The sequence below is a fragment of the Parus major genome, chromosome 2, assembly GCF_001522545.3.
Source record: "Parus major isolate Abel chromosome 2, Parus_major1.1, whole genome shotgun sequence".
Classification (NCBI taxonomy): domain Eukaryota; kingdom Metazoa; phylum Chordata; class Aves; order Passeriformes; family Paridae; genus Parus; species Parus major.
This window is the reverse complement of record NC_031769.1, coordinates 42,109,114-42,180,380: the sequence shown is the minus strand read 5'-3', so window position 1 is coordinate 42,180,380 and position 71,267 is coordinate 42,109,114. Positions and strand designations below refer to the sequence as shown.

At 41.9% G+C, this 71,267-nt stretch overlaps 3 protein-coding genes across 11 annotated transcripts in view; 2 read left to right on the top strand and 1 right to left on the bottom strand.

The window, feature by feature from the left end:
* Positions 1-12,317: 12,317 nt before the first annotated feature.
* Positions 12,318-24,662, bottom strand: METTL6 (methyltransferase like 6). Of its 4 annotated transcripts, XR_001519629.1 has the most exons (7): positions 24,574-24,662; positions 22,548-22,931; positions 21,721-21,855; positions 20,349-20,519; positions 18,510-18,651; positions 15,419-15,828; positions 12,318-12,586 (listed from the first exon to the last, which is right to left on the bottom strand). XR_001519629.1 is itself a non-coding variant. In XM_015619027.2 (6 exons), the coding sequence occupies exons 2-6, from the start codon at positions 22,827-22,829 to the stop codon at positions 15,671-15,673; spliced, it is 888 nt and encodes a 295-aa protein (XP_015474513.1). In that variant the 5' UTR covers positions 22,830-22,931; positions 24,574-24,662; the 3' UTR covers positions 15,368-15,670. The 4 variants fall into 4 exon arrangements, 3 of the variants coding, with proteins under 3 accessions (XP_015474513.1, XP_015474516.1, XP_033367819.1); XM_015619027.2 differs by lacking the exon at positions 12,318-12,586 and having other exon boundaries at positions 15,368-15,828; XM_015619030.2 differs by lacking the exons at positions 12,318-12,586; positions 21,721-21,855 and having other exon boundaries at positions 15,368-15,828.
* Positions 24,631-45,429, top strand: EAF1 (ELL associated factor 1). The gene is made up of 6 exons (XM_015619031.3): positions 24,631-24,791; positions 27,864-27,958; positions 31,314-31,450; positions 33,998-34,164; positions 40,609-40,839; positions 42,763-45,429. The coding sequence occupies exons 1-6, from the start codon at positions 24,689-24,691 to the stop codon at positions 42,807-42,809; spliced, it is 780 nt and encodes a 259-aa protein (XP_015474517.1). The 5' UTR covers positions 24,631-24,688; the 3' UTR covers positions 42,810-45,429.
* An 11,081-nt stretch (positions 45,430-56,510) lies between these two features.
* MTURN (maturin, neural progenitor differentiation regulator homolog) overlaps positions 56,511-71,267 on the top strand; it is a 52,050-nt gene continuing 37,293 nt past the window's right edge. For 3 of the 6 annotated variants that reach the window (XM_015618974.3, XM_015618973.3, XM_015618969.2), the window contains exons 1-2: positions 56,520-56,709; positions 62,474-62,596. In XM_015618974.3, the coding sequence (XP_015474460.1) occupies positions 56,548-56,709; positions 62,474-62,596 (285 nt within the window). In that variant the 5' untranslated portion in view covers positions 56,520-56,547. Of the gene's footprint in view, positions 56,710-62,473; positions 62,597-69,055 lie in introns of all 6 variants that reach the window. The other 3 variants (XM_015618972.2, XM_015618971.2, XM_015618970.2) reach the window with 2 other exon arrangements.

Below are 71,267 nucleotides of genomic sequence, written 5' to 3'. Positions count from 1 at the left end.
AAGCAAGACAATGAGGGCTAAAGCCAAGTCATGCCAAGTAAGCAATCCTTATTATTTATACTGATTAGGAGTTTGAGCCTCACACTACTGTACGGTATGTTATAACAAGAGCCTTGAGTCAGACAGAGATGCTTGGGAAAAACAAGAAGAAGGAAGTCACCTCTGACTGCCTGAGCCTCTCAGCTGAGTCTCACACGCAGGCCATGCTCTGCCTGAGAGCACAGAGAACAGAGCTAAAAGCAAGCAAACAGCTGAAACTCAAGCCTCAAGGAAAACTAGAGCCTACCTCCCTCTGGTGCTCTGTTCATATCCTAAGCAGGCTGCAAGAGTAGCCAAATTACATCCAGAGCAGCTTAACTCAGCATTTTCATCTTTGTTATGCAGCCATTTAGCCTTAGCCTCAGTATCTAAGCTCAGTGGTACAAACCCACGAGTGAGCCTGTCCATCACTCTCTACTGCTTAATCCTCCTCTGCCTCAAGAAACTGAGGATGTGACCTGCAGTTTAAGTTTCTCCAGATTTTTGGTGTGTAAGACACTACTGTGCATTTCCTAGCCAGGTTTATGAAAATCCTGTACTGTCCAGGTCACTCAAAGGAACAAAGCAAACTGGAGAACAGAGAGCAGGAGCACTTGTGTTGTCTTGCACCATTGTTGACCTTTGTGCTCATGTCATAGTAAGGATCCTCAACCAAATCAACTCTCTAGGCAATGATTTACCCTATCTGTGCTTCTCTTTCTGTTTAAAATTCCACAGTTTTTGTTTTTTTGGAACCAAAGCAGGAGCAAAACAGCCTCTGTGTTCTTTCTCATACATGTCACAGATTAATTCAAACATAATTCTCCTGTCCTCAAAATCTCTCACTTCTCTTCAGCTGGGCTGCTCTTCCTCTCACACCTACTTTTTGAAGGGAACATGACCCAAAATTAGGAAATAAGCCCTGGGACTGGATCTACAGAGCACAGGTGCTTTCTTCACACAAATATCTGTAAGCACCACTTGGCTAAAAGAAATTAGAACATTAGTTTGCAGTGAATGAGGTTTCCCTTCTTTCTGTGCAGCCTCACAAACCAGGCTGCATTATATGTCAGCTCACAGACCAATTAATGCAATTTAGGATCTTTCTTAGACTAAGAACTTGCTGAGATGGCAGCAAATGGCTGAAGGGAAGAGGCTGGATGACATACTCTGCTGAGCTGTATGTGAAGAGTGATGTGAAACTGTTTGAACTCACTAGTCAGCAGAACAAGATGACAGAGAAGGCTCTTACTGCTCATATAAGAAAAATAATGTGAATTGTCAACATTTTTGTGAAGGCTTAACAGAAAAAGGAGAAATTAAAAGAAAAAAATAAAAGAGAGATGTTGAATAAGGGTATAATAAAGTGCAATTAACTCCATATTGCGTGTAGAGCAATTTCCTCCAACACATCCTCAACACAAATGAGGCACAGCAGGAACCAAGGCCAGTGGAGAAAGCAGTGCTTTTTACAGAGCATTTACCAGTAGAACTTATATTTTATAAATTATAAATATGAATAAGGATGACTAAATCCTGATAGTTTCAGCCCAAATTTGGATTCTGCTGTTCTAAGTACCATGTAAACATTCAGGAAATCAAACCTTAAATATTTGCAGTCTAAAGACAATAAGCTAGAGAAAGAAGGAAATGTTTATCACATACACATAACAAGTGTTAGCTACATGGTAGCTTGCATCACGGAAGGGAGAAAGCCAGGCAAGTCAATTTACTTAAGGGTAGGAGGATAATAAAGAAGGACATTGTGGAAAATGGGGAAAAGGGCTGGATAGGAGATGACTTGTTGATGGGCCTGATTTCCCGGTTCAGAAATCACCCTGAGCCAAGCAGGCACAGAGGTCTGCCTCGTGCAGTCTGCTGGCTGCAACCATGTACCCCTGTGCAATGTGGGACTCTGCAGAGGAACCTCCCAAAAAGTGCAGCACTGCTCCCTTCCCAACCATGCACAGCCAGTGCTCCTCAGCATCCACTGTGTGTGACACTGCACAGGCCTGATCACCCAGAGCTTGCATCACTTAGCAGAATACCCACCTCACCCCTGCCTCTGACAGAAGGAGACCCAGGCAGTGATCCAGGCTGCCAAAGCACTGCTCTGTAGAAACATTTGCTTCCCTTATCATTCACTGTTCTTTTCAATTTCTGGTGAAATTTCTCAGTAGCCAAAAAATCCCAAGAGGGATCTGAAGGCTATGAGGATGAGTATACTCCATACTACAAGGAAGTACCCATGGAGACCCTTTTGGCTTTCTCCCTGCCTGCACAGCTATTCTCTTTTTTAATGAAAACAAGGACTTTGAGAGAGAAGGGGAAATGGTGACAAAAAAGCCTATCCCAACATTCAGTCATTTGGGGGCCATGCTGCAGGTCCAGTACAGTTTATCTGAGAAAGCAGTGTACCACCAAGGCACAAGGTTTAAATGCATGTATGCACTCTTTTTAGGCTTTCAGAACTTTGCTGGTGCACCAAGCTTAAAAAAAAAAAAGTTTTAATTCGTCAAGCATTTTTCTTCCAGGTCATGAAAAAATGCTCCCTTTCTAAATGCTTATTAAATTTCTTTGAGTTCATATATGAAGTGGATAATTCTGGATTTCTGCCTTCTCTCAGAACAATGAGCAAATGGGTATCTATGCTGTTAACTTCCCTATTGATTTTGTGATTCACAGTGTAATCAATTTCCCTGTCTCTCCCCAGACTTCTGCCCCAGGGCAAGGAGAGCTGTACTAATGGTATGGGACAGTGGGGCTGTCTCTGCTTGGTTCTGTTACAAATACTGCTGATCTGTGAACACACACTCTCAATTTTTATTTAATTTTTTTTTGCCTCCTTCCTCTCTAATGGCACATTCACCTGAGGAGATCAGCAAGTAGCTAAGTCCCAGATTCCCATAATTAGTATTCTCCCCATGTCTAACCAGCAAACTAATAGAGCCCACTCACAATTTATCAAGATTGTCAATTTGCATCCCTTACTACCATCACTTAGGCTTTATCTGTTTCTATTCAGTCATATCAGCACTGTGTCTGTGTTGATATTCCTGTATTTGTGGTTCTTATCAGCTTGTGACTCAGTGGCTAACTCTTTGATAATGGAGCTATGTGGTTTAGGAGGGATTTGCCTCAGCTAAAGCAGTATCCACTTTTCCTTTCTTCCTGAAGGCTCACTAGCTTCCAGTCCAACCCATACTCTTTGCATTCCACTAGCAAATAATACAACCCATGGGTGGTTTTGCATCCTTCTTTCAAATGCTGCATTGTCTTGCCTAGCAATGTTTGCTGAAGTCTCTACATCAGCACATTTTGAGTTCTGGCATGCCTTTCTGCATTTCTTGTAGTTTTTAGATTCCATTTTCTAGTACCTCCACAGTACTGGACAGTTGTTCAACCTTCTTAAATTTCCTAAACCAGCCTGGGGGATTCCCCCTGCCTTGTAAACTATAACTGATCAATATAACTGGTCAGTTTTGTGTTGTCTAGTAATAATGTTCTCTGATGGCCATGTCTCAGACCTCACTCAGTGTATGGCAATGCATCAGGGACCCTGTGAATGGTCCACCTCCCTTGATGGAAAAAGCTGGTGACTCAGTTTGAATTTTCAATTTGTACTCACCTATTAAAAACAGAACAAGAAAATGCACTCTCCACCTCTTATCCTTACTTGGTCACAACTCAAAAGTCTGAGACATATCAACTGATTCAGAATGGGAGGAAAGAAAAAGTCTTATGACCGTCTTCATCTTTTGCTGGTACTCACTGTCTGCATAAAAGGCTTTTTCAGTTGGCCTCTGCTTTTCCAGAGCAACGTCAGCTGTGGTGCCATTTTTAGCTGTGACATTTTCCCCACTCAGAATATTTTCTTAGTCCATTATACCCCGTGTACCATCTGCCGTACAATAGTCACACCGTGCCAAGAAGCCTGGTCACAGTCTGCTTTATTCAGTGGACGAGCCCTAATTGCTTAGGCTGGCACAATATGAGCCTCCACATAGCACAGCATCCCATTCCAACTGCTTGTGCCACGGTTTCTCCAGGGTACAACAATCCAGCACAGCCTCGGAGACAGCTGTGACCACCGATTAGTTCCGACACGGAACAGTCGCGCTCCCATTCACCTGCTGTGAAGACAGGAGGGAGCAGCCACGCTGCAGGCCTCCAGATGCCCTTTGTTCTCAGTTTCACGCTAAGAACGTGGCAGAAAGGAAGAGGCTGGGAGACTAGGAGCTGAGGAAAGCACTGCACATCCTGGATGGAAATTGTCCCGCTGATTCTACTGCCCTGCCTGGTGCTAAAGTGTGCTGGAGGGGTGGGGAATAGGAAGGCTGGGGTTATAGTGTTGTCTCTAGTGTTGTATTGGATGCAGCCTCAGTAATATGAGCCAAGATCATCTAACCTGTTGAACAAAGGGCAGATGCCAGTTTTAGTATCTCTCCTGCAGGCTGTACAGTTGTTGGCTCTGAACACCTTGATGCCAGCACTGTAGAATGCAAACATCCAGTCTCACCCTTCTCACCTCTGAGCTGGCCACAGCTCCTTGAATCCACAGGCAGTGACACAGACCAACCTACCGTGAGAAACACCACAGGGTAACACCCAACACCCCTGCTCCTCCTCTGTTTCAGTGTCTAGTGTAAAAAGATGCCAAGGCTGAGCACAGTCCTGACATAACTAGGGGAACCTCACAGCCCCAAAGCTGTGACACCCCATCAGCCTCTGTTAACCAAGGCTTAACCTCTTGCCCTGCCCAAATACACCAGCACACTGAGCTGCTGCTCTCTCAGCCTGCAAAGACAAAATAAAGTTTGATATGATAAGGACACATTTTCTTTTTGATCACTGAGTATTTATAGAGGAAGTGGTAGGCCAGATGCTACTTCTTCATGGTGGAAGTCAGGACAAGTTTGGTGGAAAGGTAAGGAAGAATAACATGATGTACCAGGAATCCAGTATCACAGTATTAATACTCACTTGTTAACCCCTACTGTAGTTCCCAACCAAAGTAACCTTTCCTTGAAATGTGCTAAGGCCCAAATCTCTGGCCTCCATGAGAGTCAGTACAAACTGATGGCACAACTCAGCATTTTGTAAGATCAGGCCCTTGATAACAAGTAAGATGATTCTGAGCAAGAAAGCCCACCAGATACATTAGTAGATAGGCACAGTGCTTGGAGAGGGGCCAGGAAAGAACTGTGCCAGAAGAAGCAGCCTGTGGGAAGCAGGTCCTTTGTGACACTTCTGGGCTGAACATACCTGCTAGTGCCACTCACCACTGTCTTGGGAAGTAGGAAAAAGCAGTCTGCTCTGTTTCTGCCTATCATCCAGTTGCTGGGAAGGAGCCATTTGGATACAGGCTCTGCACTTAGCTTGGTGTAAGTTTCATTCATAGAAGCCTTTCCATGAAGTCACTTATTTTGGGGTTGGCAGATCCCACTCACTTGTGCAAAAGGCAAGGAGAAGCCAGCTCCAAATAAAGAGAAGGGAATGTGTAAGAAAGGCAAGGAGAGATGTTCTTACAAATCAGTTTCTGCACTGGCAGCTAATTAGCATTTACACTTATTCAAACATTTAATATCCAAAAGAATTACTGTTGCATAAAATGCAGTTGAGGCAATTTTACATGTAGCTTATTAGCAGTAATGGATTATACTGAACACACCATGCTTAAAGTGAGACATAAAGCCAGCAATATGTAAATGTAATTTTATTCTATTCTTCCTCTTTCCCTTGAAATGAGAAGGGCTTGCCAGAGACAAAATGGGGACTACTAAAGTAGGAGAAACTGTAAAATGGCAAACTAAACTGCAGCTGACTTTACACAGTAATTAATGAGGGAGATACTGCCTCTCTGGTCATGTGCATCCTGTGCATCTCTGCTTGAATGGCTGCTCAACTGGAGAGCAGCTCGTCTACAAAACAAAAGAAGTGGGAAAAAATGAAAGAAGCTAATATAAACAGAGATATGTCTAATATTTTTGTGGAATTAAAGAAATATTGTATTAAGGCAGTGTGTTTTGAAATTTGTATGAAGCACTGCAGTTTCTAAGGTATGAATAGAGTGGGACACAAATGAAACAGAAAGAAACAGCAAGTTGTCAATGCAACAAATTATTGGCTCATAGGAAGAGACAATTAGAATCCCAGCTGCCATTAAGAGTTATAATATTTCACCTTACTCTCCCTCACATTGTGCTTAGAACATTCCCTCTAAATAACAAGTATCTCTGACATGCAACTGTATTTTCTTAAAAAAAAAAAAAAAAAAGTTTTTTCTTTCTTTGATATCCAAGTGCTATTTAAGTAGACAAAAAGATGACTGTATGTAAGAAAATACTCTTAGTTGTCTGGTCTATAGTTAATTATTACCAGCTCTTATTATCTCCTCGTGAACGATTTAGACAATTCAGTTCTGGGACTAAAAGGAAGGTAGCACTGGTTAGTGGCTAGTGCCACCTTGTGAACAAAATCCCAAACACCCCTTCCTTCACCCTTTTAACCAAACCACTCATGCGGCAAAGTAGAGTAAAAAAATAAAATCCAACTTTTGCATGAGTAAGTAACTTTATAGTAAGATATCTATATTTAGGGATAAAACATGAGACTAAGCCTTCAACCAGGCCAGACAAGAGCTTGACAAAATAGAGACAGTCTAGAAAGAGCATAAATATTTTACAGTACAGCTGATGGTAAAATAAGCTACTCCTTTTTCACTGCATTTCAAACACAAGCACAGGGATAGCCAACCCTCCAACTTCCCTATGGACTCCACAAGAGCGGGATTTGCAGTGATCTGATGAGGAACAGATAGGAAAGACAGGAGAGATCAAGCGAAGAGCAGCACTGACACTTTACATAACATACTAACAAATTTTATTACAAGGTCTGCAAATGGCACCATGCAATTGTAACTGAAACTGTGCCACTAAAACTAAAATTATTTCATATTACTTAAGGCACTTCAATACACTTTTCTCCTCCTTGCCCACCTCTCCTACACCCCCAGTCCATCCCATGGATATTGAGTACCTACTTCATCATTTTTTTTTATCAGGTTTGTCTGTATCAGTGGTTCCTCTTTTCCCAAAATCAAGGGTCAGCAAGGAGGGGGATGCATTAGATCTGCCATCCTAAAGTGCAAGCCCCTTTGCCATCCTAGAGGTGCAAGCAGTTCTCAAGGAAGTCAGATTAATTTTCCCCTCAACTCTGACAGAAGGAGCCTTTTACCATGGCCATTTCTAATTTGGGAAAGTACTTCCAGTTTTGTCCTTTTACCCAATCCTTTCTTTTTCAAGGTTACATTGTGTTTAACTCTTCATCTCCTACACTTTAAAGACTTCATGTTTATAGCAGTAGGAAAATAAGAATTAGAACTCACACCAAATGTAGCTCCTGGTTTCTTATGAACTGTTTCTTCTGGGGGACTTCAACTTACCAGGTGTCTGCTGGAAAGACAACACAGCAGACAGGAAGCAGTGCAGGAGGTTGATGGAATGTGTGGAAGGTAACCCTAACACAGCTGGTGAGAGAGCCAACTAAGGAAGGCACTGGACCCGTTGTTTGTGCACAGAGAAGGAGGGATGGGCAATATGATGGTTGGAGTCCATCTTAGGTACAGTGAACACAAAAAAATGATAGAGTTTTCTATTCTCAGAGAGGGATGGAGATCAGCAGAATGACTAACTTGGATTTCCAGAGGGCAGACTTTGGCCTCTTTAGGAGACTGTTGATAAAGACCCTTGAGAAGCAGTCCTGAAAGGCAAATGAGCCCAGGAAAGTTGAAATGCTTCAAGAAGGAAATAGTAAAGTTAAGGTGCAGACTGTCCCCACATGCCTAAAGAAAAGCTGGAGTGGAAGAAGAGAAGCCTGGCTTTGAAGAGAGCTTTGACTGGATCTCAAGGGAGAAAAAAAAGAGTGTTTATGAGCTTTGGAAGAAGGGGCAAGCCTCTTGCTTTCAATCATCAGAAAGAAATATCAGTCTCTGTGTCTTACCACAAGGGGGATGTCCTTTCTTCCTCTTCTTATCCATCTTGCAGAAATGAATAGTTACAATTTTTAGGACAGGGATTGTCTCTTACTCTCTGAGTCCACAGCACCTAGAAAAATGCTGTCCCATTCAAGGGCTCCCAGACATCACCACAACAAGTATGTAGTGAATATTTTTAAAGGGGTTTGATCAATAGAATCCTTGTTTGAAGATGACATATTAAACTTGGCATTTGGGCTCCATTCACCCTGGCTTCTTAGACTCTCCTGTTGTACAGTACAATCTACAATTCCAGTAATTTATTTTTCTTTCCACATCCTGTAATATTTAAGACACACACCATAAAAATCAATAGCAATATAAAATTAGCTGAAGAAAGGCTATATGATATAAAAGGCTCCAGGAATTGTCAAATCAAGCCACAAAAGAACATTTCTCATACTTTGCTTATATTTATGCCTCATATTTTACTCATATTTTTGAATGTAATGAGCAGTAACATATTCACAACTCTCTACAAGGCTACATGAAACAAAAACTGTATCATCACAGTAACAGAGTTAGACTACTGCTACCTTTGCTGCAAAAGCATTTGAGTGTCACTGGAGCAAAGTCTGACATTGTACATCTTCAGCTTTGTTTGGTATTTAAATATGAATAATACCACTGTTGCAGCTACAGTTTTAGTTGCATGCTGTTTGAACATGCCAGGCACATTCAAGCTCCTTTCTTAAAATTTTTTAAGGATGATTATATTTTATTTTATTTTATTACAAGGATATTAATTTTTTGATATTTTTTTTTTTTTACAGTACTACAAAATGCTGCCTGACACTGAATTTCTTGCCAAACAATAGGCTGGCCTGGCAAATGAACAAATTATGTTGCTGCTAGCATTAACAAAACAGTCTTGCTCCTTGATCAGTCATTCACAGGTAATCTTTTTTTTACAGAGGTACTAATATATCTTAAGATGTGTTCTAACTGCAATCATTTTATCTCACTGATCTATTATTGGTGGTTGAACAGGCAAAGATCTCCCATGCAGAAGTCTGTGAAAATGAAGTACAAACTGCATTACAGAATTGAGGTTAAAGCTCTCAGTTGCTAAGCTTACCCCCTCTTCAGTGGGCTTTTGAGAACACCACTGCCCTATTTTAGGAGATGCATGTGGTTAATGCTGTAGGCTCTGCTTGTGGTATTTTCTTTTCCTTTAAGGTTTATGGGTTTTGGAACTTGGAAAGTAGCTTGGAAAGAAACCCTCTAAGCCTAAGGGCAGATTAGTATTTTGTATAGAGGAAAATCTGTAAGAAGAAGACTTTTCACTATTTCTAAAATACATTCTGGCTCTGTATTAGCTTGATTGTTTCAGTTTACTTTGTAATGGATTCTTGTCTCTCCTGAGTTTTATTTCTAACAGGCTTTTTCTTGGCCATTGTTTCCCAGCCAAGTACAGGTCAAGAATACACAGGTAATTGCTGATCCCAAATTTATTAGCTGCTTTCAAAAACAAAACTAAAACCTGAAACTGTTACTGGAAGCTGATCCAAAGCCAGCAAAAGTCTTTAGTGGCATACACTGTATGGAGCAAACAGGGCATGCTACTCTATCAGGTGGCAAGTCCAAACGCCTGCATTTTCAGCTTTCCCTAAGTGACCAGATTCATCTGGTCAAGAGGTCACAAATGTGATGTTCCCTGAGGCCAGATCCTAAAGGACACAACCAAGCACCCTCAAATTCTGAATGTGAGATCTGTGATTAGAGACTTCACCCAGATGGTCACAGCCAAGTTTATGAAGTTGTACAAGATTTCAGAACTAACTTTCTGAAGGTAGTTCTGAAAAAATGGTGGCAATGGTTTTGAGGCTTCTTCAAACTATTTTCATGTTCCTATGAATTTTGGTTTGCAAATAAAACAAATAGAACAGAACATTTCTTGGTTTTGTAAGGAAAACAAGGCTCCTTTCCCCCCTAGTCATCTTCTTCCATCCTGCTTTTGAACACTTTGGTTTTAGCAAAATAGCAACAGGTCTGTTACATTTTAATGAAAGGGGTTTTTATTAAATGATAAGAATTCCAATTAAGTGTCCTATTTCACAGAAAAGTTTGAAACCAAAGTTGGGGGGGAAAAAAACCAAAAAAACCACATGAATATCCTTAAATTTCAGATGCACAACAATCCCATATGTATGAAGATATCATTATCCCATTGAACAGCAGCTTCTCTACTCTACCAAGTTTACCACAGCAATCCAAGGGTCCAGAGAAATGGGCTGTGGAAAAATACAGAGTGGAGCCTAGACAGTTGTTAGGCTTGTCTACTTGTAGCTTGGCTGCTTTCTGACTTTCCTCTGTAACTACCCTCATTTATTTCCATTCTAAGTTCTCTGGATGCTACAGGCATCAGAAACCAGAGATGCAGGTGATTGGTGCCATCTAACTTAAGACAGTAGAGCACCTCAGAGTGGGAACTGTGAAATGGCACTAAGTGACAGTGAAGTATAAAGCTTCTTACAAGTCAAAGGAGGAAAACAGAGCTGGATTTGTATTTTCAGTCACACATCTGCCTTTCTAAATGTTTCACATCATATATTTTTCAAGCATGTAAGTTAAGCCTATGTCTTTGGGAAAGACCTTCAAAAGCAATCAAATTTTCCAAAGATGAGACCTAAAATTTGCTGGGAAAGAGGGTAAATAGTCACAAACAGAATCATGTAAGTAGAAATACACAAAATCACTATTCATTTGGAAGAATCATGTAGTCTTTTTCTTGTGCCCTTGTCTTCCTGATTTCATGGCACCCTGCTGCAAACACAGTGAATGGTTCACATGAGCCTAGGAAGTGGGAATGAAAAAGATTCTCTAATGGAACATCTTACCTGGCTAATAGCTTCTATCTTTGCAAGCAATGCCTCTGTGTGCCTCCCACAGTGCAGGCACACCATCTGCCTTTGCTCTAATAAATGAACTTACATTACAAACACAGAGCACAAACATACTCATATCCTGAGCCTACTGCACCCAAGGGTCAGATGTTTTTGCAGCATGTATAACTAGCAAATGTTTGCTCCCAAATGTTTGAAATGGCTCACAGTCTTTCCTAATAGCAATCATAACCAGTGAAAAATTCATCACAGCTACATTATGGTAAGGTAAAACTCCTTAAAAAATACTTACCTATTTTCACTAATTGTATCTCAGCAATATCTTTCCAATATAAAATTCTGCTTCCCACGGAGTCTTGCATGTATTACTAATACCACAAACTATCAGATGCCACCTTTCTGCCTCCCTGGAACATCAGTCTAGTTTTGGAACCTGCAGGCTTCTATTCCTAAAATTTCACTTTTCAAATGAACAGCTTATTTAATTATGTCATCCCTGGTCTATGAAACTCAGGTATTTGTTTTTCCCCAGAAACTTAAACATAATCTCACCATTTTTCCTTCACACACTAATTCTCAACACTGATATCCTCTCCAAATATGTGTGTGTATATATATATATATATATATATATTTATCTTTCAACTAACTCTTTCATAAAGCACTTCCTAATTTGTAATTTGTATCTCTCAGTATATTCCGATGTATGACCTGTTCAACAGATCAAGCAAAAAATATTATAACAGGTGAGCATATAAATGACCTTTTTTGATTTTATATACCAGTTTTCTCCTAGGAGACCAAGGCTGTGTGTTTTACAGTTGACTGCTGATGCTTACAGCTGCTGGAGTTTCAGGTCCCACTTTTATAGCAGTTGGTTTCATAGAAGTGATGCACAATCAACCATGGCTGTAGTATTGTATTAATTACTCAAATATTCTGCCTTTGGAACCCAAGGAGATTTCAGGTACCTGAAAGATACGCCTGAAGTAGCTTTTTAGCTACCAAATGAACCACATAAAACCTGCTGTGATACTATCACCTTAAAGTTCAAGTGCTTTTTTCTCAGTAGTGCATATTTCTAAGGAAAGAAAGCTCACCCATCCATATAGTATAGAAACAATACCTGTGTGGATTTCTGTCCAGTCATAGCTTGTTGTCAGACATCAGACAACATCAACCAAATTTGACAGAAGCTGTCATTTGACAGAAAGGACACACAATGTCAGATAATTTAAAGACTTCATACTTCTGTAAATGTGATTAAAATATTTGACAGTCAGACCTTACCCATGTCCTCACCGAAGCACTGCTCATTAACATCATTCTTTAATACATGCTGTCCAACTCCAGGAGGAGACATCAGAAAATCCCCCACTGAAAAGTGGCATTTAGGATTCCCAGACTTCAGGAAAAGCCTTAATCCAAGTTCATACTTTATTAAACATCAGAAAATGTAAACATAGGGCACCAAAACATTAAAAAAAAAATTGTTGTTTTTTCAGTCCCCTTACTTCAACAATTATTTTCTTCTATCCTAAATATTGCTCAGAACAGGGTGTTGAGATAAAGAAACTTACTATTTATGCTTGCCAGATACAGCAGCTAGTTCATCTTAAGGGGAACAAAAAGCAGGTCTTCTACAGACAATCCAGTCAGCTCAGCAGCCTTCATTGATTGCAGACAGCTTAAATCAAAGAACAATGAGGACATTTATTTCAATCACAGCATAGTAGCTTGCTCGTGCAAGGTGAGCATGATTCAGCACATATATGCTTTTTTCAAGTAATTTTAAGACCATTATCCCTGATGACTACATCTCCCTAAGGACAGTTCTACACAGAATAGTTTGGGTTGTAAAGGACCTTAAAGATCATCTAATTCAAATCCCCCTGCCATGGTTGTTCAGAGTCTCTCTATCCAGCCTGGCCTTGAACACTGCCAGGGATGAGACATCCCAAACTCCTCTGGGCAACCTGTTCCAGTGCCTCACTACCCTCACAGTAAAGAATTTTTTCCTAATATCTCTTATATCCACTTACCTAACCTAAGCTGCCCCTCTTTCAGTCTGAACCAGTAACTCCTTATCCTATCACTGCAGTTCCTTCAGGTGAGGATACAAGGCACAGGTATTGTTGGCCTGTGCTGCTGATGAGCTTACTTGAGCTTGGGCAGGCTGAAGAGTTGGGGGGGAGTAGATCCACTTTACTCAGCACTACAACAACCACATGCAACCCATCAGTTACTGTGTCTCACATGATGAGGCAAGGATTTCTTAAAGCTGACTCAACTTCCTCAAACTCTACCACAGTTACAAAAAAATTGCCATGATTTAAAGTCCGCAGAAGCAGAGTCATAGAAACCAAATTAACCTTTCTGACCATTCTTCTCCAAATAACATCTGCTTTATGAGAACTATAGCAGAAGATCTTTCTGGCAGTGGCATTAATGCATGCTACTTTATTTTGAAGGTATTTTGAAGGTAATGAGACTGAATAAGATATAATAAAAAAGTCAGAAATAGTGCTCTCCGTTTAACATGCTGCTACACAATAAAGTGTACACAGAAATAATGAAGCTGTAGACACACACAAAAACATGTATTATTGTTCTGGCAATAGTTAGTTCAGTGTAAAAAGGAACTCACTGGCAGTCTGCAGCTAAGTCTATTGGGCTGACTTCTGATTAGTATTTTTGATTCTTGCCTACATCTCATTTCTTTTTGGGGATGAATAGTTCATTCCACTTGCTTTTGCATATGATGACAAACACAAAGCACTATGATAAGGCAAGGCATTCCTTCAGTCTCATTTATATGCTGTATACTCAAAAAGGACCAAGCCTCCAGTCCTGAAAGGCACTTGGATTTAGAGGCTGCAAACACCACTAAATATCAACAGACCTCTGACTACATGTAGTCATTGGAAAACTGCTGTGCTAAAGATGAACATGTGCTGATGAAAGCCAGCAAATAATGATAGCTCAGATTAGAATAGTGCTGTCATTGTTATATCCATTTTCAGCACAGCTTTTCATTTACTATAAATGTTACTAGATATTTATTACTAGCATGGCAGAAAGAGCTAATGGGTTGCACAGCAGGGGCCAGCAATGCATAAATCTCTGGGATAATACTCTCCATAAAAAAAGGAGATGACATGTAATAACCCTCCTCAAAAAGTCATTAGGAGAATTGTGAGTGATTTAGGCATTTTTCCTCTGAGGTCAAAGACTTGTGTTCTGTTGCAAATTTATTTCTAACCATATCAACTGAATAAGACCTTTGGCAGTTCCAATTTTTTTTTAAAAAAATTGACTGGTTAATTTTGTAACATTAGGCTTCAGGCTGGAAAATTATTATTTCTTTTGTTTCATGCACATACACTCAGTGTTAAGAGCCTGGAAAAAAAAATATTACTGTATCTTATGTCATAAACAGAGGAAAAAAGTCACCTCTGGTCAACATCAGATGTGTATGACTGGGTCATCTAACAGCACACAAGTCCAGTGGAATGACAGCTTGAGTCAAGCAATCACATTCTCATATATACAGCCAGAGATGGAATCCCTACTCAGAACAGGGCCCCCCTCAAAGCCACAGGATGCTCAAGGCCTTGGCCAGTCTTATTCCAAGTATTCTCAAGAATGCAAGCTCCACAACTTCTCTGGGCCCTGGCCCAGTATTTGATCACTCCTTAGTATTTCACTGGAATTTCCCCTGTTGCAAATTGTGTACATTATACAGGATCAACACAGGCCATTGCACAAGTCACCAGACACTTCTGGGCTTCCTCTGCTGCAATGCAGCTGTTCAAAATGCAGGTTAAAGACCCCAGGCATGATTTTGAAACTACATCATACAAAAACACAGAAAAGGTCCTGCATTGCAAAGTGCCACAGTGCAAAGAGCTGTAAGGAAAAGATGAAGTTCCTTCAAGCAATTATGTCAGCAGCAGCAACAGTACAATGGCTTTTAGTGGCAGCAAGGACAAAGACCAACACAACTTTCCTGAGAGTGACAGAAAAGAATTAAGTCCTCTGCCCAGGAAAGAAGCAGGTGACTACACTTCATATCAAAGAAAATATTCCTGACTTGCTGATTTCAGTTTCAAAAAGGAAACTGGCTTGCAAAACTTCAAATATTTCTGCACATTAAATTAAGAACATCTTAAATTAATTAGGGATAAATACAACCTGATCCACAAACATGCTTTTTCAAGCATGAAATCAGATAAATTAGGATCTTACTTAGAATATAAACATTTGTTTACACATCTAAATGCTGAGCATATTAAAAAGATACCATTATTAAAATATTAAGGCAGCTTACACTACACTGCTCACTGAGTCTGTTTCATTTCTGTATCTGAGGAAGTACACTCAGAAGTCCTAAAAGTACTGCAAGTAAATTAAATATTGTAAATTTAACAAGCCTCAAAAATCACAAGTGACAGGAAATACAGGAGACTTATTTTAAAATAGTTTTTAATAAAAATGGAAGTTTACTTTTATGCTTTACCTCATCCTCCAACAATGTTGCACAGGTTTTATTTTAGAAGCAGGAATACAGATGCTCAACAGGCTGCCTGCATCACTAAACTGTCTTAAAATGGAATTAAATATTAAATTGAATTAAAATGGCATTCATATTTTGTATCCTAAGATGGAAACCAACAGGAGATACTGGGTGCTGTCATTTTTGGTTCACCAGAAAGATGAGTACACAGCTGATGTGCTAGCTTCCATTTCAAACAAGCAATGCTGTTGCTAATCAGCAAGAACTTGTCTCACTGAAAGGCTTTTGAAATTTGCTTTGAAGAAAAACTCTTGGAACATGCAAGTCTTCTTTCCTATTCACAGTTTCTCGCTGCACATATTCATTGACCACTTGCTCATATCCCTCAGCCTTGAAAAGCTGAAATAAGAACTCTGGAAGAGAATGGAAAAAAAAAATTAAATATTATGTTTAAGCTATTTTTAAAACACCAGACAGCATTTATATAAGCATATGTTCTTATGTGTTACAGCATGAAAATCACACAGGCCTTCAGATTTCAAGCTGTTCTATGTGGGCAGACTGCTGAATAAAAATCAATAAAGATCTCCTTTAGAAACATCAACCTAAGCAAAACAGCTTGTAAAACTGGGGCTTAAACTAGTTACTCAGTTGAATTTCCAAAAATTGCTACATCTTTTATTTTTATTAAGCCTTGTCATTCTCATTGTGACTGATACCAGTGCATTTTCCCTTTGTGCAGCTGACCTTCACTAGCTGAAGACATCACTTACCATAAATATTTCAAAGGTAATCCAGCTGTGCAGATGCACCTCTGCTCAGGGGAGAATAACACCCTATGGTACATGCAATTGCTCAACAGAAAAACTGACAAAATGGCAAAGAGGATATGGGGGTACCAAGACTCCAGTAAGCTGAACTGAAAGTATTCTCCATAAACAAAAAAATTTTACTCAAAGCATTTCTCCCTTAAGGAAGGCAGAAGCACTTCACTAACAGAGTGACCTGTGCAGCAGAAAAGTCTGCTCATGCTACTGACTAGTCATATTAATTAAAAATCATCATTTTTCCTTTCCTGCACCTCAATTCACTTACTCAGGCAGCAATTTCACAGTAAATTTAAGCTGTTCTAAACTTGTGTTACTTAATAGAAAACAAAGACACTCCATATTTCACTGCCCAGGGGGATTAGCTTGATCAAACAGTGATCATGTGGGTTCAGGAAGCACCACTAGAGATGGTATGTTGAGGAAAATGAGACCACCCACTTCTGTGGCACTGCAGGATTGTATCAACCAAAGCCCACCATGGCTGTCAACACTGTGTGTTCATGTAAAATGGGGGACCCACACCAATGAAATATAAACAAACAGCACTCAATTGTGGACCTTATCTTATTGTAAGGAAGTTGCACATATTTCATAAAACAAAACTACAACCATTCATTCCTCCACAGATTTAGCAGTAGAAGTATTATTACTACTACTACTACTAAGTACTACTAAGTAGAATTAGAAGCAGTAGAAGAATGGATTTTCTTCCCTATGAGAGAAATTCTGTGTTGTTATCCGAGGCCAGACATATTATAAATAAGTATAATTCAAATCACCCCATGTAGCAATTACTTGGTGTACCAATGTAGTGCAAAAGAAATGAAAAATAGCAAGGGTTGCAACCTCTGTGGAAATGATGGGAGTCATGTCTCCAGTAACAAAAGAATTCTCAAGCATTAAGCAATGTTTATATGAAAACCAGCGAAATGAACGAGATCATAATGATTAAAAATGGGAGTAGAGGTGATCTGTGAGACAGTCACAGACCAGCCCATGGAAAAACAATTGCTCACATGAGCAATATAAAAAAAAATTCTCTCTTTTCTCCTTCCTTCCTCTTCCTGGTCCCTATCTCAATTCTTCTCCCAAAGGAAACATGCATAGTAGCAATGAACTTCTTATTAAGAAACTATTCTAAAACACAATAAAAATGAGATTTAAAATTCCACTGCTAGGTCAGTCCCTTATTTGTTCCCTTTAGCTTCCATTCTCTTTGTAACAGCTAATTGTTTAAACAGAACTAAACATCACTCAATAAATAACAGCTCTAGAAATGCTTCAATGAAGCTGTAGCACAGCCTGCATTATCTTAGATTTCATCACTGTCCTATGAAGAATAGGGGGAGCTCAGGCAAGATTAATGTTTTTTATAAATCAGAAGCAATTAGGTAATATGTTATGGCATAAAATATGAATAACATTTACTTGGCTCCAAATCGATCTCTTCAGTGGCTGTATTTTGCTTTAGACTAAGAACAAAGAGCCCCACAGAAATAAATTCACAGCTCTTATTACATAATGCTCCACAAGTGATAGGGGGGAGTAATGAGTTTAGCACGAGGAACTGGGAGTTAGAAGCTATAGCTGAGCTATAATCCCAACTCATTGTGAGAGTCTAAGCAAATTCCTTTGTATCTCTGTGCTTCAATTCTCCACCAGTAAACTGCAGTAACCACCCTTCCTCCTGAACCATTATGAGCACTGAACAAAAACTAAATACTGTATCACATGGAAATGTGTTTTTTTGCATTGTCTTCACTAAAAAACAAGCCCTAGAAGACAGACTGAGCACAGCTAGTCAGTGCTATCCCAGCAGGATTTGTACACAAGCTTCTCAGTGCTGCAGTTGCGGTTCTGCTTTTAGAAGTCAATAGACCTCATCCTGCTCACCAGAAATAGCCCTGCACAAAGAATGATGCCAAAAGAACTGCTTACTTGCTTCATGAAGATGATCAATTCTCTTACTGAACATAGGTCTTTTCCCCTTAGGTAACAAATCTGAATGAAATGCAGCAAATTCAGAAACTGCTGCTCTTGAAGAATTACAGCACATACAACAAGCTTGTAAACAAGAAAGTGCTCCACAAAGTTCTGCCAGTCTAAATAACTGCTTCTTCCCAAAAAGGATGGTAAATTAAATAAACCACAATTTAACGGTTCATCCACACAAAATAAAATTTCCATGGGCATGTTGGCAGTTCCCTGGAGAAAGTTGGAGCAGAAGATTCACAGAAATGAAAGCACTCTACAGTGTATCTTACCTTCAGTAAAAAAATACGACCTTGTCCCATCTTGTCTGACATAGAAGTTTTCCCCAAGTTTGCTGCCAGATTTAAACCTGAGCATTGCATGATCATACAGGCCATAGTCTCGGAACAGGACACACTTGCCTGGTTTTAACACCTGCCACATAATACACACATGCTTTAATAAGCTAAACAGATTTAGTCATATATAGGTATATGTATTTGTGTACACATACGGACACAGGTAACTAAGACAAGGTAGACTAACACAGTCAATACAACAGTGAGATAAATATCTATATCTACATCTATATATAGACATAGATATTGATAGATAAAGATATAATTCATTCTCTGTGCAACAAAAAAGTTGTGTAAAAACTGCACTGACTCTTAAAAATGTTTCCCCATGAACAAAAGAGTACAACTAATTTTAGAATACCTGTTCGGGTGCTGATCAATTAAATTAGAAACACTCTTCAAACACAAAGAAAAGAAGAAAACATACAGTTTAACAAAAATTCCCAACTTTTTCTGTTAACTATTATCCTGTTTAGCATCTGATTTTGTTTAATGATAAACAATAAAATTTAGAATATCGTGACACTTCTTTTTTCATGGAGAAAGAAGAATGTTGCAATATGTTGAGAAATAAATAAGAAACAATTATAGGAAAATGCATCATGGATTTTTTTTAAATTGCTTTTTGTAAAGAAAACAAGCTATAAAGAGTTTAAAATTTATATATACATGGTCATTGCTCATGCTGATTTTAGTTGTCTAAATATTTATATGAGCTAAGAACCAATCCTGATTTTGGAAAACAGGTGGAGATATGCAAAAAACCCCTAATACTACTTTTTTAAACTACTGATAATAAGCCAAATAATATCAGAAAATACAAGACCCTTAATAAACACATATGCAAAAATAAAAAAATACGTTGGCTCTGCAGTCAATACATGACATCTCAGGGAAATTCAGAACAATCACAATTCAGGTAGTTTAAACCACTCTTTAGATGGGCCTATCCTAGTCTATTAACTGACAAAGACATTTTGGGGGGCTGTCTCTCTAGATTAATGTTGACTTCTGAGCCTCTACTTCTAAATCACCACAGGTCAAATACATTTAATAATACCAGCAACATCCTAACTGCAGGTCACTGGATCTCTGGAAGTTAATTCTGGCTCGCTATCATTCACACCTTATGAACACAGACATCTCTGCAATATATAAACATCATTCACAGCATTCAACCCAAGTTACAGCTTTAAAACCATAGAGTGGCCTGGGATGGAAGGGGCCTGAAAGATCATCTGTTTCCAATCCCACTGCCATGGGCAGAGACAACTTCCACCAGATCAACATGCACAAAGCTCAATCTAGCCTGGCCTTGAACACTCCCAGGAGCAGGGCATCCACAACTTCTCTGGATAACCTGTGCCAGCACCTCCCTAAAGAATTCCTTCCTACTATCTAATCTAAACCCACTCTCAATTTGAATCCATTCCCCTTTCCTTGTCAGTACATACTCTTTCTTGTAAAAAACTCTCTCCATCTTTCCTGTACGTTACTTTCAGGTACATGAAGGCCATATTTTATATATATTTTTGTTACACTGATGGCATGAATTAAGCCTCAATCCAAACCATTTCACAATACCAGTAGGAAAAAAAAAAAGGACATTATAAAACATATTTTATTCCTGCATACTTGGTGAACTAACAAAATACATCCATGGAATATAATATGAAAAATCACCATTAGAAGAGAGTGATTTTCTCAAAGAAAAAAATGTACTTTTGAGCTAAAAAGAAGTGGTTTAAAGGCAGTAAATTCAGCTGGTTTTACCTTGTAAATGTTCCTCAGGACAAGATGCATTTTGTCAGGATGAATGGCAGAAAGCACAAATATAAGTGTGACAACATCCACGGAATCTGCTGGAATATTGTCTAGAAGATCATCTTTGGTAAGATCACACTGGAACACTTTACATCTTTCAGTACTATATAAGGCATTTTTCTAGGGAAATTAAAAGAGCAAGCTTTCACTGAAAATCAACAGCATTTGTTGCTACAATAAAGTAAAAATCTTGTGAAATTCATCAGTAGAGAGACATAAAACACAGTGGCAAGAGAATATTAACTTCCAACAGGTGGCTACTGCAATCAGAAATTCTTTGCTGCTAACTACAGTAGTGAAACTACAACTAGTGGAATAGTCTGTTCCCGTTAATTTGAGAAGGAAAGTGCATTAAGACCATTCAGAAAACATATCACTTCTGTTTTACTCCTGCTTCTACTGCTTAAAGAAAACATAAATACTACTGAAAGAAATTACTTATTACAGGGTGATGAAAGTAAAGCTCTTGATCTACAGGTTGACTGCAAACAATTGGGATTCCTGTCACATAACCTGCAGCTGGGCTGCTGTAGCCCTCAGTTTTGCTGCTGAAAAAAAAAACAACCTGGTCTTGGCAAAAAATAAATTCAGAAAGAGCTGTGGAGGCAGATGCTGTTAAGTTATCCAAAACCCAGGGTACACACTCAGCCCAACCTCATCTTGGAGTGCAGCCACAACATCCCAGGGAGCTGCTGTCCTTTTCTGTTTGCCACAGGTATTTCTTCCCATCTTCCCCATGAAAAATGCTGTGTCTTGGGGTTCTTGGTAAAAATGCTTTCAATTAATAGATATATAGAAATTTACCTGTCATTACAAACTTATTAAAGACTTTTAAAGCCCAAAGCTCCCACCAGCCCTGCTGCAAGCCTCAACTTTGGACTGAAGTACCCACTACTAAGTGTAAACATACCTACTTCTAATCAGGTCACAAATTTCTTTAACAATAATTTTCCCAGCCTTGTTTTCAAGGTTCTCCTTGGGACTCCCTCTATTAAGGGCAAGATTCCATGACAAACAAATTTTGCTTATACTGCACAGTCAGCAGAGACATAGTAGTGCTCCCAAAAAACACTATCTTCATAAATCATTCAAGTAATATACAACAATGCTCTAATTTGACACTGAAAAGCCAAGTCTTGAGCAATGATTTGGCTTCCTACATAGGATCTCCACTGAAGTGCATCAGTCTCAATTTTTTTGGCAACGCACATTCTACCCTTCTTACAAAAAGGAAGCCAAGAGAAGTCTGTTGTTACAGTCATTTGGAATTTTAGAAGCTACTGAAAAACACTCTGAAAGAAGTTTCAAATATCACACCAACCTTCACATACTCAACAGCTCTAGGAGAGAAATCACAGGCATATGCAAAAATATTCAGATCTTCTTCTAAGAGTGGAAACAAGCAGTTCCCAACCCCACAGCCTGCTTCCAGAATGGTCAGTTTTTGATCTGCAAACTAGGGAGGAAGCAATACATGACAAAACATTTGTTTTCTCATCATATGAGCAGAGACACTCTTCAAACAGCATTTTAAAAGCCATAATCAATTTTAATTATGATTCTTCAAAAAAACCAAAGTAGACAGGCACTGCATAATCTGACACTAAACACAGACATCCTGATTTCTGCAAAATTAGAAATCATTTTAGAACATATTAATATTTCTTCAGTCATCTACTCCTTAAGTAATCAACATACTTGTGCCATTTCTGTCTTGTCTTTGATTCAGCTATAAGGAACAACAGATGCATCTGGCTATCCCCTTAACTGTGTTCAGCAATTAGCCTGCAATTCTGGATGCTTTTCTTTAAAGCAGTGTACTGAAGTGCACCAGCTTGCACACAGAGAGACAAGCTGTCTACTTTAGGACTCAAAAACCAAATATTCCAGACTTCATTCTCAGCATCCAGAATTCTATGAACAGCATCCCCATCCAGTAAGGACCAATTATAAACTGAAACTGAACTGATGCATCTGATTCTGAGAAGTCAACTTTGATATTAAAAGAAAATACACAGGGCACTGCAAACTTTACACATGTCAGCTCTTACCCAAATGGCTTTGTTCTAAGTATTATTAACTCCCCTGGAAAGAACTGACTGGAAACAATCAATCTCATCTTTTACAGCAGAATTGTATGGATCTCACCTCACGACATGCCTTTAATTCTTGAAACTCTCTGGTTGTCCAATGTCTGTCTTTGAAGAAATTGGTGCTGTTTCTTTTGTAAAATAGATCCCAGTTCTTCTGTGCCTCTTTCTCCAGTTTTAGTTGTTTGAACTCAGACACCAAAACCTGATCTTTTTCCAGTTTTTCTGCTTCTTCTGGGCTAAGGACTCGAGCACTATGGCCTTTTTTTTGGAAAGCGCCATCTTCAGTAGATGTTGTTACTATATTTAAGCAATTAGCTGACACCTTTTCTTGGAACATCCTAGATTCTTTCACACAAACATGAACACCAAAGACCCAAGGATGATTTTTTTTCTTTAGCGTATGGTTCCATCGTTTAACTTAGGTAAAATAAGTGAGGATCTAGAAGCAGAATTAAAAATGAGAAATAATTACAGTATGCACTTACTACAACTTTAGTGATCTCTCCTACCTGATGGATTTCCATGTCACCAGATTTCTCCTAATTTCAGAAAACCTTAATTTAAACTAAGAACCATATACAACATCACACTGATGTCAAAGTCAAAGAAGATACTTCAGCGTCTCCTGGTCTTCCCTCTGCATCCTAGAAAGCTACCCAACAAGAAAAAGATGGTGCAGCTCTAACTTTATTTTCACTAAAAGAGACTTGAGAGGGAAAGCAAGGGCTTTGTTTCTCATTAACCTCAGTTAGAACACTTTAGAAAAAAAGGTTACTGAAGAACAGATGACATTTAAAAGTCACATTAAAATTAATGAAGTTAATTCAAGTGTATTCATGTTAGCATTTCTCCTTCCTGCTCTCAGCTCTGTGAGAAAATACTGCTGAAAACAACAGCATTTATAACACCATGTCACCTAAAGAAGAGAACAAAACCAGTACTGTGGCCAAAACACCCAGAGCTGGCCTGTGCCAGCATCCCTCCCACTGCCTCCTCCCGAGGATTCACACAGGTTTTAGCAGTCACAGGTGGTTTTATTTTCAGAAGTTAACAAAAAGCTTTATTTCCAGCATAGGCTGGAAAGGGACCCAGATATTTATTCTGATGTTAAACTGGTTCTGACATCTGCCTTGTCATAAGCATGCAGATCCTCTAGGATGGCCCAGTGGCTCCCAGGGAAGCCTAGGTAGCAAACACAAACTACTCGTGTACATCAGGGCTCAGAGCCAGGCATTGGTGTCAATTCACCAAAAAGGAAACGAGAAAAACACAACAACACACACCCTAAAACAAACAAACAAAAAAGAGTAGTACTCCACTTAGTCATTTTGTCTTACGATAAAATACATTCTATGAGACATATAATGCATAGTTAGGCACATGTTATATATACACTAGATACGATGCTATCATGATATATACATGTCATGATACAAACAGAAACATAAAATATGTAACCGTGTAAATGAAAAAAAGAACTGTCAGAATTTGGTCCAGTTTCACAGGCACACCCCTTTTTCCACCAAAAACAGCAGAAGAGGTTATGGAGAGGAGGGTCCTCTGAAAGGATGTCTCTTCAAGCACACCATATTCTCAAAACAAACGAACAGAAACTTAATCATCAAAATTTCTGCCCTATTTCTACACACGCCCATATTCTAGGCACGCTCCATTATTTCCTCACAGAGCGAGCGAGGGAAACAAACAAACGCAGGCCAGTCCTTTCAGTGACGCGTCTGCTGGGGTGGGAAGGCAGCGCGAAGATAACCTCAGTTGCAACAGCCCATGCTTAGCTAAAGAACCTTTTAAAGGTGTTTAATCCAGAGCTAAGCCCACAAACATATAACACTTCTATGAGATCTCCCGGTCCCCCCACACGGAACCGGCTTCCCTCTAGCAGCTCCTGCCCCAGCCTAGCCGAGGCTCGGACACCCCGGCGGGGAAGGAAAGGAAGGCCCCTCCTGCCCTGCCCTGCTCTGCCCTGCCGAGGGCGGGGAGCGCCGGGCTCCCACCTCCCCGGGGACCCTCCCCGGGGCAGCAGCCCCAGCCCGGCCCCGGGCCCCCGCCTCGTCCCGCCGTACCCGCCGCCAGCCCCGCAGAGGGTTCCCGGAAGGGAAAGGCAAGAATTTCCGGGAGGACGCCGGGTGGCAGCGCACGGAGGAGAGGGAAGGGACCGGCCCGGCCGGGAGCGGGGCCATGAACGGCTCGGCGAACTCGCTGCTGGACAAGGAGGAGCACCCGCTGCAGCTGGGCGAGAGCTTCGAGCGGCGGCCCAAAGCCTCCTTCCACACCATCCGCTGTGAGCGCCTCCCCCGCGGCCGCCCCTTCCTCCCCGCTCCCGTCCCGTCCTCCGGCTGCGCTGCTCCTTCTGCCGCGCCCACCCCACTGCTCTCCTCGCCTCGTTCGCTCCGCCATCGCGGGGCTTCGTCCCCACTCAGCGCCTTTCTTACCCGCTACCCTCTTGCCCTGTCATCTCCCGTCTCCCCCCTTCCCTCCTATCCCCACATGGCCCGTCTCCCCTTTTCTCTCCTATCCCCACATGGCCCGTCTCCCCTCTTCCCTCCTGTCCCCTCATTGCCCGTCTCCCCTCTTCCCTCCTGACCCCTCATGGCCCGTCTCCCCTCTTCCCTCCTATTACCTTCAGTGCTCTTCTCCTCCCCTTTCCCTTCCGCGCCTCTAGCACCTGTCTCCTCCCCGTCCGCTCCCTCAGCGCCCGTCTTTCCTCTCCACGAGTGTTTTCCCCACAGAGGGGTCCAACCCGGGAAGAAGGGGAAGGTGGATGCTGGCAGGGAGGAGGTTTGAGCGTGTCAGGCCAAGGCGAAGGAGCAGCTTTAGAAAGTTTATCATTAAGCGCTTGGAAGCATAAAGAGTTCCCCCCGTAAAGGGGTGGCTTTGCCATTTTGTTTTGTTCTGTCTGGCAGTTAAGTGCAGGACAGATCCCACCACAGGCCCGGCCTGGAGAGGCAGCGGGAGCATCCGGAGTTTGGTTTTTAACTGGGTATTTTCCTGATGAAGCAATGTGTAGCCCAGCAGACCTGTCCCTGGCTGTCCCGACGCCAGGCAGCTGTCGTAAATCACTGTCCCGGGAAAGCAAGCAGAAAGGACTCAGACATAAACAGTAAAGCCTAATAAGTGCAAGATCAATCCTGAGGTAGATTGTTTTGAAGAGGAACTCACTATATTGTAGTATATATTGAATTCTGTGGACAAGAAATCTGAGTAAAATTAACCAGGTGTTTGGTTTTTTTACTAAAATGACTGGTAAACCATCAAGACTAAATGTTAAGAATACTGAACTTTTAATTCAGTATTTTTCTATAAAGGGGAATTTATACAGACAACAGTAGGATATTTTGGTTTATGATGCATAAATATAGGCCTGGTCTCATTGCCCATATTCATACACCACAAATAGTAGTTTCAGGGACACTGGTCACTTGCATGCCTGGTCCTGTGTGAGTTAAACCCAAGCCATATCCAGGTGGAAATATACTAGATTTCTAGAATGGAAAGTGCTTCAATAACCAATTTTCCAAGGGATTGCAAAGCCAAAGCTCTTCAGACTACAACTGGAAGAATGCAGTTTTATTTCAGAAGATATTTCTGAATGCTCTATTTTCCATCTCTGACTTTCAAATGAGATTTCTTCATTGTCTTGTTGTTTTGGTTTTTTCCCCTAACTGTTGTTCTGAAATGATTTATCTGGGATCCAGCATTATATTATTTCCATAATCCTCTTCACACAAACTACAATGAGAGGATTTTGTAGGCTACGTTTGTTTCAACCTTCTTAAAATACTTCCTTCCTTTGCATCGTAATGGTTTTGAAATACCGTACTGAGTAACTGGATTATCCTTGGAAAACACATCTTAAATACATTAGATTTTTAGGAAAAGAGCTGTGGGTATATTTGGAGGGAAGTATGTGCTCTAGTTCTACATGAGGATTAGTCAAGCACGTGCTAACAAAATGAAAACAATCAGTTGAGTGTTTGTTTAAAGTAATTCTATATTGCTGTAGCTAAGAAAGAAGTCTGATAGTGATATTCCTCTTAAGTTAGTGACTGTGCTGTTGAAACTCTTGATCCCGTTTTGGCAAAGACACTAGCTCTTGTACAGCTGGTTTGTTTTATTTAGCAAGCTTGCACATAAAGTAGGTGGGAAACAATAGCTAGAAACAGATTGCTCAGATGAAATTGAAGGCTATGATTTGATCTGGCAGTTAAGGCATGAGGATTAAGTCAAGTGTGTCTGATTCTGCTTGTTGTGCTGTCAAAGTAAAACCCAATTAAACATTAACATCCTCTTAACGAGAATTTATTACAAGCCAGGGTTTGGGTTCTTTTTCCTGCAAATGTGTTTTTCATAGTGGAATTATATTTTAAATTTGTTCTGAGGTACTAATTTCATAACTAATGCAGTAATTAAAAGCCTTGATCATGAATATAATTGCACCTCTTCAGATGCAGGATTGCTAGAATTGAATGCAGGCTTCTTTTAAAAACAAACACAGAGCAAACTAGCCTATATCTGTGTGATTTTATTTCACTTTGTCTAAATCCTCTCTCAAGATATTAGAGGTTCTGATAGGTTTTTTTCTGGGTTTTTTTATGGCTCACCAGCACAACAGAGTAATGACAGAAAAATACTTTTAACTTAAATGTTCTCAGTTCAAATGCATGCATTAAACAGAAGTGCCTTGGTTGGGAGACAAAGCATTCTGTACAACAGAGCAAAAATACCTAAAACAAGTGTTAGTTTAAAGCCAGTACAGTGCCTCTCCTTAGTGATGCTTTGGACCAGCATGGAGATTGCTGAAGTAAGATCAGTGCTCAGAAGTGAGAGCTGAGATCTCCTCCACCCATGTGTAGCTTTTAGCACTATTGTGTAGGCGAGATGGCTGTTAAAGAGCCTGAAATATCTATCTGTAAGACTAAATGAGTGGGTGTCATTAAATTAGTGTTTATCACAGAGAGAGTCCTCAGGTTTGGAATTGGCAAGAGCTAAGCAGAACCCAGGGTTTTGGAAGTTGTTACTCTCTTGAATTTGGTACAGTTTTTTTACACTGGCCTGTAAAACCAAGTGCCACTCAAAGCCTGGGGTTTGGAGAAGTCTGCTTTTGGTGTTCAAGTGCATGATCTAGAACCTTATTTCCATTTTAAAAAGAAGGTTCAGAATAAGGCACCACCACATGACTGGGTTGCTACATATAGACACAATGTACTGGTGTGTTATTCCACCCCTGCTGTAAACACTATTGTGTGTTTTACCATTCCCTGTAATCACAGTAAATGTGTGGTGGCTCTTTGCAGGGCACATTGATTGTTCTGGCAACTCTAACAAATGTAATCACAATTGTTTTCCTCTTTAGATGATTTTAAGCCAGCATCAATAGATACGTCTTGTGAGGGGGACCTGCAAGTGGGTAAAGGAGATGATGTTACCATCACTTTGCCACATATTCCAGTAAGTCTGTTATATATGTTCCCCTGTTTACTCTCCAACAAATTTGCAGTGTTGTTACAGTCTAATGTAAATGCTATTTTCACTTTCTTTATTAACACTGTGGCTTCAATATTTAAGCAGCCGGACTTGTAGTTTGTCCTTGCAGTCCTTAGGAAAGGACTGTACAGTTGGATCTTTGTAAAGGGCTGTGTTTGTGAGGTTGCCAAAATTTACTTTACTTTTGGTTCCTCCCTCCCTTCAAAGACAAGGAGAATTTTACTATTAGCTGAAGCTGTACACCTGGTTCCCATCCATTTTTAGTGCTATGGTTTGCTGAAGAAAGGCAATGTAACTCGGGCTTCAGTCGAGGCTGGATGTTCAGAACCCACAGGCAGACCTGTAAGCATGTTCCTGCCCTTAGTCAAGCATGTACAGATAGGGCATAGAGGGTTCTCTGCCTTTAGCTTTATCAGTGGAAGCAAGGGGGCAGTCCTGGTGAGTGGCCATGAAGTAGTTTTCCATCCACTTCCTTCCCTAATGATGCCATAAAGATCTGCTGTGTGAAGATGATGGTCAAAAAGGCAATAAAACAAGTGATCAATCTGTTTATAGGTGCAGCTGGTTTGTAATTGAAGATTCAGTGGTTTCCTTACCAAAACAAAAGGAAGTGCTCGTGTGCTGGAACTGGATTTGTTTATTAGCTGAAATTAATGCTATGTGTCACACCAATAAACCACAATTCACAGACATCAATGGGTCTGGTAGCTGCAGGGGGGCACCAGTCAGTTTGGAAGCCGTGTGTCAGATCCTTTTGGTATTGTTCATCCCAGCAGGCCCATGTTTTTAATTGGTAGGTGGTGGTACTGTGGTAATTCTCACTGAATGAAGCTGTAGCCTGCTTCACCCTGCTCCTGTTCTTTATGTGGCTTTGGTCACCTTCACTGCTGCAGGAGGTCACATACTGGTTTTTGTCTGTAGAAAAGATGAGTGTGGTAGTGCTACTGGAGAGTAGGTAACAACACAACTAAGGGCAGCATTCATCTTGGATTATTTGGAAACAGTGTTGCTTATTCATTTTTTGTGTTGAGCAGCATCACTTGTAATGTTCCTTTCCAAATCTCTGAATTGAGGAGCTCAATTTGATTCTCTTCCCCTCAGTATGAGCAGCCTTGGAGCTTATGGTATGCTCCAAAGGCTGAGGCAGCCAAGCCACTCTGTGTATGTTGTTCCAAGGCAGCGCTGCCTGTGTTCTGGACAGAGAGCTGGAAAACACTTGGCATACTGGAAAAGAATGAGAGGTTTTGGGATCATTTCATCCCTGACAAGTTTCACTGAATTTCTTGGATGCTTTGCTTCCCAGTTGTCCAACAATTGGATAGGATTCAAATTCTGAGTTCAGGTTTTCTTTTGGAAATTGCCTAATCCCTGAGAATATCTCTGATAATTTGTTTGGTGGAAATACTTTGCTGTCTCTTGCAGCTTGGATGCATTGAAGTACTATTTCTGTATGTGGATTTAGTGATTTTAATACTTGAAAAACAGTCTGGATTGGGTTAGGGTTAGGAAAGGGAAAATTTCTGATTGTTAGCATACAACAGAAGAAGATCATAGAATATCATGCATTGGAAGAGTCCCCACAAAGATCATCAAAGTCCAGCTCCTAACCCTGCACAGAACAATCCCAAGACTTACACCATGTGCCTGAGAGCATTGTCCAAGCACTTCTCAAACTCTGTCAGGCAAAAAACCCTCACAGGTGAAAACAATTCCTCCTGTAATCAGCAAAATTTGTAAGCCACTGTTACTTAGGCACTAACTAAACCCTAAACATTTTAAGTAGAAGAGTGGGACTTAATTTGCTTAAGCACTTACATTTCTACTTCTTGTTTAGCCAAAATCACAGTCTTTACTGAGTTAAGAGGCTTCTGGGTAGCAGAATGATAGCCAACAAACTTTGATCAATTTTCATTATGTTTGCATTTTACATTTCCTGGCTTAGTTGTCAACAGCAAGCAGGATTTGACTCTCAGCTTTCTTTTTACTTTCTTAAATGTTGTTTTCCTCTTTTAAATGTAGGAACAATAAAAATGTAACATGCCTTTGAAGACTAGACTTTCCTGAGACAATTTCCTTTCTGAATCATATTTCTGAATCTCTCTTACTGTGTCTTTGTTATGAGCTCAGATTTTTCACACTTACTGTTCAGAACCCACTTTAAATTCAAATATATTCAATCTATTAGGAACATGGAGAATAGGAATTGCTTTCACAATAGTTAAAATGTGATTGTTCATTTTTGTTACTCTTAATAAAATACAGGAGAGTGCAGGGTTTTTTCATTTTCTCTCTGATTTTGGTTGCTTTCCCACAGTATGTGCAAAGGTGCATATGAACAAACATTTATTTTTTAAAACAAATTCTTTTATACAGTATCTATACATTACAGAGAAGCCTGAGAATATTTTGTAGCTGAGATCATAATCCCTTGAGTAACAGCTTTTTGACAGGGCCAGGTGTATCCCTCCTGTTACGTGGTGATAGACCATGGATTCAGCTGGCTGTAACCTCAAGACTGAGTGTGTGAGCCAGCCTGTGCATGGATGCAGTACAGCTGAGCATAATCTCAGCATTCCCAGTTAGCCAGTGTGCACCACCACATGAGTTCGTGGCCTTTATTGCTTCTCAGTCTAAGCCTTTAGATTTTTCAAGGCTCTGTGTAGCATTGTATGGACTTGGGGACTTTTTGGAAGGCATCAAAATACCCCATTTGCCTTTGAGAACACATTTCAGTATAATTGCATGGGCATATACATAATCTGACTTTGAAGAAGGCAGCTGTTCTTACATAGTTTGTAAATGACAATTGCTTGTAAACCACTGTGAAAATACTGTCATATATATTTATGTAAAATATACGATGCAGTTTAAATTATTTTTCAATTGACCACATATTTCTTTGGGCAATAGTTCTTCTATGCAAATAATTAGAACTTTATTTCTTATCCAAACCCATGATTTCCAGGGCAGAAACATCAAGAAGATTTCTGATACTTGTCAGGGACAGCTATGCAAATTTAGTTACGCTGCCATTTTGGGAATGAGAGCTGTAAATAAAGGCAGCCATGAAGAAGGTTTTTTGTCACTGCAGAGACACTTAAAATGATGAAAGGCATAATATTGCTATGAGGAAATGTCTGATCTACTGCACATTTTCTCTGTATTTTTCTCTTCATGAATGAATATTTTCTGTAGGAACTAAACATTAAGTGCTTATCCTCTTCTTCAGAACAATTCATCTGTTATTTTCTCTCAGTATTCATAAATTTTTGGACAGGGTAATATAACCAAACAAATTTGTGCTTTTTCTTTGTACCAGGGTTCAACTCCACCAATGACTGTCTTTAAAGGAAATAAAAGACCATATCAGAAGGACTGTGTGCTTATTATCAATCATGACACTGGGGAGTATGTGCTGGAAAAGCTTAGTAGCAGCATTCAAGTCAAGAAAACAAGGTAAAGCTGGGGACAGGGTTCTTTACAGGATTAATTATTGCTGAAGTTTCTTACTAAGACTAGGTTTTGAAACAGAACTCTCTTACTTTGTAGTCATGTTTAATTACTAAGCCTTAGCTTTACATGGCCAATTATCATGCCTAAAAATGCAAATAGGAGTGTGAATCCAAGAGTAAAGAATTTGTAAATTCTCTGCTGCTGAAATGACATAATTATAGTTTGCAGAGAAACACCTGTATGATTTGAGGCTTTTGAAGCTGGCTGAAGGATGGGATGTGTTTCAGGAATCTCTGTTTAGCCAAAAAGCCTATGAAAATATTAGACTGTCAAAAGGATTATTGGACTTTCTGGGTTTGTTCCCTACATCTTCCTGTGGGAGTCACGATGTTTCAATAGCATAGTCTTGGTGAACAAGAAACACTCATTCCCTTATTGGACAAGCAATATATTTGTGGAACGCAAGTACAAAGCCTCCAGCTGGTGAAGGTGGGCAGAGCTGTAGAAATAATGGTTATGGTGTTTTGCCTAGAAGAATTGATGAAGCTAGAAATCCTTTCTGACCCAATACTCTTACTTTGCTGCACAAATGCTATGAAGTATGCAGCTGGAACCTTTATAGCAGTCCTACTGCTCTGCAAGTACCTGAGGTGTCTGGATCTCTCAGCATCACTGAACTACAGGTTGAGATCTAAAGAGAAAGCAGTCACTCAAATGCCTTGTGAAGAAGAAACTTAAATAAATTTAGAAGTTTTACGTTAAAAAACGCTTTATTGCAGTGTAGAACCCTTAGCTGCTAAAACTACTAGAAATGTAGGTTGCAGCTCATCAGTAGTTGGCTGGATGTTTGCCAAGAATACCTTGAGTTAAAGGGAAATGGACTGTAACACTCCTCTGAGTCAGTGATGAGAAAACTCATCCATGTAGTATTCATCTTATCCAGTGGATATGAGCACATCAGAGATGAGATTTGAGATCCCAGTTTCTCTTCTGCTGGACTTTGTCTGGTGAAGCTTAAGTCAGAAGGGAGCAAGTAAGTGCAGGAGAGCCTTAGTTCAGTGAGATTTTGGTTACACTGAGTTCTGACTGTGGTGTGGGGAAAAATATTTCAGTTTTTCTCAGGCAGAGGGAGGGTAGTAAAAAATTTGGGGATCCCTGTTTTGATGAACAGTGCTTTGCAAAGTCACTGATTTTCTAGATCTGAAGTGCCTTTATTTTCCATGGCTACTCTGATCTTTAACGACCTGTTGACACTCTGTGGGAGCAGGGCTTTTAGTGTTAACACCTTAATGACATTCACAGGGGAGTAACTGACCTTACTCCACATAAAACCATCTGTTTCCAAGAGCATAATTAATAGTGGAAATTTTTGTCTTTTACCTTTCACTTGATACAGTGAGTATCTTCCCAACTCCTCACTTCTGCTGGATTGACTGTAAACTGCATTAATGTGGTATCCAGCAGCTGCATGTCACTAATGAATGAAGAGAGGGTTCTCTGTGAGGCTGAATCTAGGGTTCTCTGTGAGGCTGAATCTAGAGTTCACTGAGGCACAGGGATAGCCCAGTAAATTCTCCATGTACCAGCTCCAGTACCACAGGTGGTTTAGGTGAATTCCCAGGAAGTTCAGCCTGGACTAGTTTAACTTACCTGGCAGTGGGATTAGTTTCCAGTCACAGAGTGTAACACTGCTGAGCTGGGACCCTCCTAAAAGAGAAACTGAGCTCTGATAACCACAAGCTACTTCTGTGCTGCACTGCATAAAGCCATAACCCCAAAGGCTTTGGTGTTACATAATAAATACACCACACCCTTTAACCTTATTATGGTGTACTGTAAAGGAACCTATTTTGGGTTTGTGGTTGGTTTTTTGGGTTTCTTTTTCTGCCAAGGGTATTGACTGTTCTGCAATCTCAGTCACATCAGAAGTTCAGTAAATGGCAGAAATACCTGGTTTGAATTGAACAGGTTGGTGTTAGAGTGTTATTCTGGAGACTATTTTCCACTAAGGAAGCAGCTTAAACTGTTTTGAAAGGCTAACAGCAAATGGATAAAAACCAGGAATTAAGTGCTTGTATGCTGTATTTAGCAGTAAGAATGATTACTCTAGTCAAGTTGACCTCTAAGAGAGTTTAGTTTGAGATGATTTAATTGCAAGTGAGCAAATTGTATCTTTTGCTGTGATTGTTTTAAGCAGGATTTTGTTGTGAATGGATTTGTAGTTACTTTAAATTACTATGATTGATAAAAATACAAGTACTAATTGCTAAATTAAAGCTTTCATTGTTGTTCAAGTAGAGAATTTGACATCACTGAACCACATCTGGTTTTGAAAGTACATTTTGTAAGAGTGTTGCAGTGTAGTTGTATGTTTCTTTGTTATTGAAAGGAAGTGTTGCATACAGAAAGCTGTAATACACTCCTCATCTTTGTAAAACAAAGTAGAGATCTGTACAAAAGGAAGTCACAGATGATGCATTAGCACAAGGATATTGAACAAGCTGGACATAGTTGCACAGTACCGCTGAATGTGTCTGGTTGTTTCTTCAGAGCAGAGGGCAGCAGTAAGATCCAAGCCCGAATAGAGCAACAGTCTGCCCGAGCATCTCAGCCTCCTTCACAGCTCAGAGCTCCAACCAAGCCAGCAGCTGGACCTAAAACTTCTCCTTTGAAGGATAATCCTTCACCAGAGCCTCAGCTGGATGATATTAAGAGAGGTAAAGAAGGGTTTGTAGTTTCTTAAGTTTTGGTTGATTTTGTCTTTCTTCTTTATAATAAAAGTGTTGGATGTACAATTTCTAAAAACATTCGGGGATTCAAAGATGGTACTTGACAGCTGTGTTTTCTTCTTTATATCTTGTTTCTTTATTCATGTTACTGAAGTGATTATTTATTCTCTTCTACTAGAAGAGATATTTATACTGCCATCTTCTCTGACATGAGGAAGCTTCCTCTTTCTGGATAATTTTCTCTCTTCCAAACTATTCCTCTGTTCTGAAAAGAAGAAAAAAAAAAATAATGTGAATTCAAAAACCAGTAGCTCAGTGCTGGACCTATTGCACAGGTGTATTAGGCCACCACAACAGCACTGACAAAGCCTGATGGTCCAAGGTCTTGTTACGCAGTCAAGTCACTTGGAGAAAGTTACCCTGCCCTGAGTAAGGTTGGTGGGATGGAAGGGCTAGGCAGCTGTGTTCCCAGCACAAGACAAGCTTGCACCATGCCAAGCAGTGCTAGTAGGGCAGGAATGAGTGAACAAACCTGCAGCTTACCCTCTTCCACCACCACTCCTTTGCAGCTTTGGCACACTTGCCATATGGCTGCTAAACTTCTAGTAAAGAAGTACCCTAAAGAAATGACTGGCTCAACTCACTCTTCTGCTCAAGCAGCACCTTGTCTTCCTGTTCTGCTGTGGGTAGGATGCACTTTCTTTGCCCATGTCCTTCTTTTCCTACTGATGTGATATCTGGTTTTACTGTGGATAATACAGTCAGGATAAGGAAGATTTTAATTTTTGTTTGATTCTTCTCTGGCACTGGCACCATTATTTTATTTTAAGCTTGTTCTTTCTGTCTGCTTTTCTGGGTTTCTTTCTCATTTTTCTCTGTCCCATATAGCTATTTTTGCCTGTAGACTTAGCCTGTGTTAATTGCCCAGATGAAGATAATTACTCAGCAGGGTATTTTTTCAGTTCATGGTAATCACTAGGTGACATTTTTGCTGCTAAGCTATGTGTTTGCATAGGTGCTGACTGGTCTCACTTTTCTGCAGCAGTAGTGTTTTCAGTACTTGGATGCTGGTCAGCAGCCAGAATCAACGTCTGGGAAATTTTGTTAGCTACACTTCCCTTAGCTGCATTGTTATTGTTATTTTTATTTTCTGTGTAATAGGGGTAAGGAAAAAGATAATAGGTGATATATCAGTTTTTTTAATTCAATCAGTTGTGGGTTTTAAATGTCTTTTCCTGTAGGGTGTAATAAGTTACTTAACCTTTGGGGCACTCATTTGTATCCATACAGCAATTTGTAAAGGTTGTATTACCGTAAAATAATTACATTTGTCTGGGGTGACACTTATTCTAAAAGATAATTTTCTAGTGGTTTAAAGTATAAGTCACATTGTTCAGAGCTGTCCTAATATTTTTTTTTGCCACCTGATTATCTTTTATATGAAAGTACCTCCAAATAAATAACCTGTAGGGTTTTGTTTCCAAAATCAAGGATTGGAGCACCTGACTTGTACTGAAAACAGGACTTTAATTTGGTGCTTTACAGGGAGAACTATACAAAGCCCCAGAAGAGCCAAAAGCCTGGGCAAGGGGTATTTTTTGCTTACAGTCTATAACTTTTTCCAGCATTGATGATCTAGAGTGTCAGCGTTGCTAAACCATTTATATCATAAGAACCTACTTAGAAAAGGTAAAATTAAAATGGCACCATCCCACAATGAAATGTACACAATGACCTGTAAAACCTGTAAGGTAGTCTGCAATCCTGTTATCTTCCCCTAATACGTGTTTTTATGAGCACAGACTTGAAAGTTCTGAAGAGCCTGTGTTCTTTCTATTCAAGCAGTAGCTTACATTTCGGTTGAAGTACTTCCTCTGTACGAAAGAAAGATAAACAGAAAGCTGAAATTCTGTGGATTTTGTTTAATGAACACAGCACAGAACTTAAAATTCCCAAAGGAGGTGCTTGAAAGAATCTCTGGCATGCTGACACTCTCTTGCTTCCAGTTTGCCCTACTTAAGGGTGTGGTGATACACACAGCCCTCATGATGTTGCACAGTAGTTTTAAGGTAACCCAGTGCACATTTCTGCTTTCCCTGGTACCCTCAGCTGTGCATTTCCACCACTCCCTTACAGATGAGCTGGAAATGAACTTTCAGGTAGGTCAGTTCTGTGCTGTTACACAGCTGTCCAAAAAACAGTGTCTGAGGACAGAGCATCTGGGAATTGAACCAGTCCCTTCCTTTATGGACAGAGGCTTTTGGGAGGCTGTGTTGAGGGTTTTGCACAAGTGGAATCCTTTCCTTTACAAGCTTCTATATTGTCCTCGTGTCTGAAGGGAGCATAGGAGAGGGTAGGAGCTTGTTCTTTAGAACACTCAGCTGCATCTGAAAATGTCTCATTAAACTGTGGACATTTGCACACGTATACCACAGTACGGCTATTTATTTGCACAGAATAATTGACATTTATCAGACATATTTTACCACACCAGAAATGTTTTCAACACCACTGACATAATTACAGCATGCAACATATTGATATATGTCAGTAATACTGAAAAATTACAGCATGCAACTTATTGATATATGTCAGTAATATTGACATAATTACAAATTTGAGAAAAAAGCCCACAGAAATATATTTCAGGTTTGAAGACTCAGTGCTTAAAAATCTGGGCAGATTTTATTTACCTGGAATGTAGTTGTGGTGTGTGAAGATTATGCCATAGCAACTGTGTTTGTCTCCCAAGAACACCTCAATCAAATTTTCTGTGCATCAGTATAGAATATTGCCTGTTGTAGCTGCCATCTCCACATGCTCAGGGTGCCAGTATCAAGTTGATTTCTCCACCTTACATTCTGTTATTAGCAGTAAGTACTCTGCTATAGGCATTTGAACTTAACCTTCCCTAAAGCTGAATGACATTTTTCTGGAAGTCCTTGGTATTCTTGCAGCCTAAGGTTAAGGCTTTAGTTAAAAAAATCTGCATAACCTATTGGAATTGAGAGAAGTAGGAACAGTTAAACACTGTTATGGTATTTGATGCTGAATATATACAGAAGATAGCCCTGTTGAGAAAGGCTGTTCTGTTTGGATAATTATTTCTGACCTTGGATTCATTTTTTTTTTTACTCTAAAACCTGCATTGCCTGTCAGTGTAAAACAGTAATTTGGTTCTTGAAAAAAATTTTACAGCAGTAACATGAAATGTAGAGAAGTTAAGGTTCCCAAAGCAGTGTCAGCCTTTTCAGATGATGTAGACTCAATTAAGGCAAGTGTTCGAAACTGCACTGTATGGAAAGCTTTTTAAAAAGTAGCTGCTGCACATCCTGGCTCTTGTCATCTTTTAAACTGCAAAGGCGCATCGACATGAGGTGTTTGATCTTACAGCGCAGAAAGATCTAGGAAAGGTCAAATTCTTTCCTTGTTCAAGTTAGACTATATGTACACATACACACACAACTATTTTAATTGGAAGCACCATAAAGAAATGCTTAACCCACGTCTTTAGTACCTGTAACTGTACTAAGCATAGCAGTCAATTGGGAAAATGCAAAATCGAACCATCATAAAGCAGATGTGTTTTTCCTATAAGGCTTTGATGTCATCATTGGCTTAGTCACTGACAGTGTGAGACAAGAGTGTTTTGAAGAGAATTCCTTAGTGGTCCTGCTGAATTTCTCTTGATAGACTTCTACTGGTGCAGCAGCCACCAGAACATTAGTGAAAACAATTGCTTTTCTCTCATCTGCTCAGATAAGATATTTAGAATTCTGGACTCAAGGAACAAGAGACAACAGAGATCTGAGAGGAAGCTGTCAGTCAGCCCATGAGGCAAAAGTTGACAAGAAGATGGGCTCTGACCAAATTTCTACCCGTGACTACTGTCACTGACAACAGCCTTAACTTCCAGTCCTTGAAGCTTGTGATGCTGGTTCTGTTTTGGTTTTTCTTGCCTCTGTTCAGCGTAGTGGGCTTTAGCAGTACTTCCAAGGCATTCTCTCATTCCTTTCTCATAATCAAACCTCTTTTATGGGCTCTTTAGTTTTCTGCTTCTCCAGCAGAAACCTTCCATTCTTCATTCTCACACTTATCTCCAATTCTGTTTAAAACTGACCAGGCTAATCTTCCTTTCCCATTGGTCAGACAGCATCACTTCCTTCAGTTATTTCCTCACCTACTGTGTTGAGTCCTCACTACTTGCATAGGTTTGGTTTTTTTACCTTGTTCTCTGCAGTGTGTTTTTGTTTTAACTTTTCCCTCTCAGCACTAATGCCTAAGATCACTTCAGCTTCTTCACTCTATTTTACATGTGAGCTCTATGTTCTCAGACTCTGTGCCAACATTCCCCCATTTCAACCATGGACTCCAGCTCTGTAGGCATGCACGTGTAATTCTCAGGCACTTGTCCTGTATTAGATTTGTCTCTTGTATCTTTTTGCAGTAGGGGCTGTGATAGGTGATTGTGCTTGCTGCAATCCAGGATATTTTAACACTGTACTACCATCACTATAATTTGCAACTAACTGAATCACTACAAGAATGGAGAAATTTTACGTCATTGAGCTGGGGGAAAAGAAGTTTAAACCTGAGCATTTTAAAGAGAAAGTACCTTTTTTTCCTGGTTATCTTTCCTTTAGCTTTCCCCTATTAATTTCTTAGCCTTGAACACAAGGAATATTTATAATTTGAAATCCTCCTATGGGTAGGCTGAGAGCAGTGACTCACAGGTGCTCATTTGTTTGTGTACCAGACTCCAGGCCCGAAATGTATTTTTAAAGCCTGTGTTTAAAGATTGTGTTAAGAGGCAATAAGAGAGAAAGATATTACAGTACAAAGTAGTATCTTCTGTTGGCCTGCTGAATCAATACAAGATTTTGTTGAATCATACTTTCTTGCTCTTCCAGTGGTCTCTTATGCCAAGTCTTCAAGCTGAAAAGGTAGGTTTTACCTGGCATCCTGGTGAACTACACAGAGCACAGATGGTATAGGCAGGGATCTAGATTTAGGAAATAAAGTGGGAAAACAACACTGCTATCCTTAAATACCCAGCTGGAGTATAACTATAGCACTTGAAATTGAGCTCTAAACCTTGAAAGTGAAAAAGTGATTTTAAATCTGAAAAAAACCCACAATTTCTCAAGCTCATGCTGAGCTAGAGGAATTCTCTCCAGCAAATATTGTGGAGGCTGAAAACTTAGCTGTTACTTTTTATTTTAGGCAGCCCAAGGAAAATGAGTCTTATTAAAAAAGGAACTCTTGACGTGCATTTGACCTGACATGAATTACTCCTGGCATCAGTTCTCCATTTGTTATTTGTTATAGGGGTGATAATATCTCATCTTTCCCTTCTTTCATTCTTGTCCCTTTAGTCTGTGAGTTTCCAGGACAAGCGCTATGGGTATAGAACTCAGCACAACAGAAGCCTAAATTTTGAGGGTTTCACATCCTATGCTTAATATATGTGTGGATGTTGTTCTCTCATGGAAACCCGCCAAGATTAACCGAGTCATTAAATACTCAGCCTTGTGGGTGGATGCAAAAGAGTTGTTCTGTACTAGTGTTTAGGCCACTTATAATTATGACAAATTTAACAATACTGTAAAATTTGGGGTGGCATACCTTAATAGCTCTTTAGTAACCGGTCATTCGGCCGACACTGGCTGTTGCTGATGAGGCTGTTGTGCTGCTGCCATGGTGTTCTAGTGTTTCTTTCCACTGGAAACCCTAAAGTGGGCAGTGTCTTGAGTTGTATAACTTCCTAGTTTCAGAATAGTTTCATTATTTCCTGGCTACTTGTAAGCTCTGTAGCAGGTTATGGTATTTTTGCCACTCCCCAGTATGTGAAAATTCTCAGCAATTCTCACCTGCCCTAGTGCAAAGTTATTTCCTGTCATCCATCTACTTCTGAAGTTTGTTTACAATGGGCTGTTTGACTGCACTAGAGCAGTTTCATGCATTATCTGAACTCAAGGCAGTTTCTGTTGCGATCATTTGCCCATGTCCAAGTACCCAGCCCCCCCACACACCATTTTTTGTGTTTTCCAAAAGTTTAAATGTCACCAGCATCTAACAATTCAGATTCAGATTTTCTTGATCAGCTAATGTACTTTGTATGCAGACCATATAGTTTGTCAAAAATAATGAAACTGAAAGTGCTTTTGGAAGTGTGAAGTACATGAAAAATAATTGTGGAAGAGAAGGTTTTATGATACTAACCTGTGCTGTTGCTTCTTTAAATTTAGCTACAGCAATAAGTAAAATGGTTTTCAGAATTTTTTGGTTTCCCTTCCTGTCTTGCTCTTTCATGTGACGTATTTTGGGGTGATAAACTATACTTGATAAAACTATTGCATTTGCACATTCTTTTCCAAAATTCCATGGGGCCCTGTTTATGCTATCAACCAGATGAATTCCTTTTTATTTCAGAACTGAGAGCAGAGGTTGAAATTATTGAGCAGATGAGCAGCAGCAGTGGAAGCAGCTCATCGGATTCAGAAAGCTCATCTGGGAGTGAAGATGAAAGCTCAAGCAGCGAGGGGGAAGAGCCAGCACATGTTTCGCCTTCCCAGCCACCACACCAGCAGTACAACAACAGGAATGCTGTTGCTAACGGCACCAGCAGGCCACAAGGAAGCAATCAGCTCATGAACACGCTCCGTAAGTAAATGCTTGTGTCTTACCACTGGTGAAAGCTGATTATGAGCACTCATTTACTTAGCATGTTAGGCTAACTTCATGAAATGCCTTTTGCCAAGTAGTAGTCCCAGGGAGTTGCACTGGCTGAAATACTTGAGCAGATTTATGAACAGGGGCTGAGACTTGACTGAAGGTGTGGAAAGCTTGTGGGCATCAGTGCATTGGCCCCCATTGGCCCTGTTGGGTCTTGATTCAGGCCTGCAAGTAGCTGCTGGTGTGGGAGGATCGGCTGCACTGGAGGATGGGAATTATATTCATGTAAATGCACAGATTAAATGGAAATAGTGGGGTTGACACATGTCAGTTAAAGATGTGTAAAGAACTCTGAAGAGCACAAGACTGTCCTGGGTTCCTAAGTGCAGTCTCTGTGGTCTTGAGCATTGCTTTGTCAGCATATTTATTGTGTTGGTCTCAGCTGTATTTTCACAAATACCACATTTTGAAGGGAAATTTAAATTAAAATTATGTTAAAACAGTACAGCTATGATGTTGCAAGCATTAATCAGTACAAGCTCACTTCACCCTTTAAAAAGTGTCAGAAGTATTTTTAAAGCACGGTTCTGTCCCAAGAGACTCTCTCTGGGGACATGGCATGCATCTGTGTTGCTCTTTCCTTAGGCTACATCAGGTGTATTCTAACTCGGTGGAGTTAAAATATTGCATTTGCAATTACTGTAAATTGTTCTTAATTCCTCCTGAGGCATGTTTGCACACATCTCTTGGCGCCCATTCATAGAGAACTGGTGGAGTCTGAATACAGATATGTGTAGGGTTTCCAGCTTTGAGAAAATAAGTATAGTGTACAGACCATTCTGAAATGCCCTGCTGGAGGACTTAGAGGCCTCTCAGTCTTCCTGCCATTAATGAAGGACTAAGTGAAAACCAAAGTTCAACAAGGTCATTAGGACTGTGTCCATTTCCCTGTTTCTGGTTGTGAGCAGCCTCCTGCTTCTCCATGACAATACTGCATGGGTTTAAGGATCTGAAGCCTCTGACTGCAGGAGAATCTGGGAACTACAAGGGTAGCTCCTCTCTTCATTCAATGCTTTTTGCCTTTGGGTTTAAAATACTTTTGCTGGGGGGAGACTCATCTCTGACTCATGTTCCTGTCTTGCAAAAGGGAGGAGGAGATGAGAAATCCAGGGCATAGCACTTGCATAGATGGCCTGCAGCTGATTTGAAAGGGAGGGCCATAGGAGAATGCTGGAAGAGTTAGGTTCAATTATCTCAACACAAACATGATTCTTGCCCCTATTAATCCCCTCCACCTCACCAAATCACAATTGCTTTGCAAAACAGGATCAGAGCCAGTAGGTTTGATCTGTATCCTGGCTTTTCACCTGATCTCTGCACTTTGCAGAGGAGCCTTCACCGTCACAGCACGCATCAGCTTAGTTCAGCCTTGAGTTGTGATGACTTTAACAGTCCTTTTGGTTTATTGACATGTGGAGGCCTTGCCTTGGCTACCCAAATGGCCTTAAAAAAAAAAAAATAAATTTGTTTTTAAACAGTAAAGAAAGCCAAGGAATTCCCCAGTGCCTTGTCCCAGACCCATATATGGGAACTTGGGTGGGTGGAGGCTATGGAATGCTTTCTGCAGCTGCTAGCATGGAGAGGGCAGTTGTCCCACCAGGGGGCACCTTTGGTGGCTCTGGAGACAAGGATGCTTGGTTTGGCCTGGATCCAGCTGTGTATTAGCCCCATGCAGCTCTTGATGTTCTTGGACAGTTTGATTAAAGCATAGATGATGTTTGCATTCATTTCATGTGTTATTCTTATTTAAATCTTCCAGCGTAAATGTGACTGTTCTTTGGTTTGATTGCCATGAAATGTGAATTAACGCCTACTCACTAGTTGTGTTTTGTTGGTTTTTGTTTTCCATAGGAAATGACTTGCAGTTGAGTGAGTCTGGGAGTGACAGTGATGACTAGAGGCTGCGCTTTTGCTGTTTCTGTTCCATATACATGAAGAACTAATTTACCTGAAGTGATCCTATTGCTTATGAAGAGGAGCTGGCACAGCGGTAGTTCCATGTGTGGAATTTTAATAGAAGAAATGCATAGCCCTACAAAATAGCAGATGTTGAGGACTGTTTTACTGTGTGAATTACATGTATATATTGTGTATATTCTTATTCTGTTAAAGCTTTGAATAGATATGTACAGTGGGTGAACCAATGTTCCTGTCTGCCATGTGTAAGTTTAACATGTAACTGTATGAGGTCATCTAAAAATTTCTTTTTTGTAGATGTTCAGCGCATCATGACTTTGTCAGGGGACTTCTGTATATAGTGTGAGCATGTGCCTACAGTGAGTTCAAAAAAAATCATGCAGGAGTTAGTGTGTGCACTGAAGTGGGACTGCCATAAATTAAGTTTCAATACTAAATTGATTTCTTTGGTTGGGACTTTTCTAATACCTTTTTATTGCTATTTTTGGTTGATTTAATAGACTGACTTTTAAACAGTTGGAAAATAGGAATGATTAAACCATGTTCATCACAAACCTTGCTGCACCAGTGCCTTATAAGCAGGTTTTTTTAATAATGCTTCAATTCCTGCCACCTTCCCTGTAGGGAGCAATACTGAAACCTTCTCAGATTGCTTCTGCAAGCAAGAGCTGTGTGTCACATACAGCCTCTGTGCTCTGAGGGCAGCAATGACTCTAGCAAGACAAAGGATACACATCAATCACCTAAACTCATCCGAGTAAGAATCAGATCAGCATTCTCTTTAGAAACTGGAAGGTCTCATTTAACTCAGACATTCAGACCTAGTCTTCAGAAATACTTACAAGCCCAACTACTTGTGACATTGCAACACCACAAATGCAAATTATTTGACTTACTGAAATTCTAAGAGTAGAGGCCTCTTTACAGTTTCCTAGAGAATGCAAAAAGAGGTGGCTGAACAAGTAGCCATGAAACAGCAGAAGTCTCTCTCCCACCACAGTTGTCAAGGTAGACTTAGTCCATAATGTTCATTGGACAAGACCTCTGTGCTTGGCAGGAGTACACAGAACATGAAACATTTGCCTAGGGTGAAATTCACCTCTGTTTAAAGGGGGTTTAAAGGGTGCTTAGTTGGATTATCAATTAACTTTTTTTCTCACATGGAAAATGAGTGCCATAGGCAGCCTCTTAGAGCTTGAACACCAGGGTGACTTCTTAAAATTAAAATTCTGCTGACATAGGACAACTTGCACCATAGTTGTGGTGTAATTCTGGGGAATGGGAAGCTGAATCAGATGCCTCTCCATTCTCAGGTGTCTGCTTTGCACTGCTCTCATCTGTTAGTTTGTGTTTTAACTCCTGTTTGTTTACTGAGCTCTGTCCTTTTTTTAACATATTGAAGAGCAAGGGGACATTTGAAGGGAGATTTTATTAAATGGTTTATTTTTTTGCATTAGATACATATTTAGGCATATTTTTGCATTATTGTACATACATTCAAAAATACTTGGTTTTTTTAAAGTGTTTTGTGATGCAGGTATGTATTTTAATGGACAATTATGAAATATACTTGATGAAAAGCTACAGTTGCTCTTCTTTTTTTTTCTTTTCTCTTTTCCTATTCCTCATGTAACAGTAAAAATGGTCTGTTTTAACAAGCTTGTACCAATTTGGGATTTCACACTTTGGTACAGGAGATCTGCATGGTATGGTTTGCAGTCTAATAAATGTTAATGCTGTTCCTGACTCTCCCCCAGCTGAATAATGCAAGGAGACATTTTTCTGGTGCCATTTCCCCATTACTGGGGCGAATGCCTGAGTTCTGTTGATACTATTTGCACTCAAATGGAAAAGCAGCCAAGTGCAGCATTTTCATTGCTTACCATCCACTGCCTTCTCATGTGCTCTAAAATCCAGGACATGTCATAGGAAGTTTATTAATTATGTGTAAATAAAAGATACGAAACTTAGAAATAGAGAGTAAGATAGCACCAGGCTACATTGATTTGAATCGCTGCTTTAATTGCTGATTAGATCAGCAGTTGGGAAAGCTTCATTCAGGTAATCGATTTCTGCCTTGTTTTTGTGCTCTAGGCCATGTTTTCATGCTCATCCCTCCCTGACAGATTTCCCCCCCCACCCCTGTGTTTGTTGGTAACCAAATTAACATTTTCACACAACTGCACCACTATTAAAGTCTGTTTGGCCCATCATCTCAAGGGTGGCCTGCTGTTCATGGGTTATTTATGTGCCCTTTTCCACACCCAGGTGAGCAACCACAGCCTGCTGGAGGGTGTGAGCAGCCCTTCCCTCCCTGCCATTGTCCCAGACACCCTGGCATCTCCTGCCTGAGGAGTCCTCTGGCATCTCCACCCTTCCCACAGTTCTCAGCTGCTAGGAATGTATTTTGTGAAGGTGAACCATGCAGTAGGCAACTTCTAAGACCAGAAGACATGGCTGCCACCGGCAGCAGCAATATATTGATTTTGTCTGAATATACATGTGTGTTTTAAAGCCATTGTGAGCCTGACACTTTGATTGAGGCCCTTGAAATTTTGTTTCATGTATTAAGAGACACTAAACATTGTCTGTCTGTTCCTATTAGGTGCCTGTTCATTGGTCCATAATTTGCAGTAAGTTTCATTTGGATGGAAAATGGAATCCAAGCAATTATTTAGAATTTTCTTAATTAGTTAGCAATATATTTAACATGCTGGAGAAATAAGATGACTAAAATGTTTTGATTAAGCCTGTTAACGAAATAAATTTTTCCTGATTATTCATGGTAGGTTCTAATCCTGCAGGATTTTAGCACTAGCACATCTTACCACCACACAGTGTTTTTTCCACATAAAGCAGGAAAGTCTTTTATATGCCAGTTAGTTAAAATGTGGATTAACAGTGTATGTGAAGTACAGTTAAGAGAATGAACTGAAACTAAGGATTTCTTTGCATTCATGGAGAACTGCCTGCTGGCTATGGCAGGGTGAGCAGTTCAAGGCAGCTTTGGTTTTTGACAGTTTCTTCTGTTCATTGACTTCATCTGTTTCAGTGGTTTGGCTTTCCTTAAACTTCATCAGCAAACATGGCCTGCTTATGACTACTCATAACTAGAATTGCTGAAGGAGTAATAAAAAATAATGATTTGATTTAAGTAGATTGTCACAATTTCAAATATTGTTACAAATTTTTTTTTCCCCCCATAAAAACGCTTGGTTTCCAAAGGGATAAATGCAGTCATGTGCTTGTCTGGGTGGGATGTCTTAAAATACAATTGCAGCAATGCCTAAGCTCATGTTTCAGGTTTTAGTCATGTGCAGAAAAACTTCCACCTCTGCCCTTGTTCCAGCCCCAAGGGCTGACCAGCCCTGCCAGCAGGCACAGCTTGAGTCATTCCAGCTAAACCACAGGAACAGCCACCTCCAGGCAAAAGGTATCCCAGTCCCCTGATGACAGTCACATGTGTAAGAGCGGGTGGCACTGCCCTTTCTTGTTCCACCGAAGCATTCCCCTCCTCTCACAAGTCTTGGCTGAACTGATTTTGTGGAGAAGGCAGACTGATGGAAAAAGGTTTTTCTTCAGCATGTCTTGGAATAGCTCTGCGTTTGACTGTGGGTAGTACATCTATTTTGAAGATGCTCTGCCTTAGTTGATTTGCACAGTTTCCTGTATTATAGACTACATATAGGCCTGCTTATAGATATGTATAAAAAAAAGTTTGATGTGCCAAGCTTTACAGGTTTTTTTTTTCTCCTTTGAAGTCCATTTACTTGAGTTGTCAAAAAAACACAAAAAAGTTCAACAATCTTTTGCACATCTTTTTTTTTTTTTTTCCCCATTTGAAAACTAAGAGAAACATAGCCTGGAAACACATGTGTTGGAAAGCACTTATTTTCAGTAACTGCCTATGCTTCATTATTCAGTGTGCTAGCTGCTGAGTCAGAGAGATCCTGTGGAAAACACAGCTGCCCAGGAATGGGCATCTTTATGGGATGAAGGCTTCTGATGATAGCTTAGTTTGTTATAGTTAGTTATATCCACACAAATAAGTGTGCTATCAAAAGGAAAAGAGTACTGCTGACACTTACCTCACAAACAAAAGCTGCCATGTTGGGGACAGATGAACTAGAAGTTGTTGGTCCTACACCCAAACCCTGTTCTCAGAAGATAAGATGATCAACAAAACTAATAGTCAGGCAATAGCTGCCTCTGGTTTATGTGAGAAGGGTGTGTATATAAATGGAAAAGTCTCTATTTAGCTGTTGCTTCCTATTCCCACTGCTTACACTCCCTTCCTTTCTTTCTTTTGTAATTCCATTACTTCTAGCATAGTTATGCTTTCTGCTGCCAAAAAATTCTGCAGGAATTTACAGGAAAGGGGTAGGTGTTGAAATGTTACAAATGCACTGGCTTTATTCACCCTTGCTCTAAATTTACTGTAAAGGACAAAAACCTTGTGAATGGACACATCTTCTTCCTCTCTTCCTTGTACTTCGCCTTCATTAGGACTAAACAGTATTCCTTTGGACAAGGGAAAGAAAGAGCAAGATGACAGAGGGTGAAAGACCTCAAGCTGATGCTGCATATGTTGAGGATGCTGTCATGGAGCCATGGCCTGAGCTAGCCTGACTTGATCTCAGACCATTGTTGTAAACTGAACACAAAATTCATTCCTACCATTGCCCTGTGGCTGGGAGGAGTGGAGGCTGGAGAAAAATTAGGTTAAAAATACCTTGTTAAAGGGATTTATGCAAGTTTTGAGGGGATGATTTGCCTTGCTAAGTTTTGTCTAGCTCTGTCAGTGAGTTTTTGTGTGCCCTGTGTAGTGGGGGTACCAACACTTCCCTAACTTTTTAGGCAGATGCTGGTGGAAGCAGGGACTGAAGTAAGCCTGACATGTTTTGTTTTTCTGTGTGCTGCTGGATTTTGTTCAACTGCATGCTTTTTAAATGGCACTGACGACTAAATGAGACAATTGATGGGATATCTCAGAAGGAATTACATGAACCTAACTTGAAACCCCACAGAACCTGTAGCTTCTGGTACCTCAGACTGAGATTTTAATTCTCATAAAATTTTGTAAAAATAGGGCTTTGTGAAGGGCAGAGTGTAAAAATGCACTAAATATCATGTGGAAGGTTTTACATTAAAACTTTGAACTGTGTTTCTTCCCAGACCAGCTAGCTTTGTTGTAGGATGTTGCGTGAAAGTCTTTGAGGCACACTTATACAGGGTCAGCTCTGAAGGAAAATATGCCCTGCGTGCTGCCAGTAAGGTATAATTGTCTGCTCCTTTGCCACCCCAGTCAGCCCAAAAATTCTTCCATCACCCCTCCATAACTTGGGAATTGGCTTTTTCCTCCATAGCTCTGACACCTCCTTAATATTTTCCTACTGCCAGACATTAACAATGTAACAAAACTGAACAAGCACCTGCTCAGCAAAAAAGCTATCAAGTACCTCAGTGAGCATCAAGGGTTTTACCCCAGTGCTTCAAATAAGTGTCAAGATTGTGATAGTCTGCCAAGAACACAGTGATATGAGCCCTGCATGCTCATGACACATCACAAAGATGACAATAAATTGTGTAAGTGTGTGGGACATGAATCAGAATGGTCAATTACACTGGAGCCACAGGCTGTGCCATGTGTGCACTGGAAAGCTGGATGGGAGGAGATGTTTAAGAGTGATTTGCACAGAGGAGATGACAGCAGGGCCATTGATGGAGCTCAGGTGGAGAGTACACAAAGGTGAGAGACCATCCAGCGATGGCAGCCACAGTGTTCTGTCAGCTGAGTCAAACCATAGCCTCATAGCAGCCCAGCACAACCAAGGTGAGAGGTCACCTCTATGATGGAGAAGCTTTGAATGCCCTGAGAATTACTGGTAGCTGTCACCCTCTCCTTCATGATGTAAGTGTTATATTTAGGTATGCAGTCATTGCAATTAGGGAAGAGAGACAGTTATTTGGGTCTGGGTGCTGGAAAGTGATGGCAGAAGGAAAGGGTAGGGATGGAGGTCACTCAGCAGCTGCAGGATGTGGTGGTTTCCTACTCTTTTCAAAGTGGAGCTAGTGAGTCTTAAGACAAAGGACATCACAAGTTCCCACTGGGAGTAAAGATTCTGATTGAGCCAGACCCCAGGAAGTGATTTCCATACCCAGATCTGTTAAAACCCTGTCTTACTCCAAATTAATTTTTCAGGTTTATGCAAGACACTAAGATGCTTTACCTCAGAAACAGAGCCATATTTTTCTTCCATACTACTGAGGCTGGACTCAACATCATAAACAAGGTGGTGTAAACTGGAAGATAAAGCCCCTGATTAACCATTAGCCAGTCAAAATACCAAGCTTGGTGGTTAATTAATCCAGCCACTGAACTCACCTCCCAAATGCTATCAAGAGATTTCAAGCTGCAATAAATATACTGCAGCTGTGTCTGTGCTAGCAAGAAGTACAGCCTGGGAGCAGATCCATAATTCAGGAGAGTGCTGAGATTGCAGTGTGCACGCTGTCCGCCTTTCACCTGAGAGGAAGCCACCTCTTGTGCCCTCTTCATGATGCAAACCACAGCAGGGTAAGTAGGGATGATTGGGGCATTCACTTTGGAAGTGCTCTCCTGACCTGGGCTAACTACTAATGTGTAGGCACATTGCGTGAACTGGCCCCATTCCAGCTTCTCTGCAAAAATACTGGGATAGGAAACACATTAAGAAATACTGCTTAATCCCAGAAGCATAATATTAGGCCTTATGGAGACATTTGTGGTATTGCATTAATATATGAATCATACTGAATAATAATAACACAGGATCAAATACCTAAGACAGCCTTTCCTTTTAAAAAAATCTTTTTCCACATGAGAAACTCATATTTTCACAAGCTCTAAGGCATGAACAGTATTTCTAATTAATACACACAAATCTCCATCTTATAAGGTGCTAAGTGACTATGCCAAATCAAAAGGAAGGCTGTCAGCAGCACAGCTAGGACCGGGCTCCAGACTTTCCCACCTAATCCTATCAGCAGCCTAATGCCCATGACATCAGCACAGGGCTTGCCCATGCAGGAAGACGTCCCAAGAGACGGAGGCTGTTTGCTTTTAGAAGCTTAGGCTAACCTTGGAAAGGAGGGCAGCTTTCTTTTCCATGGGGTGTTGACCTGGCCAATGTCATTGCTGTCACTGCCCGTGCTCAGTTTTTCACTACTCTTCTCCTAAAGCAAGTGGCCGTGTCAGAAATAAGGGGTGCTTCCAGCATCACTGTGGACTTTACAGAGCAATTGCAGCAGAAGTTAGGGCAAGGTTGGGCCAGTGCTGCGCTTGGGAAAAGACCCGCAGGGTATGATGTGCCAGATACTGCCCTATCTGTGTCAGTTCACACCAGTGCTCGTAGCAGTATCTTCTTTTTTCCCCTCGTAGACAATACAGTCAATTTTCTTCTGCTTCTCCCTCCTCTAGAAGGAAAGTAAATCGCTGCAGTTAAAATCATAAGTCCTCATAAAAACCTGCTTGTGCCCAGAAAGCTAAGTATCAGAGCTTGCCTAAAGCTTAAGAAGAAGTGGCATCTTTTTCAATAAATTTACATCTCTAAATAGATGATAAGTGTTGAATCAATTTCCATATGTTAAAATAGCAGAGCATTAAGGATTCTGGCACTTCAAGCAATCAACTAATTTGCGACTATTATGAGAATATCTTTTATATTAGTAGAGCAATTCATCTGAAAATCAGGGACAGTCTGCAGCTCTGTGCCCTCTCAATACCATAAAGGATCACACACTGACAAAAAAAATCCTGTTTGTTTGCCTGAAGAGATTATGCCTTATGACATTCAGGTCTTTAAAAAGTCACCTTTTGGCTCTTAATAAGCCAATTCATAATGTCTCCCCCACCTGGCTTTCCTGGCTACGGTCTGCTCATGAATACGCAGATCCAGCAATAAACAAGAGTGTTGGCAGATACTTCCCGGTGAAAAAGGCAGGAACTGTGATGTACCAGCTTCTGTGTCCAAAAAAGATGCAAGAGCAGAAGCTATCCAGTGCTCTGCTCCCAATTTCTTCCATCCCTGTATCCAGTCTGGGCTCACTAAGCCTCATGTCTGGCCATGTTGGCTGCTTGCTTGCTGAGCAAGCCCTAAACAAAGTTCACAGCTCCTCATTCCTACCATTGTGTCAGTGTCTGAAATATACTGTTCCCAAAAGGATGCAGAATGTTAAATGTGTATGCAGCCTAAGCTTCAGAAAGCTTCAAAGAAAATCCACTTCATTCAACATCAGCTGGTGTTGGTTTTACCAGCATGTGGCAGGGTGAGGGCTTTCTACCAGGCTTTGAGGGTCAGAATAAAGGGAAGATGGATGGAAAACTTCAGGTGAAGGGATCCACAGTTAATCCAGCCTCGTATCAGCCTCCACTTGCTGAGCCATCAAATATTTCCATCCTATTCTAGCGCTCTGTTCACAAATGTAACATTGCTAACAAGTGCATGGCACTATCAAACCAGTGGAGGGACACTGTGCTGTTCCTGCACAGCACCCAGCAATGTGGTGTGATACTGCTGGCCTGGATGTCAACAGCAACATAGATTTCAAAAACACCTGCCTGCAAGACCAAGAAGATGACAGTACAGCAGTATATTCTCCCTCACATTTAACACATGATCTTCCTATTCCTAAAAAGCAGGGACTAGGAGGAGAACTGATGCAGGGGTTATTTGATGCCTTTTAAAAATTTAAGCTCATATTTTGGAGCTGGCAATGCCACCAGGGAAAGCTGCTAATTAAGCAAGTGGATTTTTCATAGCCCAGATCTTCATCATATTTATGTGTTAAAGTTCTTACTGCCAAAGCAATAGGATGTTCAACCACTGACTTCAAAAGGAGGATTTGTGGGAGCAGCAGGGTCTTTATTCTATATAGATTGCTAACTAACATTATAATTTAATTGAGAAACTGTGCATTTCTAACTCACTTTCCCTTTACAACATGTTCTTGGATTGGATTATTCCTCAAAGTTTTCTTGCTCTTTCCTCAACTCCATTTACCATTGGGTTAAAAAAAAAAAATAAGCAAGGGAACCCAAACCAAAAGAGGACAGCCACAGCTGTGCTCCTCATGATAGACAAGATAAACACAGACTGCTGTCTGGAACTGAGTATCCTCAGGAGCAGGAAAGTAAGGTGGGGAAACAATTCGCAAGATACCAACATGTTGGCTCCTGGACTCCAGCCTAGAACTGATCTGTTGGCCAACAGTCACTCAGCTTGAGTCCCTGGAACAGCACCATGTAATGATGTTAAAGCCTCAGTGGAAATGCTGTGAGGGTGCAAGCACCACTGGAAGCCCTGCATGGACCAGGCTTTTGCAGGGACAGCTCTTTCAGCACCTCTCTCAAGCAAGTGCAAGTGTCAGGGACACGCTGGATGTGTGAAAAGCGTGTTGTGAACGAACCAGTACTGATATCAAAAAGAAATATTTTAAAAGGTCCATGGTATAAAGGTCTATGAAGGGTTCTTCATGAAGGGACCAACCCCCCTCATCTATTTTATTTCCCGTAGACTTTCTTGATACTTTTGTTTGCTGGATGAAGGGAACTAGTCCTTCCTTAGGAGACCAAACTGTGGATACAGTGTAGACATGCAAGAGAACAAGCTGACACAGCACAGCAGCTAAGGGTATATCTCTTATAATTTACTGGAGCTCACCCTCCTGACCTTTCTGGATTTGGATCAGCAGGGAGGGTGGGTAATGAGGGCTGCAGAAGGGCAGTCGGGTTCTTACAGCTGGTCAGGCGAATTAATGTGAATTGCTTGGCAGTTCACCAAAAGCAGACCAATGAGGGCACTTCATCAGAAAAAAAGGAGAAAAAAAAATCTTGAAGGTGGCCAGTCCATGAGCGGAATTTGTCAGATTTCTAACCCACTGTAGAGGAGAACAGTGGCTCAGTGTTTCAGAGAGACACCACAGCTGCAGGCAAGTTGTGTTAGTCTGACACATTTCAGAAACCCTTCTGCTATTCCACCTTCCGCAGCTTCCTGCTTTGCCTTCCCTACATGTTTTTTCCCAGTGTCATTGCATCCAGAGGGAGCAGAGAAATAGTAAACACCTAGCAAGGTACTCTGCCCTTCCTTAGCCTTCTAGACCACACTCATCACCAGCCATTGCAGAGTCAAGGGCTTTTGTGAAGGTAACTCCTGACAGCCAGGTACTTTGAAAACCTTCCCCTCCACACTTCCTCCAATCAAGAGGCAATGCAAGTCCATGCAAATGGCAGAAAATTGGTTTATCCACTCAGCTCTCATGTTGACACTCTCACCTGACACTTTAATTTCTGTGGAGGCAGAAACCTGTTCTGTGTAGAACCTGCAAAAACCAGCAGTCACCTGTAAAATGCTGATATTTTAATTTTTGTTCCAACTAGCTTGGCTATGGCAATGCACGTGCTCTCCTTTCCTAATGCTCTCCATATGTTCTTCAAAGTGAAATTACTTTTCTGGCTGGTCATAGCTACTGGCTACTGACAAGCCTCTGAAACGATCTAGCAATGTTTCCCTGCCCTATCTAGGGCTTGGATCAGGGCAGGGGAAAGCATCAGAGCTGCTGAGTTCCAGAAGGAGATGGAAACAGAAGTGGATCCCCTCAGGATAGGGGGAAACTACTTTCCCTCTGTTTTTTCCTCTGTAAACCATCTTTGCCACAACAGACAGCTCCCTGACCTGCCCCACTCCCCCTTATCTCCCTAGAAGGTACTTGCCTCCCTTTTGTGGGGCATGGATGATCATGAGCATTTGAAACAAGTAGAAGAAAAACCATGTGTGTGATTTCAGTATGCACTATTCCAGAAAAGCTCAGGCATTGTACAGCACTGTTGGCCATCTCCTCATCTCATCAAAGCAGCAATTGGTGTTTCTGATTTTGACCTGCAGAGAGGCATAAGGGTGTCATGAGCATTGCACCTGCCTCGCATCCGTGTGTCCATCCCTCAGCCCCCAGCATCAGCACAATGGTCAGGGCCACTGAGCCTGGCTTGCTCTGCAAACAGCACTTCTGCATTGCCAAAATCACTACCCTTTACCAGACTGTTTTTATAACCTGCTTTAGGGGTACAGGTGTTAGAGCAAAGAGATTCATCACATGTAAATAAACAAATAATCACATCTGTCTGGTTTGAATGGCTGCACCCTCAAATGTGACACAGGCTTTTGCAGTGCATGCTGCAATAAGATATTTAAAGTCTCATTTGAAACCTGTCAGCTTCCCTACTCCACAGAAGGGAGATAACAAACACCACATACTTCAAAGTGATGTTCTAAGGACTGAAAAGATGTTCATGTGGGGCTTTGAAAATGCACATAATGCACTCAGTTAACACTGAGACCCTATTTATTTGAAATTGTGCCTATTTGCAACTCAGCCTTGACCTCCCCTTGCTGCTTTGGGCCAAGGCACTGCTGGAGAGGAGGACACGGCTGCCTGGCTGTCCACCTTGGGAGACCCCAAACCCAATGGTCCCAGCAGCGATAGGAAACGCCAAGGCTTCACTCCCACCACCATGTCCTCACCCAATGCCCAATACCCAAATACCCATTGCCCAATACTCAAAGCATGGTCTTTGGAGAGAATACAAAACAAAGCCAGATCTCCGGGAAGCACAAAGGGACAGTGGGATTGGGATTGACTTTAGTAGCTGAGCCCTGTGGCAGGGGAGATACCTACCCAAGTGGTTGCAGGCAAGCTATAAATGTCACATATTAGGAGAAAAGATTATTCCATGTCCTATTTTTATGCTAACTACTTAAATGCATTTGGAAAGGAAAACACCAAATACCCAACGATGAAAGAATATTAAAGTTGAAAAGTCCTGCATGGCACCGACAGTTCTGCCAACACCTGGAACCCTGACAGCCTGCGGAAACGTTTGGTTTTCTGCAGGACCCCTGGCTTCTTTAGGAAGTGGCGAGAGGTTTAGGACTTCCTTTCCAGCTTTTCAGGACTCACTGCTCCAGCCACAGGCTGTCTGCAGAGCTGCAGGCCTTCCACAGGTATCCCACACAGCGAGTGTTTTGCAGGTATTACTGCACTCACCTCCCCAGACTTATGCAGTAGGTAGGAGACTGATGTTGCCTCATTTTGCCTTGGAAAAGAGATATGTGCCAGGACCAGGATAAGTACCTACAAGGGCATACCCGGATTCTGAAATTTGAGGCACCTAGACCAGGAGTTTTGTAACACTGGTAATTTTTACCATGTTTTGCACATTCAGAGCACAGCTCCAAGTGTAATGAAGAGTATTCAGCGCTTGTCACTCCAAGAGCACCCAAAGAATAAGGGCATTATCCAAAATACCTGTGCAGAATAAATGAAAAATCCTTTGGTGGGAAAACCAGCAAGCACTCACATGCCACCGTGCATAAAAGAGCTGAGTTACAGTTGCACAAGCATTCTTGTTGTTGGGGTTTCCTGATACCTCAGTGCTCAGCTGCAACACCAGTGGAGGATTTTCTCTGTGGTACCATCAGCACGGAGTTCTGCTGCACCCACGCCCACATCTGTGACAAGCCAGTGGCAGGAGACAGTGACCGTGGGGCTGAACACAGCAGCGAGGGTGCCCCAGGTCAGCCGGAGGCAGTGGCAATGTGTCCTTGCCGCAGCTTTGCTGGTGCTGCCATGCTCAGTCACATTTTCTCTGCAGCTTAGCATCACAGAATCGTTATTGCCACCGTGCTGTAACCGAGCCAACCTCAGGGTCATTAAGGTCGGAAAAGACCTCTGGTGACCTCACCATTATTTTGCAGTGGCGGAATGATTTATGCACCAAGTGATACATAGGACGCGAGTGTTTGATGTGTGACACTGACCCCGTCAGCTGGGCTTTTGGTACCTGCCCTGGGAATGCAGTGGAACCCCACTCAGGAGACCAGAAACAGCTGCTGGTCTGTTTCAGAAGTCAGTGTTCTCTTTGTCCTTGCAAATTTTTCTGCCCACTGCCACATACGAGTTCTGTGCTTCCTGTTCACCTCTATGAATCCCTGGGCTTCCCACTGAAAACCCACCCAGGCCTGTAAGGATTTGTTTTCTTTTGAAGCACAGTGCACACCAGTTAAAATCTAAATCCCTTTATAAATGCAGATCAGCTCTTACATCTCCTATGCCTTGGCTGGACATATAGATAATCACTTGGGATGAGCTTGGAAGAGTAGCGTGAACCTCACTGCAAGCCCACAGATCCACGGTAACGGGACACTGGGTCAGGGGGAACCTCCGTAAAGCTTTTTGATGCCACGGGGTGATTCTGTCTGTATTTGGACAGCCCAACAGCCCACATCGGGGTGGCTCCCACAGAACCCGGCGCAGGGAGTACCCGTGTGCTCAGCACAATGGGTGCTGCCGAGATTCCGGCCCAGTTCTGGGAACAGGGATGGGAAGCGGCGAGGCGAGGCACGGTCTCGCCGAAAGCGCCTTCGTGCGTGGGGCTTTCCTTTTTTCCTTTTTTTTTTTTTTCTTTTTTTCCCCCTCTCCCCCAAGTTGCCAGAAGGCGTCGAATCAATTGTCTGCGGCGAATTCCAGCGGGGCCGGTGCCGGGCGCCGCGCGCGGGTCGCGAGGCGCGGCGCGGGGGGCGGGAGGGGCGGCGCGCGGGGCGGGCGCGGGGCGGCGCGAGGAGCGGGCGGCGCGGGGGACGCGGGCGGGAGGCGGCGGCGGCGGCGGCGGCGGCGGGGTCGGCGATGGCTTTCGAGGCGCTGGCGGAGGCGGCGGAGCGATGGTGCGCCCGCACGCCCTTCCAGCTCATCGCCGCCGAGGAGACGGAGCGGCGCATGGACTTCTACGCCGAGCCCGGCGTCTCCTTCTACGTGCTGTGCCCCGAGGCCGCCTGCGGCGACAATTTCGTGAGTGCCCCGTGAGGGGATCGGGGGTCGCGGGCGTGCGGGGCACCCCCCGCGCCCGTGCGTGGACGCGCGGGGAGCCCTCGCGCCTCTCCGGGACGCTCCGTCCGTGCGGATCCCGGGAGCCCTGAGGGAGCACCCGAGGGGGAGCGCCGGGGGGGCGGAGGACGCGGCCGTGCCCCGGAGGGAGGGATGCGGTGATGGAGGGCGGTGGGGCCGGGGGCCGGGGGGATCCTCCCACGAGCTGCAAAATGGAGTCCGCTGCCGGTGGGGGGCGGCCCCGCGGGCAGGGCTGCGGGCAGGGACACCCCACCCCCCTCTTCCCCATCACCCGGCCCGGGGTGGCTGCGGGCTCCGGGCGGGCGGGGAGGAGCGGTGCGGGCCCCCCCGCCTGCCCCGCGCCCCGCGGGGGTAGCAGCTGCCGCTCCCCCCGCGGCCCCTCCATCCTCCCGGGATGCCGGGGCTGGGGCACGGCGCGGGGACGGGAGGACTGGCAGGGCTGTCACGGGAAATGGAGAATGGGCAGGAATAAAATGGAGTCAGGATGACAGGAGGGCCGCGCCCCCCCCGCCGCTCCCCCGGGCCCGCCGCGGGATCCGTGCAGGTGCCGGCCGGGCGCCCCCGCCCCGCCGCCCCTCGCGGAGTTCAGCGCCGAGTTTGTGCGGGAAACCCTCCGGCACCACAACCACCTGGCTTTGGGAAGGGTCAGGGGGTGCTTTCCCCCTCGGCCAGACCCTCCCGGTGGCGGGCAGAAGTGCAGGAAGAGTCGTGGAAAAGCGGCACCTGGCCACGGGGTTTGTCAGCTGCCTAGTGCCAGTTAACTTCAATGAAAGGATTTTCGTTTGCTTATTTTAACGGAACAGCTCCTAGCACCATTATTGTAGGAATGTTGTAGGTTCTTCCTTTCACGGAACAAGTTTCATCCCTCCTCTTGCTTGACAAAATGTTCCCTAATTCCCTTTCCAACAGGTAAGTGCAGAGTGAGCCCATTTGACAGATGGGTCTATGGAAACAAAGAGCAGTGGAGTGACTTCTCCAGGGCCACAGATCCCAGCGAGCAGGACATTTATTTGTTTATTGTGTCAAGGAGATGGTGATGCTGAATTATGAAAGAAGTTATCTGGAGTTTAGTTACACATCTGCCCAGAGATTCATGAGACATTCAGATGTATCTCTTCAGGGCCATCTCAGGGTGTGGATTCTCTCAGTCCTCTGTGGGAATAGCTCTGCATGTCTGTCTTCCCAGCACCTCTGAACCTGCCAGACCCTGGTGCTCATTCCTCTCTGGAGATGCCTGTGCCCAGAAAGGGTCATGCCTGCAGCACTCCTAAACAGGGATATGTATGAATCCAGTGCAGCACTAGGCTAAAACTGTGGTTGGACACTAACAATATTGGAAATTGCAAAGAAAGTCCATTTATTTTCCTTAGACATGTATTGTTGTTTCTTTATACACTGCTCAATAATTGAGTGAACTCTTTCATACAAAGTCTAGTCAACTTCAAAAAAAAATCTTAAGCAGCTTCAGACCCTATTCCAATGCTGGCGCTTTTTTTTTTTTTTTTTTTTTGCATTTGAAGTCACATTTTCCCTTTAATTTGAAAATATTTTCATTCCAGGGGTGGTGTGAGAAGAGCTCCCTGCTCAGAGTCACCACTAGTAAAACAAAGGGCTAGCTCCTGTCAAAACTGGAACATAAGCAGTGGAAAACTAGAAGTGGTGTTTTCTTCTGTCTTTTCTAGCCTTATTAGTTGAGTCACTTCTTGTAATGATAATACTTTTAAGGCAGATAGGTGTCATTCTTAAGTATTTTTATTTAAAGAGATGGTGTTTCTTTAATTTGATTAAGACCCACTAACAATTAGATTCTCCAGCATCCTGTTTCCTTCTCCTAGTGCACTGTGGGATTTAATTTCTGCTCCCAACCTGATTATCTTGTTTTTTTGCAGTCTCTTTCCTTTTTTTTTAATGTTTCAGAATATAACTTTGCTTTCTATGTGCAATAACAGGCTAAAGTTTATTTTAAGGAGACTTAATACAAGCCAAGGGACTAATTATCATTTGCACTTTAAGCCTTGTTGCATGGCTCCTTTAACACAGTGTGGAGTGTGAGAGTGAGTAAGTATAAACAGAATTCACAGTGACACACTTTTTACAGCCTTCTTGCACCCTGTGCCTCTTATAAAGGAGCCTCACATTTAATAAGCATCTGGTGTCTGGTATTCTTGTTCTTTCTTTACGTCTTCATTTCATAATGATGCGACTTAAAAAGCTATGTAGGAGGTGCCAGAGAATTCCATGATAACCCACTTGTTAAGGAGGAAATGATGAGCATGATGAACTTAAAAGGAAAGAGGAGAGGAAAAAAACATGGAAAGGTTGCCAAGATGCAGTCTGGGGGAGAAAAACACTGAATTTTGTCTAACATCACAGATCACAACAATCTGATACTTTTCATTTCTTAAAAGATATATTTAGGTTCGGCTTTTAACATGCTAGGGATGCAGGAGACCCATGTAGATGCTTATTGGCATTTTCAATACCACCTGGACACTGAAACTCTGAATCAGCATTTTAGATAGCTGAACAATGTATAATTCAGCTCCTGATGCTCCTGAGGTTCTTGAGAAATTAATTGGACTAGTGTAGCCGTAATCAAGGACGGTGAGGGTTGTGATGCTATTCCTTACAGTCTGTCATTTGTTTAGTCACCATGTTATTCCTGGTATTCATAGTAACTGATAAAATAAATAAAAATATGATGCCGTCTTGCTGCAAGATTTCCTGAAAATATTTCAGAACAGAGTCAGCAAGTCTGAATATTTTATGCAAGTCAAATTATCCCCATAAATAAAAAGTTTTGCTGTCATGCACAACAAGTGGGCTGCTTAGAAGAAGGTGGGCCAGCAAGTGATTCTATCATCCAGCTATACTGAGTCATCTAAAGGTGTGAGGGAAAGCAAACCCCTCCAGATGCAGCCCTATTGATTTCCTCAGCTATGTGCTGTGTGTAGATGCTGAACTAAATAATTCAGCCATGACCTTAGGTCAGCTGAGGTGGAAATGAGTGGCTGTGTGACACAAAGCGACTGTGAGCAAAACTAGGCAAGCTCAGAAAACACACACTCTGATGATGAGGTTAATATTTTTTTTAATTGCACAGCCACAGCCAAGCACTGTGGTCCACCAGTTTGCCAGCAGCCACCTTCTCCCACTGCAGAGAGATCCTCAGGCATCAGGTTTTCCAGGAAAAGCATCTCCATATATGCAGCCTTACTAAACTTTCTAAGCAGGAGCTGAATCCTGAAATTACGTTTTTTTTTATTTTGAAAGGCTGAAATTCCTTTTGCAGGTTCCTCTGGAGATGGGTGAATCAGTGCTGTGAGACCGTTCCTGCACTGCCTGAGTGCAGCACTGAACCACCACAGAGAGCTGTAGATGCAGCTGAACCTACAGGCATTTCAACCCTGGTCTTTATTATGGTTGAGGTTTTTGAGGGAAAAGATTAAATCAACCCATTTCTGAATAAGATGTGTGCACTAATGGCACATGAAACTTTTCGTAGTGTGTTTGTTGCTACAGTCAGTATTTTAAATCCTTTGCAGATGGGGAGATTTTTGGAACTGTTACTTCCTAATTGTCGTATGATGCTATGCAAAAAAATCTCCTCAAAAGCTCAGTGATCAGATTTTTCTCTTAGGTTTTCCCCTTATGCTAGATCATCTTACTCTGCCTACTGCTGATGAATTCATGCTGGTCTCTAAAATGTGGTACAGCTTGAAAAGAGACTGTAAAAACATGATAGGACAACACGGGGTTAACTTTCCCTGGGGAATGAACCAGCTATGATATATCAAAGGGCAAGGCCTGATTTTCATTTATGTGGAACCTCTTGTGTATAGCTCTGGTAGTCAAAAGAAACCACAATTTAAACAAGAATGAGGATCTCAGCAGTCATAATTGTTTTATATATATAAACCATTGCAACAGGTTTTGCACCAGCCAGGAATTGCCAAGCTGCAACATTCAGCTCTGAAGTTCAGCAGTAACTAAATAGTTATTGCTAACCCCAAGTATGAAGAAATCATGGGCCAGGCCTCCAAAACCTTCTCCAAAGGCTGTTTTTAAAATGTGATTTGGAAGTGTTCATTTGATATGAGTGAACATGAGTTCACTTCATGTATGTTCTGCCTTTTTAGGCCATAGAAATGACAAAGGGCAGACTTCTTTCCTACTTTTTTTTTGTTGTTAAAAACAGAAGCTGAGATTTAGTTGTATATTTATAGGATTACAAGGCCCATGACTCTTAAGATGGCATGAAGTATCAGGAGACTTGTGGTATGTGCGTTTGAGAGTTGGCAAGACTGTAAAGAACTTATTTTTATTGCCAGAATGGTTAAGCTGTGACTGGTTGTATGGAAAGAGCAGAACCTACTCAGTAATGCAGGGCTCTTTTCATAACAACATTGCACTATGTTTATGTTTGTAAAGTGCAACATGAAAGCAGTAAAGAAAATGTAGGTCAAGTGAAGTTCATAGCAAAGCAGTTACAGGTTTTATCTTAAAGATGCAGTTTAGGTGAGTTAAGTACTGTTTTCTTTCATTAAGTGCAAAACTGTATCCCTGGCAGGTACTCGCCGCTGAAGAGGAAGGCAACATGCGAGCCTTATGCTATGAATTGGAACATCTGTCGTTTTGAGTTTTTCCCTGAATGTTAGTCAAGCTTTGGAGAGATTGTCCTCTTCCCTTGTTTAAGCATAACCTGCTGTTTATAGCAAGTAAAAAGGTACTTTGGGGAAAAGAGCTGCTGTGTTAGAAAAGAGGTGCAAGTCTCAAACCAGTTAGGCAGTATTGCACTTCTCTGTGTGGCAGGCTGCCTAAGACAGTCCCATGCAACACGTCTTGAAAGAGAAGGTGTTTAAAATGATGCATTAGCTTGTGCCCTTGGGCACAGGAAGCGTTGTTGCCTGGGTGCTCCCTCCATCGCTTGCCAGCTCTGTTTTGAACAACGTCCTAGCAGCAGAATAAACATCAGATTTGAGAGAGGCTTCACAGTGTAAGGCTGGGGAACCAGCATTTCCAGAGCAGGAGTAATTCAAAAGGATCTCAAATGGGTTGGAATGTGCCTGCCTGGGAAGAGAAGATTGGGTTCCAGGAGAAGTAAATCTAAAAACAGGGTGGGAGGCTCGAAGTGTCAGGATGCTGTGAGTGCCCAAACATCTCTCCTTGGCTCTGTGTCTAGCCTGCAGGCAGATTTTGCATCTTTTCTTCTGCATCGTCGAGAGAATTACACATCAAGTTCCACCTCCAGGGTCGCATCATATTTGCACTAACGCCAGGAAGACAAAGAGATGCTTTAGCTCTTCCTGAGGGCTTCACTGCAGCAGATGATGCAGAAAAAGAGAAAACCCGACATGAGTTCCAGGTCTGAGCAGGGCTGATGTCAAACAAAAGCACCTTTATAGGTAAAACGTGTGTGCGCCAAGTGCGTGTACCCTTCATGGCTGGTGCAGCCATGAGGCATTTCCGCTTCTGGATCAATTTCCCTGTTTTCTGATGCATCATGTTAATAAAATCCAGGTTCCTCCTCAGAAACACAGCTTCAGAAAGAGCCTGCAATGCCTGTCCCCCGGGCAGGTCTGAACTGCAGGAGGCTGGGTGTACTTTGGCAGATGTTTACAACATGTCACCTTATAAAATCACATGGAAAGGTTGGCGTGAATTCCTGTTAATGCCTTTCCTTTCTTGTGTTGCTGTTGGCTTTCAGCACGTGTGGAGCGAAAGTGAGGACTGCTTGCCTTTTCTGCAGCTTGCACAGGACTACATTTCTTCCTGTGGGAAAAAGACACTCCATGAAATATTGGAAAAAGTCTTCAAATCCTTCAGGCCCGTAAGTGTGGTTTTTTTCCTTCTAAACATTGACACATTACCTGTGACTTTTAATAGGACAGCACTGGATAGAGCAAGGTGTTTTTCTTCTCCAGAGATTTACATCTTCAGTTAGCTGCCTGGGTACATGAGCTGGCATTGGGTAGTAGGAAATTGTTTCCTGGAAGTCAGCTACCTTTTTATTTCCATCTCTGTGTTTGAGAGGATGAGATTCCCATGCAGGGTGGGAGGCCAACTGGTGTGTCAGCCGGTAGCAGCGGGCAGGGGCTTATGTCCTGCTGATGCAGTGCTGACTCCGAGGAACGGGATACGAGTCAGCGCCACAGGACTCTGTGGCAGAGTTGTTTCCTGGCACTGGAACTGGGGAGTTTTGCAAGGACATGAGCAGCAAGAGTAAACCTCTGGGAACAGGAAGTACGGTCTCTCCTTAGGGTGGTTTATTTTATTTTGTGGTTGGGTTTTTTCCCCCCAAGTGATGGAGATATTAGGATGGTTGGCACTTGGTGTTTGCACATACTGGTTTGGTCTTCTTGAGAAGTTAGAAGAGAAGCTGGGTTTTGTGGGGAGGGGCCTGTATTTTTCTCTTTTGCTGCTACTCAGCTTTCTCTCTCCTTGTTTAACACCAAGATTTGGGCCAAAGTGCCTGGATTTCATCAGGGTGAGGTATCTTAGGCTGGCTGTTGTCCTTCATTTTTACCAAATGCTCCCTTTACACAGCCTCTCCTTTTGAATGTTTGGGGCTGACTAAGGGCTTGGTGCAAAGCAGGGCAAAGGTTTGTAGCCAGAGCCATCCTCCCATGATGTCCATGAGAAAGTTCACCAATGGATGTTTTTGTACTCAACTGAGAATGCAAACCTTTTCCCTCCTGTCTTTTTCTGGCTGACTAATTGAGAAGACTGGAAATGTATCCCAAGTATTTAGTGTGAAAGGGAGGGCCTGGAGCTCCGATATGAAAACACTGGCCTTCCCTGTATTACACCCTTGCACAGATCACCACAGCTGGTTGACATAAAAGAGCATCATTTTAAAGAATCCTTTGAGAGGCTAGAAATAAATAGAACAGATGCACACTTTTCTTAGAAAGGACTGGAAATCTCATCTGTCACTACAGCTGCTTGTAATTGTGAAAACATGCAAAAAATACAAGTATGTTTCGCAGAACAATATTGGGCTCTAGGATCCTCATAGTTGTCTTCTCCTGCTCAAGGAAGCCGTGCCTTTGATGAGAAGCTTCCATTGGTTTAACTAAGGAGAACTTCAGAAAGACTTAATTAAATAGGTGCAGATTACTTGTTTCATTTAAACCACATTTATTCCAGCATATTTTAAGTTGCAGAGAAATTGACTTCAAACCAATTGAAGTCAACCACGTCAAACCAAGTTGAGCTACTCTTCACAGTAAAAAGGTTCAAAGCAAGGGGAACCATTATGCTCATGGAGCCTGAGCTCTTCATTAATACGTCCCATTTCACCTCATGATTCCCACAGCTGACCATACAAATTGAGGTTGAACTAGAATGAATCTTTTCCAAAAACACCCACTCTTGATCTAGTCTTCAGGTGACTTAAAGGGTACAACACTGCTGAACACTTATTATTCCTGTGGCTAGTTACCATGCACTGAATAACCCTTCTGTTTATAATCTGCATTTTTCTAGTTCTGCTTCCTAGCTGTTAAATTTCATTTTGCTTTTGTTTGCTCAAACATGGTGTCCTCAATTGCCAGAGACATCTTGCAGACTATAATCAAGTACCTCTTAATTTTCTCATTGTTGTACTTGTACCACAGACACTAAGTTTCTCAGATTCTCCTTTGACCCAGTATTGAGAGATTTGCATCAGCATAACAAAACTGGGATTATCATTTGAGGTATGGCTGTGTGTAGACAAGTCTAATTAAGGAATGTACTGACATTTTTCCCTCATAGTAACTATTGAAAAATAGCACATCCATGGGAGGAAAGATTTTAAAAATTGAATGATGTTACAATAGATGTATGGAAACAGTTATTTTACACCCTCAGGCCTTTGCCAGAACAAAACTACTTTTCTTCAGTATTGGGAAATTATTTCCTTGGCATCACTTCATACTGTCTCCTGTTCTTTCTCTGCTGGACCCATTTTACTTATGAGGCCACCTTGCTGTCAGCTTCAAGGCAACAGTTATTTGCAGGGCATTTCTTCTCCTCTATCCTAGCAAATAATCTGATAGAGACCAGTCTGGCAAACTCCAGGTTAAAAAATGGCAGTTTAGGAAAAAACTGCAACTGGAGGTCCAACTGGGTTTCTCTGAAGTGTCTGGTGGCCCTAGCTCTCAGTCTGGGACATTGGGCACCAGGTTTTTAGCCGGTGCTTGCTAAGCACCTTTTGAAAGTCTTCTCCATTTTGGTATTCCCAGCAGACATTCATGATTAGACAGTTCTGAAATTCTTTGTTTGGGTCCTTCAAAGGGAAACATTTAGAAGAAAACAGTGGCAGTGCATCTGCAGCTTTCCATGCCCTTGTGCACAGCATGAGCATCTGCCTTCCCATAACTGAGGGCTCCAAAAACAACTTTTATCAGTAACTCAGCTCAGTCCTGCTCTGCATGTTCATGATAACAGCCCAGACATGTCTCCATGAGCTTGCCCTGGGGCTGTGGAGTGGGAAGGGACTGGCTTCTCATGCTGCTGGGCCCTGTTCTAGAGACAATGAGAACATGAATGCCCAGTGGTTGGCATCCATCTCAGTGAGAGACAGAATTCCCTCTGCTCACCAGACTTCCTTGGACACAGAAGGCAATGAGTGTGGTCTAGGCCTGCTCACTGTCCCTCACTGCTCTCAGGCATCTCTCCCTAATGTTTTATAGGCCTAAGCACAGTGTCAAGTTGGGTATTTAATTAGATGAGGCTTTTTAAAAGTGTTGGTTTGCTTGCAACAACTAAACCATACTTCTAAGTTCTGCTGTAGACAAGGTCAAGGTGTTTCTTTACTGGGGGTGGTGAGGGTTAGGGTTGTATCTTTTCATCTCTGTTTTTAGAGACAAGGGGCATGTTGTCTCTACCCATTACTGCCTTGCTGGGTTGGTTTCCACAGAACTCTGTGATTTGCCTTATTATCCACCTATTCAGGGAGCATCCAGAAGTGCCAGACACCAGGAAGATACATGATATCAACCAACAGCACTGGGCTCAAATACTGTTACTTGCCTCAGAGCATCCAATCTCCTCCTGTTGCCTTGGTGTCTCTGGTGTCAGAGGTGCCATGCTCTGGTGCTAGGAGGTGCCCATGCTGGTGCTTTTAAGCATATCTGCCTGGAGACATAGTCCTTCCCATAGGGATTCAACAGAGCCATGTTATCTCTAGTGTAGCATCACATGGACTGCTAGAGCTCAGTATTGTACTTGGTTTATTTTTCAGTGTGCTTGTGTGCCAGCTTTTAGTAGGAGACGGTGTCACTCTGCTTCTGTGCATTAGTAGCTGCAAGGTTGTTTGTTAAATCAGGGCACTTTGAAAGGGTTAAGAAAGACAAATGTAAGAAATGCCTGAGGGACTTCACACCAACTGACAAAGCTTGCAGGAAGCCAAGGCTTAAGTCATACAAATCAGCAGCAAATTCCAGGGGTCCTACACTGAGCTCATCTTCAAAGGAAGAAGGCCTACCTCTGAAGTGGGGAGTCTGCAGTGTACAAGCCATTTATTCCATATTCACTGTATTCATGCATGTCCCGGTGACCTCTCCTTTACCTCCAGATGGGTAGTTTAGCCAGCAGAAATAAATAGCTGTAGTTCAGGCAATGCTGCTGATTGTTATCCTCCCTCCTTCCCTTCTTACCATGCCCCTGACCTCCTCCTAGCCATGCATCCTTGCCTGGCAGTTTTGTTCCCCTCGGCTTTTCTGCTGATGGATCAGTTCTCTCTTTTTACAACAGTTTTCTGGTTTATATATTTTCTCCTTGTTTTCCTCTCCGGTTAAGTCCTTTGAAGTCTGCTGCATAGCTGAGACTTTAATATATGAAGCAGCTGTGGACTACAAGCAGAAACTAGTGTGTAGGAAAGAAGACAAGGTGGGAGTCAATCTAGGATGAGCCCAGGCCATCTTCATTATCTTACTTTGTTCCTACCTTTTGTACACCCTCCTTCTGTTTTGTCCCAATGTTTGTAGAGCTCTCTGCATTTTGGACCCTGATTGTCCCTCCTTGTATTGAAGGTGTGGGCTAATTTGTTACTGCAGTCCAGAGGGCAGTAAGGGGTTAACAGCAATGAGGAATCACCATAGTCCTCTGAGAAGCAACAGGATGTGACACCTTAAAGCAAGACCTGCATGGTCAAGGTCCTTGGTGGCTTGGAGGGTCATAAAGTATCTGCAAGAGAATAAAACTGCATCTCTCTTTGGAGGAGTCTCCCATTCCATTCCATTCCATTCCATTCCATTCCATTCCATTCCATTCCATTCCATTCCATTCCATTCCATTCCATTTTCCATTCCATTTTCCATTCCATTTTCAATCCCATTTCCAATCCCATTTTCAATCCCATTTTCCATCCCATCCCATCCCATCCCATCCCATCCTGTCCCACCTCCATTCTTCCTCTGTAAAACCACTAAAGTCTACAGTATCACTCTGATTTACACTGTTCCCTCTGATTTACGCTGCTCCAGGGAAAGAGGAGCTGGATTTCCTGATGGTGAAGAGAGGGGATGTGTGAAAAGCAGGATGTATGCCCCATCCTTTGGGATTGTGTATGTCTTCGCAGTTCTTATGGTGCATGTTGTGTTTTCCATGCTAATTTTGCAGTACAGTATCCCATAAAATGAAAATTCATGTGACTCATCTCCTTGCAAATTAAAGAGGAATTATGACCAGAAGTGGGGAAAAAAAATGCAGTCTTTCTGCCAGGTGATACAAACAGGAGTACAACACTCACGTTTAATTTTAATATACCAGATTAGTTTAGCAAAAATAATACTGTTTTATAAGAAAGTCTAGAAAGAGTCCTTGATTTTGCCTTTGGAAAACTGAGTATTTTAATTTTAGCTTCAACATGAAATAAAACCCCCGCATCTTGAAAATGAGCTGAGCAGTTCATGTTCAGTTAGGCATTTGATTTGAAAAATATGTATGCATAGGGACAATTACTTTATTCTGCTCGGAAAACAAGAACGTTTTCCATTTGGGGTCTCTCCATAAGTATTTTTAAAATGCAAAGGAGGGGATTTAGTCAGCAAATTCTCCTTCCGTTTCCCTGCCAAAGCAATCCTGTAACTAAAAATCTGATTTTCTCCCAGTGACAGGGAGGAATACAAGCTTCATTGCACTCAGAAGCTAATTCTATGCCTTGTATTTATGTCCACTGAATAATTTTGAATGTCGATCACAGACTGAATTAGTTTAGGTCCCTGAAAATCTGCCTCATTGCAGCCTTCTCATTTCCATGCTCTCACCTAAAGAGTGTCACTCTCCTCACAGTTTTTCTAGGCTTTGCCTCTTTCAAGAGCTAACAGCTGCATCACTCTCCAAAAGAGGGTGTTACATGCATCTGTGCTGCTCTTCCAGCCCTGGCAAGCTAAATACATGATATTTTCAGTAATGCCTGCCTGTGATTTTGCTTTGTGGCTATTAATAGCTGTTAGTGTAGGAATCTGAGATTTCCACAACATATGCATTATTTTGACTGTTACTTGGTTTATCTGTCTTCCTGACTTCTGTTGGCTTGGCAACCTTTTGGGGGAGAGGGGAGAAGTTTAAACATGGCTGTTTGCTCCTTTTCCTGTACTGAAGAGGTGATGTTGCAGTGGTCAGATCCATCAGGTGGAGGCATCCAAACATTGTCTAAGGAAGAGGGGCTGGCAGTTCCTTGGAAGCCCAAATCTAATTTGCAGAAGTTTAAAGGGACAATATTTCAGTGGAATACGCAGTATTTTTTACTGCAAGGGCTTCACACAGCATGCAAAACTTTGTCTGGTGTGATGGAATGAAGGGTTCAAGAGAAGCACTTGACATGGTGGATTCTTTAGAATTTTAGGGACTCCTTGCCTACTCCACACTAGCCAGTCCTTCTGAAGGATGCTTTCTTCTTTGGCTTTTATAGGGCTGATGGAATACAAACTTAAACCAAGACAACTACTACTACTACTACAGTATTATCATGGTTCTTTCTGAAGTTAAACCACTGCCAAGTCTAAACACTCAACAATTCATAATGTGACCTCAGGGAAGAATGTAGAGCTTTTTGCAAGTGCTTTGTTTTGGTTTTATTTATCTTCCGGTCTCTGAGCACTTAATTTGGTGTGAGGATGCATTTTCAAATCTTTCTTTATCCCAGAAGGGAGAGAAAGAGAATCAAGATCATTATTCAGTACTGTTATTGCAGTGTTTGAGGTTTTTAAGAAGTGCACGTAGGATTTGTGTGAAGATTTGCAGCAAAGCTGCACGAATGGGTAATTCACTGTTACACAGTGTTTTCTCTTCTTTGTAGTTACTTGGGCTTCCAGATGTTGATGATGATGCATTTGAAGAATATAACGCAGATGTGGAAGAAGAGGAACCAGAAGCCGATCACCAACAGATGGGTGTCAGTCAGCAGTGATTTTCTGAGAAGCTATAAAAAAATTTGGAAGCCTTTGGTACCAGGTGGGGTCAGGTGGTCCCACGTTAGCCTGTTTGAATTAGCACATCACAAGGGGATATCTGGCTGCCAAGATAAAAGTTTTACAAAAAATGGTTCCAAAAAAATAATAATTCATGATGAGCTTTGCTAAGAAGACCTGAATTTTGCTCCTGCTTCAGTGGGTTTTCTATGGAGTTGTCTTGGTAGCATTCTGCCGTTATCAGTCTAGAAGTAGTTTTGTCGCTGACTTGTCTCTTCGATTTGTGTTCGAGAGTAGTGTTTGCTGACATGAATGTAGAGTACTGAGAATGTAGGAGGCGTGTGGGAAGAGTGCCCAGTCCTCACCAGTGACCTTTCCAAGGAAACCAGCACAGAGAGCAAACACATCCTGCGCTTCTCTTTTTAGTTCAACAGCTCTAGGTTTTTGACAAAGTACCAAACATGGAGCGACTTCTCCTGAAAAACAGTAGTTTAGTAGTGGTTTGTGCTGCAGAAGTACATATGAAGGCTTAACAAAAATAATGGGAAGCAGGAAATCTAGGAGGTGTCAGACATATTGATGTCATTTTACTGACACCTGAGTTTCCAAGTGCTGAATTAATAACTGGGAGTAACTGGCACCAGCAGCACACATTATAACCAACTGATATTCCGACACCATGTGATCCAAAGGCAAGTGCTGCTTTCTTACAACTCAAGTAAAAAATAGCTATTGCCTATCCCACTTCTGCATGACAACTAACTTTAAGCTTTGCCGGTTTTGATACGCTGCCAAATTATTACTCAAACCTTGTGGCATCATGCATTAGACCCATAGAATCATAGAATACACTGAGTTGGAAAAGACCCGTCAGGATCCTTGAGTCCAACTCCTGGCCTTGCACAGGATACTCCAAGAGCCACAGAGTGTGGCCACAGAGTGTGCCTGAGAGCATTGTTCAAATCCATCTTGAGCTCTGTGAGGCTTGCGCTGTGGCCACTTCCCTGGGGAGCCTGTTCTGGTGCCCAACTACCGTCTGGGTATGGAACCTTCTTCTGATATCCAACCTAAACCTCTCAGTTTCAGGCCATTCTCTCGGGTCCTGGCACGGTAATAAGAGTGAATAGATCTGTAGCTGCCCTTGTTCCACTCCTGAGGTTGCTGAAGACCACAATGAGGTCTCCCCTCAGTCTCCTCCAGGCTGAACAGACCAAGTGACCTCAGCCACTCCTCACCACACTTCCCTTCCAGATCCTTCACCATTCTTGTTGCCCTCCTCTGGATACTATCTAATAGTTAAATATCTTCTTTACATTGTGGCTGCCAAAACTGCCCCCAGCACTTGAGGTGAGGCTGCCCCAGTGCAGAGCAGAGCGGGACAATCTCCTCTCTTGCCTTGCTGTGCCTGATGGCCCCAGGAGATGCTTGTCCCTCCTGACTGCCAGGGCACTGTTGACTCACATTCAACTTGCCATCAACCAGGACTCACAGGTCCCTTTCCACAGCATTGCTCTCCAGCCTCTCATTCCCTGATCTTTACACACAACCAGGGTTGCCCTGTCCCAGGTGCAGAATCCAGCACTTGTCCCTGTTAAAACTTCATACAGTTGGTGATTGCCCATTTCTCTAATTTGTCGACGTCTCTCTGTAGGGCCTCTCTGCCCTCCAGAGAGTTGACAGGTCCTCCAAATTTAGTGTTGCCAGTGAAATTAATATTCCTTCAAGTCGTGCATCCTGGTTGTTAATGAGATGTTGAAGAGCACAGGGCCAAGGATGGAGCCCTGTGGTACCCCACTGGTGACAGATTGCCAGTCTGATGTCACCCATTCACTGTAATCCTTTGTGCCCAGCCAGTGAACCAGTTGCTCACCCATCTCATGACATGTTTATCCAGCTGTATGCTGGACATTTTGGTCAGAAGGGTATTTTTGATACAGTATCAAAAGCTTTACCAAACTCCAAATATATTACTTCAACTTGCTTCCCTTGATCAGTTAGGTGAATTACCTTGTCATAAAAGGAAATCAGCTTTGACAAGCAGGACTTTCCCTTCATGAAGCCATGCTGGCTGTGACCAGTGACTGCATTGTACTCCAGGTA

What these genes read in the sequence shown, in the direction of transcription:
- EAF1 (XM_015619031.3), top strand. Translation starts at nt 24,689, where the DNA reads ATGAACGGCTCGGCGAACTCGCTGCTGGACAAGGAGGAGCACCCGCTG. An exon ending in TCACTTTGCCACATATTCCA is followed by an intron (nt 27,959 to 31,313) that starts GTAAGTCTGTTA and finishes TCTTTGTACCAG; the next exon opens with GGTTCAACTCCACCAATGAC. An exon ending in GCTGGATGATATTAAGAGAG is followed by an intron (nt 34,165 to 40,608) that starts GTAAAGAAGGGT and finishes TTTTTATTTCAG; the next exon opens with AACTGAGAGCAGAGGTTGAA.
- METTL6 (XM_015619027.2), bottom strand. Translation starts at nt 22,829, where the DNA reads ATGTTCCAAGAAAAGGTGTCAGCTAATTGCTTAAATATAGTAACAACA. An exon ending in GAGCTGTTGAGTATGTGAAG is followed by an intron (nt 20,520 to 21,720) that starts GTTGGTGTGATA and finishes TAATTTCCCTAG; the next exon opens with AAAAATGCCTTATATAGTAC. An exon ending in TCCTGAGGAACATTTACAAG is followed by an intron (nt 18,652 to 20,348) that starts GTAAAACCAGCT and finishes ATTATGTGGCAG; the next exon opens with GTGTTAAAACCAGGCAAGTG.